Source organism: Patiria miniata, unplaced genomic scaffold, assembly GCF_015706575.1.
Source record: "Patiria miniata isolate m_02_andy unplaced genomic scaffold, ASM1570657v1 HiC_scaffold_18, whole genome shotgun sequence".
NCBI lineage: Eukaryota > Metazoa > Echinodermata > Asteroidea > Valvatida > Asterinidae > Patiria > Patiria miniata.
The window spans coordinates 7,424,722-7,490,467 of NW_024037056.1; the positions used below are offsets into that span (position 1 = coordinate 7,424,722).

Sequence of the window (65,746 nt, forward strand, 5' to 3'; positions counted from 1 at the left end):
TGCGTGAAGAGGCTTGTATTTTTCTTCTGTTGTTCCTGAGGAAAAAAAATAGATTGCCCAAAAAGTGATAATTGCAAAAAGCATGTACAAATTTCCTTTCCTGTTAATTGGTCACACACACAATTGGTGCATTCAGAACTTCAATGGCTTAGGCACATACCTGCTCTTCAAGAAGAAAGTAATCCAATATGGAGGTGTTGGCGCCGGATTTCTTATGAGACTGCTTCATTGAAGGCCTATCTTCATCAGTTGTGTTGGTCCCTAGAGTGGTTTCCAGTGGCAAGTAGTGCTCACCGTGGCCATCCAGGACTGGATCTGGAAGCCACTGTCGGTAGTTGCTGTCCAGGGCGGGCTTTGTGCAGCAGGTAACGTCATCACACTTAGCCACCTGAGAAATGTAAATGCAAAATACCTTCAATTTATAGTCAACACTGGATTTACCAATTTTCTTTTTAAATTCCTTTTTAGTTTTATTTAGCAATTATAATTTTTTTTGCAGGGGGCTGTGGTACCACATATTCGATCTGAATGTACACATTGTTTTTGATCTGTAAAAGCAACATTCATACCTGAAAACAGTAATGCCTCTCCCTACAGTGCTTCTCCATCCACTTCATGAGCGGTTTATTTTTCTTAGCCTGTTCCTTGGTTGTTTCTGTTTGAAGGCCTGGAAACTTCTCTGTTATGGTAGTTTTTACTTCGTCTATCAGCAAGTCACTTACAGGGGGGTTGACCTTGAACTGTAAAATAAAAATAGTACTTTAATTTCTGTGTGCATTTACTCCACATTATAAATTCCAACACTAGTACCTGCTGGTCTCATGGCAAAGCTGCATGTTGGTGAAAAAGTAATCCAAATCAACCTTCAGTTTGGAAACATGAAGGCATGAATATTGGATGGAAATTAAATACCACAAATATTTCAGATGTTAGTGAAGTATTTTTTTTACATTGTATTCTGCATTAAGTATGATTTTTCCCAGTCAAATCAAAACATTGTATTTAGAAGGGTAAACATTTTTCATCAACATGAGATAAATAAGTTCTTACAGGTTGCTCCTTCAGCTTGAGCCTACTATAGCGCTCTGAAATAGTTTCCAGTATATCACCAACAGACTCCTTCCATGCATCTTTGAAGTCGTCATCATCTTCTCCTTGTTGGCGGATGGCTGCCATGGGATTGCATTTCTTGAGTCGTTCTACAGAAATGAAAAAAGAAAAAAAAAGGAGAAAGAAACATGTAGATCAGATATATTGAAATGTTCATCTGCATTTATCAGAACTATATTTCTAGACATTTTTAAATGACATGAACCATGTATGTGAAAATACTACTTACTCTCTACTTCCTCTGAGGCTTCTTTCCTCTCAGTAGCACAGTTTTGGAGTGCTAAATTTAAAATCCCCATGACTCTTTCTGCGGGGTTCATCCAACTCTGACCTGGTGCACATCGGGCTAAGACAAGGAAGTCAAGGTTCAGGAGAAGAAAGGCAGCAATCATTCCAAGTTGCACTTTTATCAGATTGTTGCGGTTTTCTGTCCCACCGTCTGTGTATCGGAACACGATTGGCTTTCCCCCGATTTTGACTGTTTTGACAAGCATTGCTGCACATCTGTATGGGTTCGCTGTATCGAAAACGGCTTCACTGACAAATACGGTGACATTACCCGTATACCAAGAGTCTTCCAATTTTTCAGGGATGGCTGTATGTAGAAGAACAGATGATGTCAGTGAAGACTTACTAGATACATCATGATCAAGAGCACCTAGCGTACTACTGGTTGTTGCGATTGACTTTCTTCCCCACACTCCAGTTGAGACAGGCTGTCCAGGTTCTCCTATGGGAATTTTAGCCTTGTCATCCATGAAGAGGACATCGGTGTAATCGCGCAGTTGCAGTGCTCTGGCTCTTAAGTACTTGAAGAGGGCTGCACAAAAATGAGCATCAGGATGTGAAGTCCTCAACTGCCTAACCTGAAAAGGATGATGAATTTAAATGCAACATTGTTACACAATAAATTACATACAATGTCAGGAATGAATGCAATACAAAACTATCCTTTTTTTAATTTTGTATCATGTAACGCACACTGCATCATGCAAATTGTGCTGTCAGGGGTAGATAACAACACACAAAATCCCTGAACGAACATTCCAGATACCTGCCAAAATGAAAAATAAAATACATTGTAAAATGAAAAAAAAAAAAATAAAATACCGCATACTACATTTGATTTTGAAACTGCCAGAGGATATGAGACAACCTTTTTTTTTTGGCCTAAAATGTGCTGTATTTAGTAGTACCTGAATTTTGTATTGCACTGCGAACCGTGACGTGAAACACAATGCATGGTGGGCATACGGAGTTCTGGGGGTGAATTGAAGCCGAACCAAAGTCTTTGACGGCGCAGCATAGCCCTCTGGTAGTTTGGTTAGGACTTCATTCATCAGATCCTCCATTGACAACCACCGTGCAAAGTGTGTCACTCCATGTGGGCCATGTCGCCGCTCATCCACAGCTGTGTTCTACAGAAGAAAGCGAATACAAATCTGTTAACAAACAGCAACAGACGACAAAGAGGAGATGGAAAGACCTTGTTGTTTTACTTCTATTTCACATACTAGGTCTTATATCTCATTCATGAATAATGAAAGTTAAACTAAAGAATATCCCAAGGTCCCACCCTCCATTGAAGGGACTAACTTCATTACTGGACCAAGCCCAGTCTAATGTGGCTTTCTTAGCTGTTGGTAGCTTTCCAGCACTTAACTGGCGCATCACTCATCACTCAAATTCTGATGGGAGGCAGGCTGGCTCTAAACAACAGACGCATATACATTGGGGATAGCCTGAGTGCTTATCCAGAACATATTTTATGGTCATCAAGTGATTAAATAGCCATTATCTTAGTAGGGGACTCATGAATACGAACCCGGGATTCACGGGTTCGCGAATGCCACATTAGACTGGGCTTGGTCCAGTAATGAAACCAGCACACACACGGAATCTGCAATGTCTTCAGAAATAATGATAGCATCATTTTAATAAAGTTCTATTGTTGCCAAATGTGCGTGGGTGTGGGTGTATGGGTTGTTGGCTGAGCGCATGGGAGCATTTTTATTTTGTTTGCTTGTTTTCTTTGATTTTTTTTTATTATTTAAATATTAAATTCCTTTGTGTGGAGTGGGCGTGGTTATCTTGAAAAGGGTGGGGAGGAAATGTTTCTTGGTCATTGAAGGTTTTACTTAGAAGGCTCATGTCTTTAAAGGATACCCCCATCCACCCCCACCCCATCCCCACCCCTAACCAACCACCCACACCGAGTACCCCCTTCAACAACAACAACAACACCCCCCCCCCACCACCACCACCACCACCACCATTCCAGTTAGGGTTACGTTTCACAAAGGTTGCCCTCCGTTAGGGTTACGATCCGTTAGGGTTGCCTCCCGTTAGGGTTACGATCCGGTAGGGTTGCCTCCCGTTAGGGTTACGATCCGTTAGGGGTGCCTCCCGTTAGGGTTACGATCCGGTAGGGTTGCCTCCCGTTAGGGTTGCGATCCGTTAGGGGTGCTCTCCATTAGGTTTATACCCTCCGTTAGGGTTGAAGTCGGCCTGAGCTAGGGTTATATAACTGTAGCCAGTTAAGTCTGAATATCATGTACATGTACATCAATAATGCACTTTGGATGAGGCTATGCCCTATCCAGGCCTTATTCTGTTCACAATCCAGAAAACTGTCTCCCAAAGCTAGTTTTTGTCTCTCTATCGACTTCTACGACGAACGTAAAAAAAAAAAAAAAAAACAACTGTATTCAAGTCCCCCGCCCACATGAGTAATGGAGGCCGCCATTTTGAAATATATATATAGGGTCCACTGTACTAATTCAAGCCCCATTGAAAACAGTGTAAAATCAACAAAGTTCAGGGCCAAGTAACGTGCAAGCCAACATCACTGGGGTTTCTGAAACAAAATTTTAATCATTGTCTTGTCTTTCATCTTTTCATTTCTTTTCAATTTTACGTACCGTAGCCAATTACATTTTTAAATATTCACACCCAAATAAAATCACCTGCCGAAAAGTGATAGTTCCCGAGCCTGCATGTAGCCATTTTAAGAGTGGCACCCTTCCACTTTCACAGGCAAATAGGACCCATTTTTTCGTCCGTGATTTTATCAAGCCTGCCCTCAGATGGAAGCCCCAAAACCAGGGAGTTGATCCTTGGGTATATTTAAACAATTCCACCGTTTTTAAAGCCAAACGGTCTCCGTTTTCAAAAGATATTGTGGGGGGCACTTTTTATGCTAATCAGCTGGCGTAGAAATTCTCGCTTGAATTAGGTCTGTGCACCCTATAAACAGATGGATTTTTATTACCTGACACAAAATGAATACATTACTGGACCAATCCCAGTCTAATGAGGCTTTCTTAGCTGTTGGTAGCTTTCCAGCACTTAACTGGCGCATCACTCATCACTCAAATTCTGATGGGAGGCAGGCTGGCTCTAAACAACAGACGCATATACATTGGGGATAGCCTGAGTGCTTATCCAGAACATATTTTATGGTCATCAAGTGATTAAATAGCCATTATCTTAGTAGGGGGCTCATGAATACGAACCCGGGATTCACGGGTTCGCGAATGCCACATTAGACTGGGCTTGGTCCAGTAATGTGATATTTTATTTGCAAGTACATGTAGTTCATACCTCATTCAAAACCTCCTGCATTTTCTCCCAAAATGCATCATACTTGTTGTTTGGGTGACCTGGGTTGGCATGTCTTAGGTCTGTTTAAATGTCCGTTTCTCCTGCAAGTGCAATTTGAATCCTCTGTTGTGTAATGACGTTTTGAGCTGCTGATGAATCTCCTGTTAGCTCTCTATATATGCTGTCCATAACGCTTGCCCCAAGATGAGCCAAGTGTGCGTATCTGTTCAATACGAGAAAGCAAATAGTAAAAAGGGGGAAAGTGTGAATTGGACATTTCCAACATATTAGAGAAGAATCAAACATTAAAAGTTCAATGTAACAGTACTGACGCATCGCCAGTAATACCCGATATACGGACTCCATGTCGCTAGCCCCAAGGCCTCAAGCCTGTGAGATGAGAGAGAACTCAGCACTTGTACTACTGTAAAATGTTTAATTGGTAAATTAAATTGCTTTAATTTTATATTTGACATACCTCTGTTTGAATTCACTCCGCATCTGCCTGGTGTGAAACACGGGTAGAGTTGGTTTTAGTTCAGCAATAATCCGGGCGGTACGGGTCGTTTGATTGTCTTTATGTGTTTCTGGTTTTGTCTTCCAAATATAGAGTATGGTGGTCTGCGACCCCCCAGGAACGTACTTCAGTATGGCGATTGGCGATTGGAGCTGTACTTTGTCAATAAATCTTGAGCGCTCTACAGCATTGCTGAATGGTTTCTTCAAATGCTTACTTTCCTGGAACATCAGCGGCTCCCAAGCATCCTTCTCACTGATAGCTGCATTAAGGATCTCATATTCTTGACGAATATTACGCTCCCCTCTCCGTTCAAACACAAATATGTCTTTTTCCACTTGTCTTAGTGGACACGAGGAACTGTGTCCCTGTTCAGCTTGTGACAGTTTTTTCTTGAGGTAAACACTGTACGCTAGTAGTGAGTAGGGTCTTCATCGGACAGACAAAAGAATTTTATGCATAATGCACAAAGACAATGGACTCATTAGCATGTCAATGAAACCAATTAGCATATCGATGGATGATGTTAGCATAATAAAAGAGCGCATGGGCGTATGTAAGGTTTACCGGACAAAGGATGGGTCTAAAAAAAAAATGTATTGGACAAAGGGGCAGCCCACCCGGCTAGATGGAATAGCGGACAGAGGAAAGACCTGAACCGGAATAGTGGACAAAGGGAGACTTGAGCCGGATTATGAATGTCAAACGTTTGAAATGACCAAGACTATCATTTGTATTCATTCAAAGCAGTGTGCAAACAGTAAATAATAAAAACAAAATGCAGGCCACACCAACAGAGCGCCAATTAAGCCGACTAGCTGGAAATCTTGTGAAAAAAATGTTTTTACTCTGGTAAGAATGGAGATCGCGAGCGACCTTGGGAGAAGTTAATGATGAATCTCGGTCTATCAAGAGCCGCTATGTATAGAAATTTAGAGGAAAACAAATTTTGTGAATGGGGCAATGTTTTAACGCGCTTATAGAGTGGAAACGACGCGAATATAAAAATGCCACGATTGAACGATTATTGAATGCCTGTCGATTTTGCGGTATTGATCATTAAACGCTTACATTTTTTTTTGCTGCAGTAAACCATTACCCTTCCCCCTTCCAAAAAAGAAAGAAAGAAAGAAAGAAAAAATTATGATTGTCTAATTGAAGAATTTATCTTTTAGTAAATTATTATCGAGTACGGCGAACATCGTCTAGAATGGAACACCCCTTAAGATTTGTTTCGAATGACTCATCTCAGTAGTCCATTGTGCAATCCACACGGACAAGTTCGTGTATGTGTACAGACATGCAAGAGTTTCTTCTGGTCGAGTTTTAAAAAAGTTTGAAAAATTAAACAGCATGATGAGTAATGATGAGTTACTCAGCATTTAATCAAATGAGTAAATGAGTAACCAAATGAGTAAATGGGTACTCATTTCGTTACTCATTTACTCATTCGATTACTCATTTACTCATTTGGTTACTCATTTACTCATTTGATTAAATGATGAGTAACGAAATGAGTAAATGGGTACTCATTTGGTTACTCATTTACTCATTCGATTACTCATTTACTCATTTGGTTACTCATTTACTCATTTGATTAAATGATGAGTAACTCATCATTACTCATCATATAATCAAATGAGTAAATGAGTAACCAAATGAGTAAATGAGTAACCAAATGAGTAAATGAGTAATCGAATGAGTAAATGAGTAATCGAATGAGTAAATGAATAACGAAATGAGTAAATGAGTAACGAAATGAGTAACGAAAAGAGTAACGAAATGAGTAGCAAATGAGTAAATGACTAACAAATGAGTAACGCAATGAGTAAATAAGTAGATATATATTAAATGATTTCATCCGTTCCTTACCATTCGGAGATTAATCTTCAAAGCTTCATCATGAATATTATTTCTGCAGTCAAACCCTATGCTTGTCACCATTGTGACAAACGCTTTGGACGGAGATATAACCTCTTGAGACATACCGAAAATGCACATGCTGAAGATGAATCCGACATAGACGAAGTTGAGGTGGATAATTCTGAACCTGAATTTAAAAGCAGTAGATTTGAAGATCCGGAAATGGAAAACTATGAAACTGAATCTTCGTATGATGAAGACGAAGATCTTGAGGAAAATGATTCCGAATCCGTCACGGAGGTGGAAGATGACGAATCATCTGATGAAGATGAATCTAGTTCTGATTTGGAAGACAATGCAGCCTATTTAGACTGGTTTAAAGAGGCCATAGAAGCCACCAATGAGATGTGGAGTGAAAAACATGAAAAGTACATCAACGAGGGCATGAGTGAAGATCAGGCCACGGAAAAGGCCAACAGGAAGACCTTGTGGGCAGTCAAGCGAATCTTTTTCAACAAATACAAAGATTTTTTGTCAAGTTACATACATCTGAAAGATAATGATACTCATCAAGAAATTGTGGACGAGATCGAAGATAGAGTCAATCATCTAGTATTCTCCTGCCCACGGCTGTCAGCAGGGTCATATCTAAACACCAGGCCAAATTTGACGGCCTGTTCCATCAAGATGAAGATGACGTTAACGAGGAAGACAGTGACGATTAAAGACTAGTCATCGTTACACTAAGATCACTGATGATTTAATTGCAAAGAATACATTTAAAAACAAATAAAAAAAAACACGAGTGTTTCAATGAGAAATGACGTGAGTCAATAAAGCAATAATGTTATCATGTAAACACCTTCTGCAGTTGTATTTTTCTTTGTTGGTGTCGTCTTACAGTTAAACAATCGGGAAAGCCCTACTGTCAAGCAGTCATAATTAGTGTTTTGACACGCCCTGTCAAAAATCCCCGAAAAGTCACGGTCTTTAATTCTTCATTTATTGCTTTATCACGCACCGTGTCCAACTTTGGGACTTTGTTGGGGGTAAAACAGTTAGTTGCCTTATGACACTCTAAATCTTAATTATAAAATAGAGGTACATACCATTGCTTTAACACAAAAAGACCTAGTTATATTTATCCTTGATTTTGTAAACAAGTCCGGCACGGCGGTACAACTAGGGTTCGGCGCATTCCTGTACAGACAACGGTAAAGGGGTATTAAGGCTTGAAATCATGTTTAGTCAGTCAACTTCATTGACTTCTTTCACGTACAGATTTTTGAAGCTCCCGCACATGCCGTGCGCTGCCAATTAAGTCCCGTTGTCCGAGGGAGTCAGCGGTCACTACTGTTGCGTAACTCCTGGCACGCGATATTTAGAACGCTCAATAATATCCATCCCCCGCTGTACATGCAGGTTAAGTCGGTGAAAGATAATCGATATAATGAACACGTCTTGAAAGCACACATTCCAAAATTTGTATCCTTGTGGAGACATTTCTTTGTTCTCGTGTAGTAAAGTGTTCAATTTTGAAAGTGAAGTTTCAAAATGCTTTTATTTTAATCAGAATTAGTTTCCTTGGCTGAAATTTGGAATTAATATCCCTTTTCTAAAACTCTTCCATTTGCGACAAATCAACCCACCTTGGAAATTCCTAGTTTTTGAGTGAAACCCATATATCTATTTCGTGAAAACCTTGTGGAGACCTATTCATCTATAGAAATTGCCCTGTGGAGCTAGACCTTTACAATGTTTTGTTCCGTATTGTGTGTGAGTCTCTCCAAGGCTACAAATTAGTGGTCATTACGTCTTTATGGATTAGAGAAACAGCGTTATCTGATCGGACGGTGTAAAAATACAATGCGTAGGATGCAGTCATGCAGTCCCTTAATACAGATGTACGTTGTACACACCGTACCGAGTGAGCCGACGCTGAAAGTTTGTAATTTTTACGACCACCGCACACACTACGTACATGTACATAGATGGTTGTGGTGGTTATGTGGAAGAATATTGTGCAATTGGTATTGCTCTCTGATCTATTATTAACACAATTCCTCCCTGGTTAAAACAATCATCGGACTATACCGTGCAAGTACGCTGTTCACCGGTGAGTGTTTGTTTACTATAAATACATAAATTAATTTTTCAAACTTTTTTAAAACTCGACCAGAAGAAACTCTTGCATGTCTGTACACATACACGAACTTGTCAGTGTGGATTGCACAATGGACTACCGAGATGAGTCATTCGAAACAAATCTTAAGGGGTGTTCCATTCTAGACGATGTTCGCCGTACTCGATAATAATTTACTAAAAGATAAATTCTTCAATTAGACAATCATAATTTTTTCTTTCTTTCTTTCTTTCTTTTTTGGAAGGGGGAAGGGTAATGGTTTACTGCAGCAAAAAAAAATGTAAGCGTTTAATGATCAATACCGCAAAATCGACAGGCATTCAATAATCGTTCAATCGTGGCATTTTTATATTCGCGTCGTTTCCACTCTATAAGCGCGTTAAAACATTGCCCCATTCACAAAATTTGTTTTCCTCTAAATTTCTATACATAGCGGCTCTTGATAGACCGAGATTCATCATTAACTTCTCCCAAGGTCGCTCGCACTCTCCATTCTTACCAGAGTAAAAACATTTTTTCACAAGATTTCCAGCTAGTCGGCTTAATTGGCGCTCTGTTGGTGTGGCCTGCATTTTGTTTTTATTATTTACTGTTTGCACACTGCTTTGAATGAATACAAATGATAGTCTTGGTCATTTCAAACGTTTGACATTCATAATCCGGCTCAAGTCTCCCTTTGTCCACTATTCCGGTTCAGGTCTTTCCTCTGTCCGCTATTCCATCTAGCCGGGTGGGCTGCCCCTTTGTCCAATACATTTTTTTTTTAGACCCATCCTTTGTCCGGTAAACCTTACATACGCCCATGCGCTCTTTTATTATGCTAACATCATCCATCGATATGCTAATTGGTTTCATTGACATGCTAATGAGTCCATTGTCTTTGTGCATTATGCATAAAATTATTTTGTCTGTCCGATGAAGACCCTACTCACTACTTACGTTTCAAGACATTCCGCCAACTCCTTGATGTGCTCCCTGAACTTTTTGTGTGCATTTGTCATGTCCATGCTGGGACGGGTGGTAAGTGAACACAGTGCCATGTAATGTGAAGTGAGTTCACTTTGGGTCATTTGCTGTTGTTTAGTCTTTTTGCGTTTGACTTCATTGTAGCCTTGAAAATCATCCCACATGTCTGGAACTGGCAATACACTGCTATGTAGGGACGCAGTGTGAAAAGTAGCATGCTGATTAGTTAGAAACCACAGTGAGTTGCACATCACCTGGAGCAAATACAAGCAAAAGCAAAGGGTAGCCCACTCCTATTAATTTGAGAATAATTTCATCTCATTTTATAATTTCATCTCATTTTAAATTATTTCATTACAAATAAGTTTTAAACAATCACACAAATAAAATGCCTATTAAATGTATATACCTGTGCAACGTAGGCGCCTTCATCCACGGATGCGAAGTCCACACCATTCTTGCTCATCACCTGAATCAGATCATTGTACATTTCATCCTTTCTGGTTATTCTTTGTCGGATGTTAGCATCTGAACTCTGCATATCCTCAACTCCAGCAAGTCTGAAAATAATGTTTATAAATAGTTAAGTTGTGAAGTTTAAGCATATAATATCAATATTACATCAGAAAGTGTATTAACCCCTACATCATACATACTGCTGCCAAAGTTTTGTAAGAAACAATCTCTATCCTATTAAAATTGAGTCATAAAATTTGTATTTATGTCCTGGGAGGAAAAAAAAAAATGAACAGCAAAATCTAGGTCTAAGGCATAAACTTGGGCAAAAATCTCCAGATTCAGAACAAGTATTAGAATATTTACATATTTTGTATCTTTTTTTGGACTGAATCATCCAAATCACCATTATGTTTTTTAAATTCTATTTTGAATTCAGATTTTTTTCAATACCCTTATTTTTAAATTGACTTTTAATTTAATAGGCCTATATCATGATTTTTTTTTATGATTTCATAAAAATCAATGCTTTAGGTTTAAATTATAAAAGTATTAATTTCCTGGTTCTCAGTGAAGGGGACATAATGTTAGCATCGTATTTATCAGATTAAACAAATACAGAGTATACTACTTTTTTTTTTTTTTTTTTTTTAAACGCCAAGTCATGATCTGACATTTCAAAGTGTTGATGAAATCTCCCCACTTAGCCCACTTTACATCGAAACCCTGAATTTGGCCTGTGATTGGCTCATGCGCGACACACCCCCGACACTCCCTCCGATGCTCAATCGACTCACGTACATGTACGTGTGCGCGCATGCATGATGCGTAGGGCCTACGTACGTGTGCATGTACAATACAACATGATTGTCATCACGATCATGTACGACGTAAACAAAATACCCGCGATAAATGAAATTTGTCTTGCTTTATCCACACAAATCATTCAAATATCCCCATTCAGTGGTGAAATTAATATGTTCTTACAGTTGATGTGGGTAAATCCATGGAGGAGTAAATCTGAGATGGATGGCAAGGACTGACTATCAAAATAGGAGGACGCAACTTGTATGTAAATGAGACGTCGGCGTGCGCCGGCACCAGACTAGCGAGGTGAAAACAAAGTCTTGCCGACACAAAAATGCGTGTAGGAATTTCACAGAGTGAGCGCATTTTCATGAGACTTAAAAACACACAAATCGTGAAGCAAAATTGTGAACCTTTTAACAGTTATCTTGTCATACTTCTATCTCAGTTATATTTCAGTCAAATGACATTTTGATGTGTACAATGAAAGAAAAACCACCCCAAACATCAGCTTGCGTGATTTGTTTTGTGCACATCGCATTTTCTTTTCACCTCGGCAACTGGTACCCGCATGCTTACGAAAGTCAATGAACGTTCAAGTTGCGTCCGCCTATAGGCCGGCGAATGTATCAATGCAAATAGTAAAACAAATACGCAGATCATGTGAGCAAAGCCGATCGCGTATCGATGCTATTTAAAAAAAAAACAAGACGTGTTGAACTAACAAAATCACTTCATGTATTACAGCATTTGAACTTACATTCTTGTCGGCGGTAATTTCCGCTTCTTTTCCCAGGCAGCGCCCTGCATTAGCACATTAAATGCATCCTTTGATGCTACCGCTGGCTCTTCTATTGGCGGCTTCTCATCACACGCAGAACATGACAGACGAAACGAAGACAGACCCACATTTACAAGATTTATAATTGGTGTGTGAAATAGATTTTTGTCGATTGTTGCTCCCTTCGATTCAGCGGTAGTTAAATTATGACCCCCCCCCCTTTAATTTGGTCACGGTGTAAATCAGCAAAAAATAATTCCAAAGTAGACTCAGATGAAAACAACTTAAAGTGATTAGATAAAACAGAACAGCAATCAATAGAACACGAAATAAGGTGAGAAGACGCCATTTTCTCAACAGAACAGCATCGCGGCGGCATATCGATCCTGAAAACTTTTTTTAATTGGACGCTTTCACTTTCGGACGGGGGTGTCATGTTTTAATTTAAACAATTTCAAAGTTGCGCAAGTAGCAAGTTTGCGCTCGACAGTACTAGTAGTAACGATTGCACGAGGAACAGCGTGCGCGCGAAGGTTTATTAGTCAGACCCTATTTATATCTAACAGTACGTCTAGATTCCAGACTAGCTGCTACAACTCCCCAGTTCATTAGGAATTTTACTGAAAGGTATGCGACAAGGTATGCAATAAAATTCACGACATTGCAAACAAATTCGCATACGTGTGCGCACATATTCGCGAATTGTTTCACGACATCGCATACGTGTGCGCACATATTCGCGATTAATTTCACGACATCGCATACGTGTGCGCATATATTCGCGATAAATTTCGCGACATCGCATACGTGTGCGCACATATCGTCACCGTTTTCACGAAGAGCCACATATGTCGATTTTGAAGAAAAAGCGTTTTCGAGATAATCGCAAAAGAAGTTTCTCATATTTTAAAACTGCAAAAAATACCACTTTGCAACAACTTTGTGAAGCAAGAAAACCATCACACAATTCTATGTGAGCTGAATTTTTACATGAATCCAGTAATAAGACTTAATTCAGCAGTTAATTAGTGAAAATTAATTAGTAAAGATATGTGGCTCTTCGTGAAAACGCAAATTCAGGTTTCCGACATATTGGCCCTTTCTATTCAATGTGTATTTCCATAGGCGCGCGTGAGCACGCGCGCGCAGCTGAAAATGTAACAAAGATATGTGGCTCTTCGTGAAAACGCAAATCTCATTTGACCTACTTTTACGTATTTCCGTGCAATGGGTTTTGTACGCGTTCAAAGGGCCAAAATGTATGTGGCTCTTCGTGAAAACGCAAAATTCATTTATCGAGATTTTGGCCCCTTGCAACATTAATGTATCTTGGAAATTAATGATCTTTTGCTTACAGAAACATGTCAAAATGGTTAAGTACATTGTTTTAAATCAAAATATTGAAAAAAATCAAAATCGAAAAAAAATGGTAATTTTTGACATATGTGGCTCTTCGTGAAAACGGTGACGATATTCGCGATAAATTTTGCGACATCGCATACGTGTGAGCACACATTCGCGATAAATTTCGCGACATCGCATACGTATACGCACACGTTTGCGATATGCGATGTCCCTTCAGGGCCACCATAGCTCTAGGATCTTTGGTTGACATTGCAGTACACCCTCACAGAATCGCACGTGCTACTGCTCGAGGAAAGCTCACGACACGTTGAAACGGACGGGGTAACACGGTAAATGTAATTGCCTCATTTACATCGGGCGCGCATTTATTTACCTTTGACGTTCGATAAATGAACCAATAGAAAATACAGATACATGTGTTGAATATATTATAAGTGTAAGCTTGCATTTCATTAGTTTAAGGAACCGTTTGTAGCGATCTAGCCAGCTGCAGCTTCTTGTCACTCCGATGTATCGATCACCACGTGCATAAAATGCGCAGCCTATACGTACAAAGCCAAGCTGGCCGGGCCGGCTGCACTGCATATCAGCTGCATACATGTACACGTCCGTCCGGCCGTACGTGTAATAGAGTCCGGGGTACGTTGAATTGGTCTCAATTGGGAGACCCCTAAAATGGGAATAGCGCATGCGCGCAGGGCAATGGGGAAACCCCTTTTACAACGCGTTGTGTGTGATGATGTGGGACTCGACCGTACTGTCCAAGTACGTATGGATATGTACAGATGTACATGTACACTGCGAGCACCTCATGCTCAATGGAAGTGGTTTGATTGTACGTGACACCCATACAGCGATGTATGTTGTGTTGTCGCCGTCAAGTATGGAGAAAAGTAATATTCATATCAACTTTGTTTTCATTTTTATTAGAAGACCTTGAGTATTATACTAAAAGTCTGTACTGTGGCAAAATATTTGAGGTATTTTCTTGTTTCCGTCAACTATTTGAAAAACAGTGGGGGTCGGCGTTTAAGAAATAATTTTATTTTGTTGAATTTCGGATAAAATGTTTTGGGTCGGCGGGGTTTTGAGCGGGTCGGTCGGGTAACCGGAAACAAACATTTAATTTTGCATCGCCTAATGAGAACAGATGGCCTATGGGGTCCGAAAGTGACTCAAAATCTTAAGAACAACTCACAGAGCTGCATAAACATGTACATGTACATGTACTACGGTGCAAGTCTCAAGTTTTAGTAATACATGTACACGTACATGTATTTGTTTTCTGTTGTTTCAATTAAAAATATGACTGTCAAAGAAAAAAGGGTGGAGAAGCCACATTGATTATACAAAAAAACATGTATAAACAGTGTACAGGCCCCCTAATATTTTAGTGAGTGGTTACATTTGCACATGTATACTGGTTTGTTAAAAAAATATATATATAAATCAATAAAATCCTATTGTTTTAATCCTAATGACCTAATTGGCCTTTGTCTTATGGGGTCCAAACTTATAAGTTATACTAGCAAGCTACATATACTGGTTTATTTAAAAAAAAAAAAAAAAAAATCAAACGTTGTTCTTTTCTCATGAATAAACATAATTTTCCCTTAAACTACTGAATAATTGTGATCCATTGACGATCACTGCTGAAGAAAAAAATGTGGAAACCGCGACGTTTACAAATAAAAGACTCTTTCAACAATATTATAGCCAGCAAGTGTACTAAGCATTCGTAATGCTGTGTGGTGTACAACAAAATGTACATGTACATGAACTATACATGTACACGTATACATGTACATTATACTGTGCAAGAACAGCCACACCGAAAACATAAAGTGTATGTACCGGACATCTATCTTTTTGCCCCAACATATGGAATGGGGGAGGGGGGGGGGCACTGCGTATGCCATACGTACGGGAAGGGGGTGTTTAAAAAGTCGGCATTTCGTGCATATCATAGGAGGCTTTATGGGCTATATAGCTGCTCGCATAGTTTCTCGAGAAAACAAACAAACACAAAATTCCACCTACGAAAAATAGGTGCGTCAACACCTCCTCCCTGGAGCAGCTGGCGATGCAGAAGCCGAGGATTGGAACTGAATCTTACCTGTTACACTCTTGACTTTCCCTGCCATTGACTTGGTTTCTTCCCCAGTACCGCACCCCACGTCCAGTACCGTGTCTTCTGGTCTCAACTCCAGTTTGTCAATGTGTTGCATGATGACGGAATGTTGAAAGAATCTGCCATCCCCGCAGTAGTCGTTACTTGCTGAGAAATTCATGAGAGATGCTAATTTTCACTGGTCAAAACAGACTATATGAAAGTAATGATAATCTTTAGGAACTATGACAGTGTCTGAACAATCCCGAATGACTTCATTCACACACTGAACTGACGGGTATCAGACGCGTTTTGCATCTTCAAATCCTTTGTGATCAAAATTTACCCAACGTAAACCAGACAAAGCGCGCAGTCGGCCAGATGACCTTGGCCAAGAGATAACAGAGCCCCGTGACGACGTCATGTCACGCACACAGCCCTGTTTGACCTCAGTTTGCGAGCAGCCCATAAAGCATGCTATAATACGCACGAAATGCCGACTTTTTAGACACCCCGTACATATGGCATACACAGTGTTCTCTCCCCCCCCCCCCCATTCCATAAATTGGGGAAGAAAGTCAGATAGATAGACTCTTTTGGACCAATTAGGCTGGCGTGATCTCCAAACTAGAAGACAATTAATTCGTTTGGTAATGTGTTTTAAAATTCTTAAGATTTGCTGATTAAACTAGACCCCGCCTCTTGACCTCCTAGATTTTGACTAATCAGCGGGCTCTTTCTATTTCGGGTCTTCGGTCATTCACCCGTTGCGCGTCATGGACATGGATAAAAAAACACACTATGTCATGGCGGTGACGGCGCTCTGTATCATGTTACGCGAATGCGCGCCCGGCTGTTGTTGTACTACAAAACACTGCATTCAAATTGATCAATCACTGTTTTAGTCCTGATTTAATTGGGAATGAAAGGACGGTCACGATTTAGTAAAGTCGACTCCAATTGGCTGGAGCGCGGCTTGCATTAATCTGCATGTCTAGACATATCAGACGTTATACAGGAGTTGGCTCCGTGGATAACGGATGATACTCAGACTATAGTCGATGTGTTGCATGATGGGGAAATCTGCCATCCCCGCAGTATAGTCGTTACTCGCCGAAATTCATGTCGGATGCTTTTCACTGGTCTAGAAAGACTATGAAACTAAAGAAAAACTAGTCTTTATGAACTATGTTCCACCTGAGCTGAGTGTCTGTCAGAATATCCCTGTGTACATGCATGTATAATGGCGGACTCATTAATCGACCATCACGGCACTAACGTTATTCTTCTGAGCCTCACGGTGATCAATGGCAGGTGTAAAGGGTATACCCCCGTCACACCGGAGGCGCGGTGCCATTACGGTTTTTGGTCAAAACCGCCATCACCGTAGTGACACCGGCAGTAGTTTTTCATAGTTTTCCCCTACCCGTCATACCCCCGTCACACTGGAGGTGCGGTGCCACTGCGGTGCTTGTACGGCATAAACCGCAGTGGCACCGCCATGATCGCCGTGGTTACGCAGTGGTTCCGTCATAGATCGCCGTAGCACCGCGGGAAACTGTCAAAACCGCGGACCCTCGCGATAGCACGGCGGTTGTACTGCGGAGGCACAGCGGTGATAGAGGTCCTACTGCGGTCCTTGTACGGTGCCACGGCGGTCATGGCGGTGCCGCGGGGATCCCACTGCGGATTGGCCCAACCCGCGGTGGCACTGCGGAAGTTTTGAACATGTTCAAAGTTTACGCCGTGCCACCGCGAAGGTCCGCGGTTTTGACAGTTTTCCGCGGTGCTAAGGCGATCAATGACGGAACCACTGCGGAACCACGGCGATCATGGCGGTGCAGTGGCACCGCACCTCCGGTGTGACAGGGGTATTAGGTTAACTTCATTCACACAGTTGGCTTAAAAACCTTCCGGATTTCAGACACGATTGTTGAATAGTTCGTTATCAGCAGTGACAACAGACGAAGTTAAACTAGTGACGTAAGCATATTTATTTATTTATTTATTTATTTCTGATTTTTTACTAGGGTAGCCCGTTCACAAAATAATGTGGTCTTCCACGGGGCCCTGAGCATATAATTTAAAATTAATAAAACAAAACTAACAATTTAAAGGATTAAAAGTGTATCAAATTATCAAAACAAATAGGAAATAAGATCATATAAAACTAGAAATGTGTTTGTGGACAAACACAAGCTGTTTCGTATATATTTGAAATACTCTGTGCACATGACGAACAATCAGTTACGTCACTGTAAATGTCATCTATAACAGCACATTATAATACGTACAAGTTGCAACCAAATCGAAAACATTATAGTTCTGTAGATATAGGCCTACAAAAGAATAAATGCCCCTTTAAGGGACGTCACATGACATTTGATGATGACGTCACTTCAGTTTTCATCTATTACACGTCCCTGTGAATGTGCATACCAAGTTTTAATCCAATCAGACTTGTACCTGTACTTCCGAAGTTATAGCGATTCAAAGAAATGCTCATTTAATGTCACGTCACGTGACACGTGATGACGTCATCATTACGAACTCACTGAGGACCATCTTAGGCTGCTGCTTTTACTAGTGTCTGACAAGTGTAAAGTCAATCAGGCATATAGAAGTGGAAAAGTGTATGGTTTGAAGAAAAACGTGTACAAAACCAATAGGGAAAATGTGTATCTTTAATGTAAAGTAATATGACACCTGATGACGTCACAATCACGAATTTCTTCATGGACCATCTGTGATGGGTGATCTAAGTGTGTACCAAGTGTAACGTCGTTCGGATTTACGAAAGTGCCGAAAGGGAGCGTTTTAAAACGTGTACAAACCCTATGGGGAAAAACGTATCTTTAATGTGACGTAACCTGACACCTGATAATGTCACGATCACGAATTTCGTCTAGGACCATCGGTGGGTAGTGGTCTAAGTATGAATTAAGTCTAAAGTCGATCGGATTCACGAAGATGCCAAACTGGAGTGTTTTAAAACGTGTACAAAACATATGGGGAAAAATGCATCTTTAATGTAACGTAACCCGACACCTGATGACGTCAAGGTAACGAATTTCTTCTAGGACCATCTGTGGTTATAACCAAATCGAACATAAAGGTCTGTAAATATAGGCCAATGAAGAACAAAATGCCCCTTTAAGGGACGTCACATGACATTTGATGATGACATCAAATGAATGTTCATCTATAACCCTTCTTGGTATTGGTACGATCACGAATTTCTTCTAGGACCATCTGTGGGTGGTAGTCTAAGTGTGTACCAGGTCTAACGTCGATCGCATAATTTACAAAAGTGCCAAAGTAGAGTGTTTTAAAACGTGTACAAACCCTATGGGGAAAAATGCATCTTTAATGTGATGTAACCCAACACATGATGACGTCACGATCACGAATTTCTTCTAGGACCATCTGTGGGTGGTTGTCTAAGTATGTATTAGGTCTGAGGTCGATCGCATTTATGAAGGTGCCAAGGTGGAGTGTTTTAAAACGTGTACAAAGCATATAGGGAAAATGTGCATCTTTAATGTGAGATAGCGTGACAACTGATGACGTCACGATCACGAATTTCTTCTTGGACCATCTGTGGATGGTTGTCTAAGTATGTATTAAGTCTGAGGTCGATCGCATTTATGAAGGTGCCAAGGTGGAGTGTTTTAAAACGTGTACAAAGCATATAGGGAAAATGTGCATCTTTAATGTGAAGTAGCGTGACAACTGATGACGTCACGATCACGAATTTCTTCAAGGACCACCTGTGGGTGATGGTCTCAGTGTGTACCAAGTGTAACGTCGATCGTATTTACGAAAGTGCCGAAATGGAGCGTTTTAATACATGTACAAACCTATGGGGAAAAATGCATCTTTAATGTGACGTAACCTGACACTTGATGACGTCACAATCACGAATTTCGTCTAGAACCATCTGTGGGTGGTGGTCTAAGTATGAATTAAGTTTAAAGTCGATCGGATTTACGAAGATGCCAAACTGGAGTGTTTTAAAACGTGTACAAAACATATGGGGGAAAATGCATCTTTAATGTGACGTAACCACACACTTGATGACGTCACGATCACGAATTTCGTCTAGAAGCATCTGTGGGTGGTGGTCTAAGTATGAATTAAGTTTAAGTCGATCGGATTTACGAAGATGCCAAACTGGAGTGTTTTAAAACGTGTACAAAACATATGGGGGAAAATGCATCTTTAATGTGACGTAACCAGACACCTGATGACGTCACGATCACGAATTTCGTCTAGAACCATCTGTGGCTGGTGGTCTAAGTATGAATTAAGTTTAAAGTCGATCGGATTTACGAAGATGCCAAACTGGAGTGTTTTAAAACGTGTACAAAACATGTGGGGGAAAATGCATCTTTAATGTGACGTAACCAGACACTTGATGACGTCACGATTACGAATTTCGTCTAGAACCATCTGTGGGTGGTGGTCTAAGTATGAATTAAGTTTAAAGTCGATCGGATTTACGAAAATGCCAAATTGGAGTGTTTTAAAACGTGTACAAAACATATGGGGAAAAATGAATCTTTAATTTGATGTAACCTGACACCTGATGACGTCATGATCACAAATTTCTTCTAGGACCGTCTGTGGGTGGTGGTCTAAGTAGGTACCAAGTCTGAAATCAATCGGATTAAAAAAAGTGGCAAAGTGGACTGGTAGAAGAAACGTGTGTTAAACCTATGGAGAAAAAGTCTGAAAAAGGAGAAAAAAAAAAAAAAAAAAGAAACTAGAGATGTGTTTGTGGACAAACACAAGCTGTTTCGGATATTCGATATACTCTATGCACGTGATGAACAATCATTGACGTCACTAAAAATGTCATCTATAACAGCACATTATACGTACATGTCAAGTTATAACCAAATCGAACATATAGGTCTGTAAATATAGGCCAATGAAGAACAAAATGCCCCTTTTAGGGACGTCACATGACATTTGATGATGACATCACATGAATTTTCATCTATAACCCATCTCGGAATTGGTACGATCACGAATTTCTTCTAGGACCATCTGTGGGTGGTAGTCTAAGTGTGTACCAAGTCTAACGTCGATCGGATTTACGAAAGTGCCAAAGTAGAATGTTTTAAAACGTGTACAAACCCTATGGGGAAAAATGCATCTTTAATGTGACGTAACCCAACACCTGATGACGTCACGATCACACATTTCTTCTTGGACCATCTGTGGGTGGTGGTCTAAGTATGTATTAAGTCTGAGGTCGATCGCATTTATGAAGGTGCCAAGGTGGAGTGTTTTAAAACGTGAACAAAACATATGGGGAAAATGTGCATCTTTAATGTGAAGTAACGTGACACCTGATGACGTCACGATCACGAATTTCTTCAAGGACCATTTGTGGGTAATGGTCTAAGTCTGTACCAAGTGTAACGTCGATCGGATTTACAATAGTGCCGAAATGAAGCGTTTTAACACATGTACAAACCCTATGGGGAAAAATGCATCTTTAATGTGACGTAACCTGACACTTGATGACGTCACGATCACGAATTTCGTTTAGAAGCATCTGTGGGTGGTGTTCTAAGTATGAATTAAGTTTAAAGTCGATCGGATTTACGAAGATGCCAAACTGGAGTGTTTTAAAACGTGTACAAAACATATGGGGAAAATGCATCTTTAATGTGACGTAACCTGACACCTGATGACGTCACGATCACAAATTTCTTCTAGGACCATCTGTGGGTGGTGTTCTAAGTATGTACCAAGTCTCGAATCAATCGGATTTAAAAAAGTGGCAAAGTGGACTGGTGGAAGAAACGTGTGTTAAACCTATGGAGAAAAAGTCTGAAAAAGGAGAAAAAAAAAAACTAGAAATGTGTTTGTGGACAAACACAAGCTGTTTCGGATATTTGAAATACTCTGTGCACGTGATGAACACTTGATGAAGTCACTTCGAATGTCATCTGCCAAGTGAAAAGTCAATCAGACATATAGTGCCAAAGTATGATTTGAAGAAAAACGTGTACAAACCCTATGGGGAAAAATGCATCTTTAATGTGAAGTAACCTTACACCTGATGATGTCACGATCATGAATTTCTTCTAGGACCATCTGTAGGTGGTAGTCTAAGTGTGTACCAAGTCTAACGTCGATCGGATTTACGAAAGTGCCAAAGTAGAATGTTTTATAACGTGTACAAACCCTATGGGGAAAAATGCATCTTTAATGTGACGTAACCCAACACCAGATGACGTCACGATCACACATTTCTTCTAGGACCATCTGTGGGTGGTGGTCTAAGTATGTATCAAGTCTGAGGTCGATCGGATTTACGAAGAGGCCAAAGTGGAGTGTTTTAAAACGTGTACAAAACATATGGGGAAAAATGCATCTTTAATGTGACGTAACCCGACACCTGATGACGTCACGGTCACGAATTTCTTCTAGGACCATCTGTGGGTGGTGGTCTAAGTATGTATCAAGTCTGAAATCAATCGGATTTGAAAAAGTGGCAAAGTGGACTGGTGGAAGAAACGTGTGTTAAACCTATGGAGAAAAAGTCTGAAAAAGGAGAAAAAAAAAAGAAAAAAAGAAAAAAAAAAATCTTAACGAAAACAATAGCTGTTTCGGTGAGTCACCGAAACAGCTAAAAACAAAATCTTAACGAAAACAAGAGCTATTTCGGTGTGTTACCGAAACAGCTAAAAAGAAAAAAAAAAAATCTTAACGAAAACAAGAGCTGTTTCGGTGTGTACACCGAAACAGCTAACTATAACCGTTAAATAATAATCATTAAATAAAAGAAACATGAACGGGTTTAACATAAACAATATAAATGTGTATATGAAAACGACGATAGACAAAAGTGCAGATTAAGAAGTTTAATTTAAGAATAAGATCACAAAATAAGTCCTACTTGCAAATACAAACGAAAAACAAGTTAAAAAAAACTATTGTAAATAATAAAAACAGTAAAAATGAGTACATGCATCCCTAACATGCTAAAAACAAAAAACAAAACACGCAAGCAAGCCAACAAACAAATAAACAAGCACCCAACCAACCAAACAAAAAAACAAACAAACAAACAGCCCTTACAACCCAACAAACAAACAAACAATCCAACAAACGCCCCCCCCCCAAAAAAAAAAAAAAAAAGAAGAAGAAGAAGAAGAACATTGTAAGTGATAAAGACAATAAAATTGAGTACACTTAATCATGCTAAAAAAAAGTACAATTAAAACAATAATTTGAAGCAACCTAAACGGTTAAAAAGTTAAGTTTCATTATTGACTTAAAAGAACCAATTGAGGCTGCTGAACGTGTTTCTTTATTTAAACTATTCCAGACAGTAGCCCCAGCAACAAAAGGACTATGCTTCAAGCATTCTGATTTATATTTAGGAATGAACAGGGTGTCCTCAGTTGCTTGTCTGGTGGAGTGATGGTGCATGTCAGATATTTTAATGAAATCTTCTGTCAGGTAGGTAGGGGCAAGATTTTTGGTACATTTGTACATGAGTACATGAGCATACATTATCATAAGTGCCAGTTTCTCTGGTTGTGATACTGCGTCTACGTCTTTCACTCCTGGAACAGAGAGCTCTTAGCCTATAGGAAATACGAGAAAATCAGATATTATAGCGCCGCTGCGCGGGGGTCACTTAAGAACAAGACGGTCATTAATTTTATTATTCACTTGGGCTGAAAAATCATAGATTTCGACAGCCTCGATTGTTTTTCTCACAACTTTATGCCAGAGGTATAGCCTAAACCATTGTTTGCTTATATCCTCAAATAAAACCCTATTATACTCACAATCTCCGTAACAAACGTCTGATGTATTATGTGAGCAAGCAAATTCTATGCGACCCCGCGAGCAATCGAAGTCGACTTGAAACTGTGACGTCATTTCGATCAGAAACTCAGGTGGACTAAAGTGTTGATTGATTCATTCAAAAACAACGGTTAGACCCGATGCAAGGCGCCCGCTCAATGGTCAGAATCTCGAGGTCAAGAGGTAATCTCGTTTTGCATAATTAATCGCCGAATCTGATTCCCAGCTGCGCGAATATAATAGACGTCGACGCTCGAAGGAAGAAAAAAAAAAAAAAGAAAGAGGCGCAAAGTCATAGTGGTGTAAATTTAATGAGTTGGGGGGGGGGGGCAAATGTCCCTGTCCCCCGCTAAAACTGAGAAATCGAGAATATGTTGAAAAATACAGGATTTTTTGGGGGAAAAACATGTTTTGCCCCCTCTAGAAAAAAATCCTGGCGACTCCCATACCCGCATCTGTACAAACGTTGCTGTGATGTAAAAATCATGACGTTGTTGTAACAATGTATGTGGGTGCTTTCACAACGTTATTGGTATGTTGTTAATCTCACGTTGTCATGACATTGCAGTTTGGTATTATCACAGCGTTGCTGTTATGCTGTGAACCTCTCGTTGCTATAACGTTTTATAAAGGTCTTTTGGCAATTTAAGTTGCAGTTATATATGATGTGCAAATCACGTAGTTACGATCCATGCTGTATATGGTATTGACAAAAACATTGTGATTACGATGCACATAATGTGTAGTGAACATAATGTTTGAATTAATGACGTTTTAATTGATAATAATTAAAACATTTGGGTGAAGCTTTGCATTATAAATGTAACTCGTGAAATTTCGAACATCATCATGTTTTGTTTTGTCGTAGTAGGAATATAATGTTTGCAGATAGTTTTCTAATGGTCTAAGATGGATGAGATCATGGTCAAAGCGCGACTGTTTCCCGCTCATATTCATTGTTGTATATTCAGTGTACAATGTATACTTCATTGCAACACCAACGTAACTAGAAATATGATTCCCGTTCTCAAAGAAAAATATTACCATGGCGCATGCGCATCAGCAGAAATTCCACGTCCAGACCACGTGATAGCTCGTTTGAATTGCTCTGCTCTGTCGAGTCAGCGATCTAGCAGCAGCAGCTCACTATAACGTTCGCCTACTCGACGTCCAGTTGATGTGAATTAGCCATGGTCGCCAAGCAAGTTATTTTCACTGCAGCATTTCTTACAAGGTAGGAATGAATTTTTCTGTAACTTGTCCTTATTCTTATGTCAAACACATTTCTAAAAATGTGATGAGAGGATCAATATGTTGAAAATGTTCTTCAAACTCGATCAGAATTAATGTAGATTAAGAGTGAAAATCTGTGTCTCAGTTGAGATTGGAGGCTCGTCAACTCCAACAGTTTTGGAGGATATACACTGAAACAAACATTCAAGTCATCTGGTTTTTGTTTTAATAATAACATATTGGTATTCTTTTCCGAGGAAATTATTTACATGTGGAACAGATTTACTCGCATTCATGAGAGACATTTAGACCTTTTAACAACGTGATAGGTTGAAATTAATGGAAAGTTAATTGTTCGATAGTTATAATTTTAGCAAATGGCAAACTATGTTTGGAAGTGTATACATATGTCGAGAAAACTTTTGATTGTGTACTATTGGCCAGTAAGTAGGTCTATGTTTTTATTATTTTTTTCTTCAATTTCATGCATTAATCAAAATGTAACAATATTGTATTAAGATACCCGAGCCAACAACCGTGAAATTGTGACCTGAGGTATCTTTTAATGTATAGATCTGAGTTGATTTTCTCTCAACTAAAACTGGTGCAAATTTTGAGTTAGACGTTAAATAAAGGCATAAGTAGTGTTCATGCGTTTTGCAGTTATACGAAACACAGTCGTTTGGTCCAATCCAATGAAAAGCTCTGACTCGCTTGCTCCGCCCCTAAGCTTCACCCACCACGAACGTAAGTACGTCCACGTTTGTATCTCACAATAGACCTTTTCATCCGAGAATGATAATTTATGCAAATAAGGGCCGTGAGGCGGAAGCGTAAGCGGCACCATTGAAAATAATGGGCAGATTCGCAGGCTGAATCACGCGGGCCGGGCAAGCTGAGCCAATAGGTGGACAAAGTTGTTTTCACATTTCTTAATCAATATGTATCATTAAAATGCATATGTCCCTTCCCCATGATCTGAGAAAGAAGACCCTGAAATTGAATTTGAACTTTATGTGGCCATTTTTTTAATGAAAAAATAGAATTGATGTGTTGTACCCTTCGTGTTCAGTTTCAGGTTCAGTTGTTTTTATGTCCTCAGCATGCAAACAATAATTAAAAGATCAGTCAAACAAAATCAAATACAAATAGGTAAATTTAAATTATTGTGATACAGCAGAGGGAAAGCAAGGTTTATAGTCATTGGTTAGAAAATGTTTACAGGTACATGCATTGAGAAGGGAATAAAAGAATGTAATCGAACCGTAGAGGTCTGTGGCTGACTCGGAGTCACAATACCAACGAACAAAATATGAAAGTAGGTCTCAATGCACATGCATGTCTGCAAAGAAAAAAATGAAGTAAAAAACAAGCAATTAATATTTAATTTAGCCCTTGTGAAACGTATTTTCAGATTAGTAGCATTGTACATGTATTTGAAATATATTCGGTTAAATAAAAATGTGTGGAAATTATAATCGAAGGACAATGTGTGAGGCGTCCCGCAGCAATTTTTCGCCAAGCAGGATCAAGTGCCAAGCACGATCATGTGATTGCAGAAGATATAAACAAATTCTCAACCAAGTTCACCAAGAAAAACGGCAATCATTCCCAGGGGCGGATCCAGGATTTTCAGAAAGGGGGAGGGCGCAAAGTTCAAGGGCCAAATGCATGCGCGCAGTCCGAAGCTCTTTTTTAGTCACGACATACATATACTGCATGGAGTCAATTCAAGAAGAAGATATCTATGGCAAGGCATTTCGGCTTTTCGTATACGTTCTTTGTTCATCTGTCGAAAGGCAACGAAAACTGAAAAGGCAACCATTCCTATACCAGACATTATTTCTAAAGACGAAGAAGACTAAGGCCAGGCATTTCGTCTTTTCGCAAACGTTGTTTGTTAACCTGTAGAAAGGCAACGAAAAACTGAAAAGACAACCATTCCTATACCAGACATTATTTCTAAAGACGAAGAAATCACGATGGACAGACATTTTGGCCTTTTCGTATGCATACTTTGTAAACCTGCTAACCTATATCCACCACCACGTCAACCTGCTCATCCCCAGGCACCACTACGTCAACCTGCTCGAGGAGCAACATTCTCCAGAGCATGACGAACCTGCTATCGCGCCTAGGGAAGAAACATCCCACTTCCCATAGCACATCATTGGAGTCAAGCACTTGTTCAAACTGTTCGGAACAGTCATGAATCTTTCCTAAATTATGCTGAAAAAAATTGCCATATCTATCTAACGAGATTATTTACACCATGAGGCTTTTCCAGAACTATATGCATAAGTTGCACGGTCCTGATCCAGAAATTCTCGCAGGGGGGGGGGGGGGTAGGGGTTATCTGCAAAACAAATTGAAATGTAGACAGGTTTTTTCTTTGGACACTTGGCATCTGAAAATAAATAGGGGGTCTCGTACCATACTTTCAAACGGGGCGCTGTTCAAATCCGACGAGTATTAACACTATATCACAGAATAGTGTAAATTAATCCCCTAACCAAGCTTGCTCTGTCCGTATTTTGTCAAAAGGCGGGCATTATTACCAGTAAACAAAATGTGGGTGTCAGAGCAGGGGGGGTTAGCATTTTTTTTATGAATTTATATGGAAAAAAAAAACCTTTTGACTGATGTGGGCACATTAAATAAAACCTCTGACAAGTTTTGCTACATTCTGTTTGTTTATGGTGGTCTTTAAAGATGTACCTTAAAAACGTAAACAAAAAAACCCGTGATATTTTTCCTAATTATCATCGTTAGAGAAATTCTATATTTATTTTCGTTGAAACATTTATTTTATATGATCGGAAATAAATGTGTCCTGACCAGGAGGATCCTGGCCGGGCCTCTCCTTTTGGCTAATTAGTCAACAACTATAACCCTCCAGCGCGGTCTTATACACATGCTTTCATGAAGCCCCAAATCAAACGCACATCGCCAGCTTGAACTGACAAGACCAGCTTAAGCAGTCGAACAAAAAAATCACTAATAAAACCACCAAAAGACATAACTCGTGAATTTATCTTTTTGGGGCATTCGTTTTGTATGTGCATATGCCGCGTGGCATTAAATTAAACAAAAAATCATGCAGCGAGTATCCGCTGTTACAAGAAAAAAAATGTCACGATCCTGTCCATTGTTAATTTCTAAAGACGTTGACGGGTCGTGGTTGATTGAGCTTAGGGGCGGAGCTAGCAAGTCAGAGCTTTTTCATTGGCTGGGACCAAAACGGCCGTTTCGTATGTGTGCAAAACGCATGAACACTACTAATACTGCTTCACCCGTTATAGAATTCCCGCTCAAAGTCACTGTGCACGGTGTACTAATAGCAACGTGCATTAGCATTTCAGTTTCAAGGGTCAGGCCTAAAGTTCACGTACCATGACCGTACACGTAAAACGGTAATCTGGCTTTCATTTGGCATTTACATAACAAGCATATACAATTTCAATCCGGGCTTTCGGGCTAGCTCCCAGGGTTTGATTTATGGGAGCTTGACCATAGTGTATATGGAGTAGGGTTCAGGGTCAGGTCAGCACTGTCACAAGATGAATGAAAAATACGCTAACTTTAGGAAATCCTTTTCTAAAAAGGGTCATTTGTATAGCCTATAGTTTGGACATATTTGGGTTGAAGCGCACGGAGACATCAGTTTTATATTGTGTTCAAACTCGATTAGTTTTACATATTTCTCTACCTTAAAAAAAAAAAATCGTTATTTTTCCCAGGTAGGCCTACACAGGTATCTATACCCGAGTGCACTGGCTGCAGGATGTACATCCTGCAGCCAGTGCACTGGCATGTTGAAACTTTTAACCTCATCAGTCTTCGAGGGAAGAAGTTTCTAATTATTTTTGAAGACCATCCCATACCTCTCTTCAATGTTGTTGCCGTAAGTAATTCAACATACATTGACCTTTTGTACATGTATTTCTGTAAGATGGTAAAATTAACTTTTAAAATGTGTTAAAAATACACCTTGGTCGAAATGTGTTAAGTGATTACCCCATGTTCACCAGACACTTATATTCATTCCATTTATGTATTCATGAAATGAATCTATACTGTAAAATTCAAGACCGTGAACCCAATGCATGCATAGCCAAATCCATCCAACTCCGCATTTTATATCACACTACCACGTCCGCCTTAACAAAGCCATTCTTTTCGAGTCATGCGCCAAAAAGATGCGTGCCCCGTGCTCTCTCTCTAAAAAAAAAATATAAAAAAATAATAAAAGTTTGCGAGAACCTCCCGGGCGAGAGCCGACTACAATAATTGAATGACGTTTATGGTTTTTATCGTTAGATGTCTCATTCAAAAATGAATGTTTTTCGCAGGAAAAAAGCAATTGAAAAAAGTAAATAAACTTTCGGGCTGAAACTTATAAGAAGCGTGGACAACCGATTTTTTATCAAAATAATTATGCGAATATCAAAACTGCTACTGGACGATTCTTCTTCACATTTAATGAAATTGTTTCGTGAGAAATTCAAGTTAACTTAAAAAAAATATCTTGAGCTCTGTGGTAATCAAATATTTTCTGTATTATATTCAGGTGCCAGCATGACATCGCATGACATCTTTTAGAAATGGTAGGCGATATGTGCTTGGTAATCCAGAAGGGTCAAGATTCAAGGTACGGGTATTAAGAAACCAACCATTGCAGTCACTAAATTGATTGGTCCAAAGATATCAGCGACAAACACCTTAAATACACTTCTGAAACGAGCACCATACACCTAATGCAATGCCGACTTCCAAAACCATCAACTTGGGGAAGAACCAACTTTTTGTTCGTTGCGTACATGCATTTGAACATAAAATGCGTTAAACAAGTGGCGCTTTAACTCTCAGGCAGGATTTTTGGTTACCCCTTAAATTTGAGAAATATCCTTGAATCCTTGACTTCAGGGTCAACTTGAAACAGGAGGCTCGTTTATTTATCCCCGTCTCTCATGGGTTAATCCTAAAGGGGCCGGGGGGGCGGAATCCGCCCCCCCCCCTCAACATTTTCCGTGATAGCCTCTAAAACATTTTTTTTCGCGACCCGAGCTGTTATGACTTTTTAGCCTCGAGCTAAAAATCGGACCACGGGTTGCCGCGTAGCGAAAAAAAAATTCGGCGTTACGCGCCGTGAAAACCGAATTTTCGCATATACGTCGTGTACACAGAGCAGAATTGCCATTCGTACATATGAATAATTAATTAGCCATAATTCCAAAACCCTTTGACCTATAGTCATGAAATTTCTTGGGTATGTTCAGGAAGAGTTGCTCTATGCATGTGCCGAGTTTCAGAATTTTTCGTCACTCGATGGCCGAGATCTTGGGGGGGGGGGGGCGGAATCCCCCCCCCCCCGGCTGAGAGATGGTCAAAATAACCCGGCCCCTTTAGGGTTAAAGATTGTAGAAACACAGGCACAGCTCTGCTTGAAGTATACTAAGAAGACAGACACTAGCTGGATAGTTTGAATGTGTTAGCTGGGATATTACATTCACTGTGTGGACTTCCGAACAAAAGAGGTCCACAATAAAGGGAGCAGCGACGTTGTGTGGACTTGCCCACGTCCACACAGTGTTTCCCCCTCTATGGAAAACCGGTTTAAAGGCATTTGGGGGTTAGGTTTGTCTATTGCAAATAGAAAAGAAACACTGTAAGGAATCATAGAAAAAAAATTGGTTGAAAGAATTTTCTTGCACGAAAACAAAAGAATGTCCATACTCGGTATGTAACGTAAACATTATGTGTGTGTGTGTGTGGGGATTCCGCTGCGCTCACCTCACCCGCATTGCTGCATAATGCAGAATAGCACCGCATAGGCTGGTTTCGAGTGTACGGCCGGACAGCGGGTTGCAAACCGGATGCATTATAGGCCTAGCTATAGTGATACTTAACTCTTCGTCGATTCATCGATAAAGAGTCCGAAAAGTATTCCCTGCGGTCATGACATCCATTAATTAGACACGGTATTTAGAGGTTCACCGGGGTTAGCCGAATAAACAAAAAAACATGTTAAACGTCCTGCCTTTTTGATAAAACAAGGAAGTTGGCCCCCCTTTTGTATTTTAATGGCCATCGCTTGGACTCAGGAAATGACATTCCAGCTTAATATGGGCTAGATGCCACAGACAAAGAGGCCAAAATGATGTCACTGTTTAAGATTTATCATTTGTCGTTAAAAAAAAAAAAGAAAAAAAAGGAGGCGGCCTCCAAAAAGGAATCGGGCGGGGACCCTCAACATGTTTTTTTTATTTTTTTTATTTGGCCTTAAAGATTTGAACTATACAATGTAGTGACACTGACTGAGGGCAAAGGTATTTCAGATAAGATGGTGAATGCATCGACACCATGGGATTGAGGTTGATGATTACAAACAGGACGCTGGGATACGCTGATGAGCTTCACAGAATCTTGTGAAGGAAGTGGCCCATGACCTTTGTATAAAGCATCTGGGTCAGCTGTTTAAGACCGCAGTTAGCCCATGCGTGCAAATGCTTTCCGAAAACTTTCCCATAGAAATGCGCACATTCCATACCGGATGTGAGGCAGTTTCATTGCGGACCATGTGGACAAAATTTTAAGCGTCGCACAATGCAATCCTACCGTTCATGATTCAAAACGGAGCCTGAGCAAGTGACGGGAATTGTAAATTTACAACTCCGATAAGTTTTACAGAATTTCCTACATTATTACGCTTTTTTCAACGGGAAACAAATCTCTAAACTGGAATTAAAGAGTAATAAATCAGTCTTAACAGCCGTTTCAAACCTTGCAGAGTCATGACCGTGTTGACGCGCAGGTCACAGGTCACGCAAAATCCAACCAATCAGAGCGCGAATTCATCAGAGTATCCAAGCGTCCTATTTGCAGGGCGGGAGTGCGAGCGAACCTTTGCCTAGTTTGGTTCACAGACCAAAAGGTTCTGACTATTCCTGATGAATCTTAGGTGAGGTAGCCTCCGGGAATATATTGTATTACAATTTACGTCACGTGACAAAAAACGGGAGGAATTTCTCCTTTTCCCAAAAATGTCCCAAGTTTTTTTCCGAATTCATTTCGTAGACAATTGGACAGCGCCCGAGTATTTCCAAGTATAGTGTAGGTTTAATTAACTGCTAATTGCTTATTAAAAACTTTTAAAATGAGTTAATAATTAATATTCATTGCTTTCACTAAGAAAACTTGAAATTCAACGACGGATCATCTGGGCGAACTTTTTGCTGCGTCACGTACTATTTTGAATTTGCGACCTTTACAGAGATTTTGCAAAACTCGGTCTTCATTCGGCTCCGCCTGCTAACAGTGCTATTTGGGTGCCTAAATTTTAAGATTCCAGATCAACATTAGTAAATGTTATCTTACAGAAATATCAAACTGGATAATCATAACTGTTTACGAAGCAAGTGATTTATTTTAAAAAAAATTCCTAGTTTATAACGTTTACATGAAAACAAACAAACAAACAAACAAACAAACAAACAGTCAGCAGCCACCAATGTGGCATGAAGAGACCAGGTACGATTCTTAAATACCTAAGTTTACCCATTCCTATTGGTTGGGAGCCCGTTACGTGGCCGATCGTAAAAAGGTTGATAAAACAACCGGCTGGCGTCTTCTTTGCCAGTGTAATATGAAATTTGACTCCTATGAAATCCAGTCCCTTTTACTCTTGTATTGGTTGACCGGCTCGGGTCCTTATCAGCGTCCAGACTCCTAACATTGTGTTTAAAATCGGCCAAATACATTTTTATTCCCTTATTAATACAATCTTTTTGTACTTACACAAAATGTTGAGAAGATGAAACATCACTTTTGAAACCATTAACCAATTTAATACGCGTAATTATTTCCATGTTTTTTACTACAACCACAATTTTTTTTTTTACTGAACCTAAAAAAAAATTCAAAATAAGGCAAAAACAAAATCCTTGAAAGAGAAAAACGCCACAGGGTTTCAAGTCTTATTTCCAAGCGTGTACGACCATAGATTCATAACCGATGAGGACATGTCTGGGCTGAGACTTATCCCCATAGCGATCCAAAGCCCACTGCCACTGGTCTTGCAAATAATCATCCAGCGCTGCCGCTGGTATCAACGGTGTTTCTCCAAGATTTGTCTTCAATGACACTGTTGAAAAGAAAGAAGAAAAATCCAGGCGATTGACGCGTGCACAAGCGTGTGCACATTCTGATTGAATATCTGATAAGCACGCTAGTCAATAAAGGGATTAAAAAACACCAAACTTAGTCTTCAAGGTGGAGAATTAATGAGTAAAATATTTTACGGTCCCACTATTATTATTTAATTATGGGCAGTGAATTAACCAGTCCTTCTTTATCTGTATCCATACTCAAACTACTTCATTAAACCATTATGCTATATTAAAAGAAAAAAAAAACAGCAACATTTGAATTAAACGCCAATTTTCTGAAACACTTTGCAGAGAAAAGGCATCTTTTTTACGATTGAGGGCGCTGAAACTGCACAACTTATGGGATATGGGCTACAAATTAATAAACAAACGAAGTGTCAATTAAAGAGATGTAAGTTTAAAATGATGGCAATCTTTAACAACATGCGTTTTATACTTCAATTCCGTTTGTTTTAAACTCCATAACTGTGTCGTTACAGTGTCTCAATCTTGAAAAAAAAACCGAGTTGGGTCTCGAACCATGTGTCTTGCCTGCTTTCGCGATTATCTGTAAAGAGTTACCTTTGACCTCGGTGTTTGACCTTAGACATCATTATCATTTGTTGTATCTATGACCCAAGTTTGGTTGTAATTAACTTTTGAAATAAGACCAATTTTACATATTCAGGCAATTATACAACTTGACCTCATATGACCTTTCACCTTGGTATGTGATCTTTGACATCAGTATCATTATGAAGGTTGTGAAGTTTTGAAATGAGACCAATTTTACGAAACTTCAACCAAAATACCAACTACATGTATACTACATACATGCCCACACAGACACGCACACCCAGTCGTTTTTTGCTATGCTTCCGAGGATTGGCTTTGTGTGTTCACCGTCGATCGTGGACGTCCTATTGTCCCTCTTTTGTTTGTACTCTAACTTTTTAGGAAAACTCCCATAGGTTTTGTACACGACCCCAATCGCGGACGTATGATGGGAATCGTGAATGATATTGTTCTCTTTTGTTCCCTGGTATTTTTCGTCCACTGTTTAAAAAGATGAACACGTACCCACCCACCCGCACGTTTGTTTGTGGTGTAAATCGAGGATTTTCTTTTGTTCCGCTTCCCTTTTCCTTTGTTTGTACCTTTTCTCAACAGCTCTCCGATGATTGGTTTTGCACACGTTTTCGAACTGAGGAGTCCTTGATTCGGTTTCTGACCTCGATTCACCGATGATATGTGTGTCCTCGATTTACACCATAAACAAACGCACACCCACATACTCACACACACACACAGACAGACAAAGTGATTGCATAGTCTCTTTCCTGAACAAAGTTTAGGCGAGACAAAAATAAAGCCCTTTTGATTGTTAAAGTCTGGGCTAAAACGTCCTCGGTTGATATCGTTGATACTGCTATAGCCTCTTCGATTTCGTTCACTTCTCTGGTACTGGTATTAAAAGAAAATTGTTGATTGCACTCTTTTAATCATACATGTGGTAAGAAAGCAATCCATTTTGTTTGCAAAAGCTTACATTTTAACTGAATTTCAGACAGGACCAGTTCGTGTCTCCGCACTTCACACTTAGCCTCGGCCCAGCCAAACGCTTTGAAGACTTTCTGCGTTTCTTGAACTGATAGGTTCCACATGAACAGTGATGACTTGTAGTCCTGAAAGACAAAAGACAAGGCAATACACCTCTGTTACCGTTCTGTCTGTGTCAAAAAGGCCGGCATGTGATTTTTACACCTCTTTAGTTAACATCATTGATTGAGGCTTTAAATAAGGTCTTTCCACGCATTTTTTAACACTAGTCCGGTCAATGTAAGTTAAGACCTAGAACAAATTGCAATAGAAACCATTCAAGCCACAAACGACTTTAAATAAATACACAAACACCATGTGAAAATCTCATTCTATGGAATGGAAGGGTTTTTTAAATCATTTTTTAAAGATTAAAATGTGGGACATTTTGTCCTCAAACCATTCGTCTGGTGACTTACTTCGACTTACATGTCTGTATATGATAGGATAGGATGCATGACCTCATGCGAGTGCAGTAGACCACATGTTTCAAGTCTTCATTTTATACAGGGCACTACACTGCAAAAACTGTGGGGTAAATTCAACAATGGTGGTATCTATATAGGACCAGGGGTGTAAACGTTTTATACCCATGGTCTGATATAGACACTATCAGTGTTAAAGGTTTTTGCAGTTTGAAAAGTGTTCCGCCGCCGCTGGTCAAGAGTGAAATGCACTACTCCAGAAAAGCATATTTGACTCCAGTGTTGTAGTCGAGACCGGATAGTCCCAGACCGAGACCAAGACCGAGACCGAGACCAGCCCCTCCAAGGCGGACCGAGACCGAGACCGAAATGGTCCGAGACCGAGACCGAGACCGCTCATAATAAATAACAATAATCTAAATAAAAAACAAGACATATAATTATAGTTGTAAGTTGTAACCTTTCTATTCACGAAGATTACAGACAAAATTTTGACCAGTGGCAGTGTTGACAAATTGATACCTGACACCTTACTTGAGCAAAAAGTAGTTACACTTAAGAAATATGGGCTGTGATATGTTGTCTGCACCCAATCTTGACAAAAGTAACAACCGGTCTCAAGACCTTTAATACTGCTTGAGTCCCGACGAAATGATTCTTTCGGAATGAAACAGACCTCGGTTTGTTATTACTATTCAAAAAGATGATTGGCATGGTCCACCCCTGCCCTCGGCCTAAGACTTTGATCTGGGGCACGTTTATTACTTATAGAAATAATACACTTGTCACGCTGCCTAATTTCTTTTCTCTAAAGCTCAGAATTCAGCTAAAATTTTAATCCCGTTAATTTGTCTTCGTAAAGTTTTTTGAGTATACGTTCATTTTTTTTGACAATTTATATCTTATTTATAAGTTATGCCGATGACCTAAACGCATCACAAAAGGATTACACGAATCTCGGATTTGGATATTTCCACTAATATTTTAGAGTCCGGTCTAGTGCGGTACACACTTGAAATTTAACTTCAAATGGTTTCTCGCCCTTGTATCAAGTATACCTGTTTATGTTAAGTTTTTCCATAAAACAAATGGTTTATTGAGCACAAAGTGATATATTTTAACCACTAAATAATTCAGGCAGTAAAACAATCTCAAATTTCCTGATTTTTTTTCAAGAAAATATCCTATAGTATTGTGCGGAAGAGCAAATTACCATATATTTCAATAATTGGTTGACATAGAAAAGTCGTATGCTGTGATCAGTCGTTTCTCGCAAAGTCTCATACGTGATGTGAAAGGATATTCTGACCAGTAACGGACGCAAAAGAAAACATGACGCTCTCCATACGACTGTTTAGGTATGATGAAAAAGTAGTAGAGAAAAAGTGAACAAAAACACTTCTCCTCTCCATGATAAAATTCCTTAGCGTGATACAGCATTAAATACATTTTATTGCAATTTCTTCTAAGTCAGCTCCTGTGTTATTCTAAACTAACCGAACTATATACCTGTCAGCTTGTTAATTGACTGTTAACTTACATATTGGGTAATTGCGCCCCCATGAGTCACGTTGGGCCACCACTTACATTTCGTAAGTACCCCCCGCCCTGCAAACATGACGCTGTGTTACGCTGATCGATGAGCTTAACAGAATCTTGTGAATGAAGTGACCTGTGACCTATGTATAAAGCATCTGGCTGCAGATGTTCAAGTCCGCAGTTAGACAATGTGCGCAAATGCTATCGGAAAACTTATCATAGAAATCCGCGCATTCCATACCGGATATGATTTACTGTTTCATAGCGGACCATGTTAACAAAATTATGAGCGTCGTATAATGCAACCCGACCGTTTGTGATTCGAAACGGAGCCTGACGGGAATTGTAAATTTACTACACAGATAAGTTTTACAGAATTTCTTACGCTAATACGTTTAAAAAAAAAAAATCTCTAAACTGGAATAAAAGAGTAGTGACTCGGTCTTAACGACCGTTTAAAACCTTGCAGAGTCATGACCGTGATGACGCGCAGCACACAGGTCACGCAAATTCAGAGCGTGAATTCATCAGAGTATCCCAACGTCTGATGTTTGCAGGGCGGGGGTACAAGCGAACACTAACATCCGATTTTCAATTTTTTGCCGTGGGCTTGAGCTGCTTATTGGTGGGTGGGTGGGTGGGTGGTGGGTTGGTTTGTTGCAAGGGCGGATACGGGGGGGGGAGGGTCATGCCCCTCGCCCCCAAACAAACCCCTGTTCTTGTTTTTTTTTTTTAAGTGACGTCACAATAAAGGTAGGCAATGAGTACACCACCATCTTTTCCTTAAAAAATGGTTAAAGTGGTCAGATATTGCCTCATATTGCACCACAGACTATCTAGAATCCCCCAAAAAATTCGGGGCCCTTAAGCTGACCCCGAACCCCACGCCGTCATTTCTGGACCCACTTTTTGGGGGACCAACATTTTGTTTGGCCCCCTCCAAAATTGTGTTCTGGATCCGCCCTTGGTTGGTTGGTTAATGGACGCTTTACTCGGCTATGTGCAATTTGAGTATTACAGCTTTGCATTCGAAGACCGGTTGTGAAAACACTGATGCGACTGCATTTCATTTGCATATTTTTGCATATTAGATCACATTCGACTTGTTTTCGTTTTCTGTACTCTCCAGGTACCGGTACGGCCAGCCCGAGTGCGCGGACGGTGCCGTAAGCCGTCTTCATGATCCGACCGCCGTGGCGTTCTACCACTTGGTACTTGTTTCTATGCGGTTGGTCCCCCACGTTAAGACGAAATCAGCAACGCTGTATAGTTAACATTTTTTTATCGGTCTAAGATTTGACCCGGATTATGAATGCATCTCGATCTATACGCAAACCAAACAACAAAACTGATCCCCAAAAAGCTTGATCCAAATGAATTCGGAAGGATAACTGTTTAATTATACGTGTACCTGCACAAAAGCACCCCACTTCTCGTGACTTTTCAAGAACGAAGTCATTTGGGTGAAAATGAGGAGGTCATCGTGGTTGTCGATGATAAAAAGTGCTTGCCCGCCCGGCTTCAGACACGCCGAGATGCTACGGAGCGCTTGGGTCTGCTCGGGAAACCAGTGAAGAACGAAGAAACAGACAGCTTTGTCGAATCCCTCTCGCCAGTCTGGGTTGTCTCCCACGGCTCGGGCGTCCCATTGACTGTATGCTACGTTTGGTGCCGAGTTTGTCTTAACGGCCACCGCTACCATTTCCTCTGAAGCGTCAACGCCTAAAGGGAAGGGGAACAGAGATAAGGCACTCTGATGGATATGATGGTATATTAGCGGGTTTTTTTGCGTAATTTCAAACAGCTGTGGGATGATCGTTTTTTTGAGCGTGGTTAAGCTGGAGGATAGAATAGTGACACAGGACCAGTGGCGTAGCCACCGGGGGGGGGGGCATGAAACCTTGTCACCCCCCCAGTCGCCCCCCCCCCCCATTGAGATTTAGAGTTTCTAAAAAAAATATCATTGATCTACATGACGCCATGGGCGTCAATCCTGGGGGGGGGGGTAACAGGGGACATGTCCCCCCCCCCCCCACTTTTTGAAGGGTGGGGGACACAATATCAAAGTCCCCCCCCCCCAGATTGTTGAACTCGTGTCTCATTTACAGGGCCCTATTATTCACTACAATGTATTTTTTGCTTAGAAAATATTGGTTAAAGTGGTCAGAAATTGTCTCAGATAGCACCACAGAGCATTTAGAATCCAAATTTTTTCGGGGCCCTTAAGCCGGCCCCGAACCCCACGCCTAAAGCTCAGAATTCTGGTAGCTGATTCAATGACTCCAACCTCGAAAACAATGTTCCATTTTTTTTCTTATGCCTTTAGCTGAGAAAACCTCGAAAATTATGTTTAAATTATTATCTTTTGTGCTAAGATAATTATTAGTTAAAGTGGTAAGAAATTGCCTCAGATCACACCACAGAGCATCGAGAATCCAATTTTTTTCGGGGCCCTTAAGCGGGCCCCGAACCCCACGCCTATAGCTCAGAATACCGATAGGTGATTCAATGACTCCAACCTCGAAAACGATGTTCAAATAATTATCTTTTGCTAAGAAAATATTAGTTGAAGCATGGAGGAAAGTGGTACGAAATTGCTTCAGATCACACCACAGAACATCGAGAATCATTTTTTTTTTTTTTTTGCGGGGCCCTTTTTTTTGCGGGGCCCTTCTTTGCAGGTCCCTTAACCCCACGCAGTTAGGGCTTCGCGCTTCGCGCTCGCATCAGTTCTGATAAAGGTATGTCCGCCCCCCCCCACTTTTGAGAAGCGATTAACGCCCCTGCATGACGCCCCCCATGAAATGTTCAAGCCCCCCCCCCCCTGCGCCCCCCACTGAAAAATGTAAAAATAAAATAAAATAAAAGTCTATTGTTTTAATCCTAATGACCTTGGCCTTTGTCTTATGGGGTCCAAACTTATATGTTATACTAGCAAGCTACATATACTGGTTAAGTAAAAAAAAACATTAAAAACATAAAAAAAACAAATCAAATTAGAGGTTGTAGGAACAACCACACGGTGTTGGGCCATGGATTACCGCAAACTTTGCCACACACATCAACTCAAAATATGCATGTTTAAATCCATGTTTGACTTTTCAACATGCCGCCAGAGGGCGCTCTAACATTTGATGACGTCACCTGTAATTTTTTTTTAACAGTACTGCCTAGGCAGACACTCAAATCGTTGAAAGCAAGTTCGCATCTTCTGCAAATTTCAATTAATAAGGCACTTCCGGTTTTGACCGGAAGTAAGGGTCACGTGATTTGGCACTTAAAACCAAAAATGAAGACCCTGCAATATATTATCGATTGCCATAAAAAACAAAAACAAACCTGTAGCAGTTGATTTTATATTGATTTTCAAAGATTAAATATGGAAATATTTATTTTATTGCAATATGACACTTAATGACGTCATTGTGACGTCATCGCCAGAAACCTCCAGAGCTATATTTACTCTGCTATACGTAGCCACATCTTGATTATATCTCTCACGGTTGATTTTTTAGCAATTGTTTAAGGTTTAAAGGTCTTTTCATTATAACTTCCGGTCTGATGACGTCATCCAATTTTTTCGCGCACAGGAATTTTCTGCATTAAGTTCATCATGTATGTTAGGTTTGAGGCGATTACCGCAAATTTCGCCACATACATCAAGTGATAATGCGTTTTCGACGTTTTTTAAACATGCCGCTAGGGGGCGCTCTAACATTTTATGGCGTCACCCATTACTTTTTTTGAAAAGTCAATCCAGGCAGACACTTAAATCGTTAAAAGCAAGTTCATATCTTTTTCCACCTTTAAATGATTAGGCACAAGTCACGTGATTTTACGCGCACAACATAAAACGAAGATCATGTATTACCATGTCGATTCCCGCAAATTTCAGGTTCCGGTCTCTCACGTTTGATTTTATATGGAATTTCAAAGATTAAATGTATTAAACTTTCGAGTGACGTCACGTGACCCATGATGGCGTCATGATTACGTAATTGCAAAAAAACCACATCTGCTGTGAATTGGGCATTCATGTATTGACAAATGAAGTTCATATATGTTTCCATTTTTCCAAACAGTTCTGGAGAAGGATTTGCTATGAATATGCTGAGAAGAACAAAAACAGTAAATTCTTACAAAACCAATAGGTGTTGGGCTCAAGGCCCAACCACTAATAAAACCCTTTGGGGTCCAAACTCTAGCAAGCTACCTTCATTGTATCAAGGTTCAAGACATACATGAACATACAATCCAGACATCGCAGTGGAACCAAATGCACACGCACACACGCACAGGAACGTACCGCACACTAGTTCCACCGGAATGTTACCGCAGGAATATGTTACCACAGGAATATGTTACCACAGGAATATGTTACCACAGGAATGGTACCACAGGAATGGTACCACAGGAATGGTTACCCCATGAATGGTACCACAGGAATGTTGCCACAAGAATGTTACCACAGGAATTGTACCACAGGACTGTTACCACAGGCATTGAACCACAGAAATGTTACCACATGAACAGTGCTGTGGTAATGTCCCCCCAAAAAACACAAGAACTTTCCTGTGGTAATGTCCTGTGGTATTTTTTCGTGGTAATACCACAGGACATTTTCGTAAGGGCGCCAGCTGCTCCAGGGAGGAGGTGTTGACGCACCTATTTTTCCGGCTATCGTAGGTGGAATTTTGTGTGTTTGTTTTCTCGAGAAACTATATGTGAGCAGTATAGCCCATAAAGCCTCCTATGATAGGCAAGAAATGCCGACTTTTTAGACAACCCTTCCCGTATGTATGGCATACGCAGTGTCCCCCCTCCCCCATCCCATAGGTTGGGGCAAAAAGGAAGATAGATGTCCTGTACATACACTGTATGTTTTCGGTGTGGCTGTTCTTGCACAGTATAATGTACATGAATACGGGCACATGTATAGTTCATGTACATGTGCATTTTGTTGTTGTACACCACACAGTATTACAAATGCTTAGTACACTTGCTGGCTATAATATTGTTGAAAGGGTCTTTTATTTGTTAACGTCGCGGTTTCCACATTTTTTTCTTCAGCAGTGATCGTCAATTGATCACGAATATTCAGTAGTTTTAGGGGAAAGTTACGTTTATTCATGAGAAAAGAACAACGTAACACCAATGTTATTACTTAATGGATATTTTATGCCCCGATGGCAAAGACGAAGGAGCATACTGTTTCCGCCTTGGCCGTCCTTGTGGGTGTGCTCAAATGTGTATCCTTGTGGAGACACGAACACAATAGGGAACAAAACATTGTAAAGGTCTCCACAAGGCAATTGCTATAGATGAATAGGTCTCCACAAGGTTTTCACGAAAACGATATATGGATTTTACTCAAAAACAAGGAATTTCCAAGGTGGGTTGATTTGTCGCAAATGGAAGAGTTTAAGAAAAGGGATATTAAGTCCGAATTTCAGCAAAGGAAATTAATTCTGGTTAAAATAACAGCATTTTGAAACTTCAATTTCAAAATTGAAAACTGTACTACACGAGAAAATACAAAAGTCTCCACAAGGATACACATTTGAGAGTGTGTGGTAATGTTCCTGTGGTACATTTGTTATTATTCCTGTGGTAAATGTTCCTGTGGTAACTAAATGTTCCTGCGGTTCATTTGGTATTGTTCCTGTGGTAAATGTTCATGTGGTACGTTGTTTTTATTCCTGTGGTAAATGTTCCTGTGGTACGTTGTTTTTATTCCTGTGGTAAATGTTCCTGTGGTACGTTGTTATTATTCCTATGGTAAATGTTATTGTGGTACGTTGTGTACGTTGTTATTGTTCCTGTGGTAAATTGACCATGGTATAATGTTTTGTGGAAATGTCGCCGGGGGGGGGGGGCAAAGTTCCTTTGTTAGTTCCTGCGGTACCTGTTCCTGCAGCTGTGGTATTAATGTATATTTGATAATGTTCCTGCGGTATTAATGTTCCCTTGGTAATTGCTGGATGGGATTCCATTGTTTCCAATTGGACGGGATCCTTGAGGTAGAATATCCATGGTTTCTTCTTCACATGTACCAACATCATTGGTGGAAAATAAGTTAGGAAAGCTGGAAAAGAAACAAACTTGTTAGTTTGTATGAATCCATATGGTGTTCAACAAAGAAAAAAAAATGAGCAGATGCAGTTCCCCTTTTAAATTGTATTTTAGTTGCAGTCAAACTCGAAAACATTTTTGTTCATTTCTGTAAGGCCAAAAAAAAAAAAATACTTGGTCTCTGGTCAGACCAAAGTTCCGGAATTGATGCGGCGACGCGACTTTTTTTTTTTTTCAAGCTTGGACTGTTCAGACAAGGTGGGGTACTATTTTTGCATTTTTTGGTGTCCTCATGTACATTGGTGTCCTCCATAATTTGCCTTAGTGCCCTCGATCATTTGCCTTGGTGCAATTTCCCGTTCCTTGGTGCTCCTTGGTACACAAATTTGAGGAGGTGCGGCAATAGAGGCTCCTGTTGGAGCTACCGCCGAAAATTTTGGGAAAAAAAAAGATTGACGCGCATGATTAAATTCGACGCGCGTGCTGACCAGAGACCGACTATTTTTGTTTGGCCTAATATACGTTTTTTTTATTAAAAACAAATTTAACAATCAACGTTTGTAATAATACCAAAGAGTGCATGCAACAACCGATCACTTAACCCTAAAGGGGCGGGGGGGGGCGCCCCTCAACTTTTCCGCGATAGCTTCTAAAAAAAAATTTTTCGCGACCCGAGCTGTTATGACTTTTTAGCCTCGAGCTTTGCGCATCTTTTGATACCAAAAACATAAAAATCGGACCACGGGTTGGCACGTAGTGAAAAATTTTCCGGCGCTACGCGCCGTGAAAACTGAATTTTCGCATATACGTCGTGTACACCGAGCAGAATTGCCATTCATACATATGAATAATTAATTAGCCATAATTCCAAAACCCTTTGACCTATAGTCATGAAATTTCTTGGGCATGTTTAGGAAGAGTTGCTCTATGCATGTGCTGAGTTTCAATTTTTTTTGTTACTCGATGGCCGAGATCTTAGGGGGGGGCGGAATCCCCCCCCCCCCGGCTGAGAGATGGTCAAAATAACCCGGCCCCTTTAGGGTTAAGTATGGAATATTTGCGGTAACATCCTGTGAATTGATTATTAACTTGTGTGTAATTTACGAATGCAGAAGTTAAACCAGGAGAGTAATTTACCATAGTCATGAGCAGATGGTGTTACCGAAGTTCGTCCAAGTTCCATACTTGATATATAAAGTAATGAGTTTGCATTTAACTTTTACTATGTTTAAATCTAAATGTTTGGTGTCATTTCAGGAACAATATATCTTCTTACCCCTTTTAAATTCCCAGTCAAATCACTTGAAGACAAAGTTTTCCAATTTGACACAAAGAACACTAACAGTTTATACTTTTGATGAGGCAGATCTGATAATAAAGATGGCACCGAACAAATGCAGCATTGTCATCAAGTCATATGTGACACGGTTTAGAAAGAGCATGGGATTTTTCAAAAAAGCTTCCATGTTGAATATGCGAGGATGCAAACTGGACTGAATATTATATAATGCCAATGACAAATTGTAGAGTTTTGCAACCCCACTAATTGATTCTATGAAGTTGTAATGGGAATTCCTCACTGATCCACTTACCCGTACATTAGACAGACCATGGAGCTATACAAATAGCTCAATGAACAGACTACTGCAAGATCCATTCAGCATGACTCGATCCACTCGGTCCAGTTTTCATCATCCAGAAAACTTAACATGCCACCTACTAATACTATAGTATGTTCAAGCTCACATTAACACACTATATAATACTGGCAATTGATCTTTGCTTATAGGCAGAAGTGAGGCACTTATTTCATACAAATATTCACTGTTTTGAATTCTGCCATGTCCTGCCCCACGCACAACTGTACTGCTGCTTGTAGTGCTGTGATTCAAACTGTACTGGTTTTGCTCTTATTTTAACCAGAATTAGTTTCCTTGGCTAAAATTTGGAAATAATATCCCTTTTCTAAAACTCTTCCATTAGCGACGGATCAACCCACCTTGGAAATTCCTAGTTTTTGAGTAAAACCCATATTTCTATTTCGTGAAAACCTTGTGGAAACCTATTCATCTATAGAAATTGCCCTGTGGAGACCTTTACAATGTTTTGTTCCATATTGTGTGTGAGTCTCCACAAGGATATGAATTTGTGGTCAGTAGAGTAACTGTGTGGGTGACCGTTCGTGTGCAGAACATGACCCCTGCATGGTTAATACACTGTGTATATGGAATCACGCATGGGTCACGCATGGGTCACACACTGAACAGGGCACTCAAGCTCACGATGTGGTTGTGGAGAACAGGATACAGTGTACCTTGCAATACACATGTACATTGTACATGTAAGTATGCATGGGCTTTATGTACATGTACTGTACAGTAAACTTTTAGTACATATTGGGGCAATATTTGTACATGTATTTTTTTATTTCGGTGTGTTCTTATTCGGGTTTATTAGTTATAATTTATGTACATTGTATATTGGATGGTAATCTTTTTTTCCTTTGGTAAATTATGTGGTAGCAGAACTATCATATTTTTTAAAGTTGCACATATAAGGCGAAGTAAAAAAACAAAAACAAAAAATGTTTCTCGTCCCTGCCAGCTTCCTTTTTGGAGGCCCCCTGGATTTTTTATCATGTTTTTAATTTTGAAAAATGCAGTAAAACAAACACCGAAAGGTACACGGTTAAACTGCATATGCAAACTGTTCATTGTAGACTAATACAACTCTAAATGACTGTAAATGTGTTCAGTTCTCTTGTCTAACTTGTCTTTCATTTTAAAAGTGTCTTTGAACAGTGGAAACACCAACGGTTGCAGGAAATTTTAAAATGGCGGCCATCTTGAAAAAAAAAGAAGCCCCTCTCAGCTTCCTCCTTTTTTTCAAAAACACGGACGAGAAACATTTTTTTTTAATACGGCCTAAATATACATTCGGCCTAAATATATCATTTGTGTGTGTGTGGTATTTAGCATATATGGTACAACAGAAGTACCACATGATATCGAAGGAACCACACACATTTATGTGGTACTCTCCTCCAATTCCACTGACCTGTGGTAGTTTGTGTGGTATTTAGTACAGTACAACAGAAGTACCACAGGATATCGATGATTGGTGGCAAATACCACACACATGTGTGCGGTACTCTCCTCAAATCCTACTGTTCTGTGGTACTTCGTGTGGTACCTACATGTACCACATGAATACCACAGGACCGCGTTGGCATTACCACATACATTTGTGTGGTACTCTCTTCATATATACTTTTCCTGTGGTAATTTCTGTGGTAAACATATGTACCGCAGAAGTACCACAGAAATACCACAGGACATTTCCGTAAGGACGATGCAGAAGCCGAGGAATGGAACTGAATCTTACCTGTTACACTCTTGACTTTCCCTGCCATTGACTTGGTTTCTTCCCCAGTACCGCATCCAACGTCCAGTACCGTGTCTGTTGGTCTCAACTCCAGTTTGTCAATGTGTTGCATGATGACGGAATGTTGTAAGAATCTGCCATCCCCGCAGTAGTCGTTACTCGCTGAGAAATTCATGAGAGATGCTAATTTGTCACTGGTCGAAACAGACTATGAAAGTAATGATAATCTTTAGGAACTATGACTGTGTCTGAACAACCCCGAATGACTTCATTCACACACTGAACTGTCGGGTATCAAACGCGTTTTGCATGATTCATGTTCAGCATTGACGGCATACGACCTTGAACTGTGACATGAACATTACGCTATCATCATACATTGGCTCTCTCACCCTGGTATTGACGTTTGCATGTGCAAGATTTTTGAACACGTGGGCAAATGAGGAATAGTCTGGTGCGTGCTGGTGCGTTACATTGCGTTTGATTTTTTATGCAGTGTCGGGGTAAAAACAGAATCAATTCGTCGCAGCGCGAGCATATGGCGTGAGTTACGAAAACACGCTTTTATTTTAATTAAACTGTTACGATCTTAACAAAACAACTTGCAGTATCATATGTCATATTAATATTAACAAATTAGGAAGGAAATGAATGGTTTTGAGAAGGCGTGGACGAATGATCGCGAAAACACGTACTGCACGTTGTGAATAACAAACCACGTACACGATATAAATCCATTTCTGGCCAATTGCGGTATAGAATCAGAATACAGAAAGAAAGTGTCGTATCCAGGGCTATTGGAAACGAGGTTGGAAATAAAGTGAGCACTCGGGACGAGGTTGGGGGAGGGGAACACTCTACGCAGTGGCGGATTTGCCCCCCCCCCCCCCTCCAGCCTGAGACAAATGTTGTGTAGAATGGGGAAAACATTTATGTTCAAATTGCCTTAGTTAGAATGCAGGAGAAATCACGCTGGTACCATCTGTCGATGGGGGCGCTTTTCAAAAACGACGATTATGCACACTAACGCACAATATAACGGTGCTTTTCAGGGCGATACGTACGCGACGTTAAATGGCGACGTTAAATGGCACAAACAAGGTACGACTTTTTTTTTATAAAAAGAGCACTTGTTCAGAAAAAAATGTTCTTGTTAAAAGAAGGTCACTCTTTACAAATATTGGGGGGGGGGGGGGGCAGTCTTTACATAATATGGGGGGGGGGGGAGTATAGATACCCCAAGGCTACGTCTATGCTACTAAACTCTACACAGTGGCAGTGGCAAAAAAATAACTTCAACTTTAACTAGTAAACATTTTAACTAATGTTGTGCTCCTTAACAATTAGATAATGAAATCGAATTTGAAAAACCTGTTACACTCTTGACATCCCACGTCCAGTACCGTGTCTTCTGGTCTGAAGTTGAACTGCAGTTTGTCGATGTATAGTCTTTGAATTAGACCATGGCGAAAGCCATGCTCTATGATGCATGAGCAGAGTTTCTGATTAATTAGACAAGACCCCGCCTCTCGACCTCCTAGATTTTGACTAATCAGCGGGCTCTTTCTATTTCGGGTCTTCGGTCATTCACCCGTTGCGCGTCACGGACATGGATATAAAAAAAAAACTGAGTCACGGCGGTGGCGGCGCTCTGTATCATGCTACGCGAATGCGCGCCCGGCTGTTGTTGTCTCACAAAACACTGCATTCGAATTCAGTCAGTTGCCGTGTCACGCATAGCTGCTCTATTTTCTCGACCAGACAACTGACAGCAACGCGAGGCCAGCGAACGATGGCCGTAAAAAGGGCTTTAGAAAATTCGCAATTTTCATGCCAAACCACAACTGATCCAAACAAACAAAGCTGTCTCAGGTAGTTAAAGACCTACTAAATGCATCTATCGAGGTATTTTTTTGTAAAAAAAAATGATTTTGATGAATGTTGACGATATTATTTCACGGACAAATCGACTAATATTATGTCAGGAAATATACGTTTTTTTTTTCGACAACAACGAAAGTCTCCCAAATGTTAATGTACTCAAGGGAACGAATGAACCTTTATCTACAAAAAATCTCGGGAACGTGATGTCGTTAATATCTTAAGAATTCGATGTACACCTAATGTTTCTAACAACTTTTCGTTGGAAAACAACAATATTTTTCACAAACGCGAAAAGATCGTCGCTATTGCATGCATCGAGCTTGAGATGGCCTGCTTGATATTCATAAGTCATTCATTACACGTTCGCACGTGCTGTTCAGGCCGTTGGCCTCATGGTTGGCCTACTTACGTTCGTTTACACGCGTACATGAGATTGCAAACCATGGAATCTCGCAAAAGTCTTCTGATCATTTTACAACCGGCGATTTGAACTAAACATTAGAAGTCTCCTGCACGTGTTTCACATGAAAAAGAAGCGTATACTTTCCTCTATCTACTAAGCCTTGCCATTTCTTCAAAAGCAGTTATTTTTAGTATCAAAATAAAGCACACGACTTCAACTTTTAACTTATTTAGCCATCTTGGCCAAACAGTGCACGTATCCAGGTACTTTTGTGTTACATCTCGTAAAAACTCGCGTACGCTTTTGGGCTATGCGTGCGTGACATCAGAAACTGAGAAGAAACTGAGGTCAAACAGGGCTGTGTGCGCGACATGACGTCGACACGGGGCTTTATCTCTATGGCCAAGGTCATCAGGCCGACTGCGCGCTTTGTCTGGTTAACATGGGGTCATTTTGACCAAAAAGGATTTGATGATGCAAAACGCGTCTGATACCCGACAGTTCAGTGTTTGAAGGAAGTCATTCAGGGTTGTTCAGACACAGTCATAGTTCCTAAAGATTTTCATTACTTTCATATAGTCTGTTTCGACCAGTGAAAATTAGCATCTCTGATGAATTTCTCAGCGAGTAACGACTACTGCGGGGATGGCAGATTCGTCCATTATTCCGTCATCATACAACACATTGACAAACTGGAGTTGAGGCCAGAAGACACGGTACTGGACGTGGGATGCGGTACTGGGGAAGAAACCAAGTCAATGGCGGAGAAAGTCAAGAGTGTAACGGGTAAGATTCAGTTCCATTCCTCGGCTTCTGCATCGCCAGCTGCTCCAGGGAGGAGGTGTTGACGCACATATTTTTCCGGCTATCGTAGGTGGAATTTTGTGAGTTTGTAAGTTTTCTCGAGAAACTATGCGAGCAGCCAAAAAAGCATCCTATAATACGCACGAAATGCCGATTTTTTAAACACCCCCGTACATATGGCATACACAGTTTTCTCCCCCCCCCCATTCAATAAATTGGGGAAGAAATTCAGATAGATAGACTCTGTTGGACCAAACTAGATAAAAATTCATTCGTTTGGTAATGCGTTTTAAAATTCTTAAGGGCTTCATCAATATTAATGCCCTTCATAAGTTTCATCCAGCCTCGAGAATTGGGCGAAATAATTATAGCCTGAAACTCGGTATTCCTTTTGCCCGAACTGATTGTTTCAAACATTCGTTCTTTATACGTACTGCAAATGAGTGGAAAAGTCTGCCCGAACACGTCATCCAAAGTCCATCTGTGAATGTGTTCAAAAGTTCCCTGTTTGATTTCTTGACCTTTTAGCTTAATATAGAATCTTTTTATTTTTGTGTTTTTATTAGGCAAGTTTTTCGTTTTATATCTTTACATATTTCATTAGATAATATATCTATTTTCAACTTTCATTTTTGTTTTATTATTATAAATTGTAACTCGTTTAATGCTTCTCTGTTGTGTGTAATTTGGTTTTGTGCAATTCCATTATTGTTTAATGTTATTTTGTTCTTATCTTTCAGAATTATATTTTCTAGTGTAAAAGATTGTTTGTTGCGCGTAATTGTTTGATAATATTTCTATTTTATCTCCTTTGTTTTTGTTGGCCAGTTGGTTTTAGGGTTTTTTTTTTTCCCACTTTTAAATTTATATGTACTTATTTTTAACGTTTTATTATTGTCTGTAATGTTTGTCCGCGCATCAATTTTATAAGCTGTTTCGGTTACAACCGAAACAGCTCTTGTTTTCGTGAAAGTTTTTTTAGCTGTTTCGGTGACACACCGAAACAGCTCTTGTTTTCGTTAAGATTTTTTTAGCTGTTTCGGTGACACACCGAAACAGCTCTTGTTTTCGTTCAGATTTTTTTTAGCTGTTTCGGTGACTCACCGAAACAGCTATTGTTTTCGTTAAGATTTTTTTTTTCTTTGTTTTTCTTTTTTTTTTTTTTTTCTCCTTTTTCAGACTTTTTCTCCATAGGTTTAACACACGTTTCTTCCACCAGTCCACTTTGCCACTTTTTTGATTCGAGACTTGGTACATACTTAGAACACCACCCACAGATGGTCCTAGAAGAAATTTGTGATTGTGACGTCATCAGGTGTCAGGTTACGTCACATTAAAGATGCATTTTCCCCATATGTTTTGTACACGTTTTAAAACACTCCAGTTTGGCATCTTCCTAAATCCGATCGACCTCAGACTTGATACATACTTAGACCACCACCCACAGATGGTCCTAGAAGAAATGTGTGATCGTGACGTCATCTGGTGTTGGGTTACGTCACATTAAAGATGCATTTTTCCCCATAGGGTTTGTACACGTTATAAAACACTCCACTTTGGCACTTTTGTAAATCCGATCGACGTCAGACTTGGTACACACTTAAACTACCACCCACAGATGGTCCTAGAAGAAATTTGTGATCGTGACGTCATCAGGTGTTGGGTTACGTCACATTAAAGATGCATTTTTCCCCACAGGGTTTGTACACGTTTTTCTTCAAATCATACTTTGGCACTATATGTCTGATTGACTTTTCACTTGGCAGATGACATTCGAAGTGACTTCATCAAGTGTTCATCACGTGCACAGAGTATTTCAAATATCCGAAACAGCTTGTGTTTGTCCACAAACACATTTCTAGTTTTTTTTTTTTTTTCTCCTTTTTCAGACTTTTTCTCCATAGGTTTAACACACGTTTCTTCCACCAGTCCACTTTGCCACTTTTTTAAATCCGATTGTTTCGAGACTTGGTACATACTTAGAATACCACCCACAGATGGTCCTAGAAGAAATTTGTGATCGTGACGTCATCAGGTGTCAGGTTACGTCACATTAAAGATGCATTTTCCCCATATGTTTTGTACACGTTTTAAAACACTCCAGTTTGGCATCTTCGTAAATCCGATCGACTTTAAACTTAATTCATACTTAGAACACCACCCACAGATGCTTCTAGACGAAATTCGTGATCGTGACGTCATCAAGTGTCAGGTTACGTCACATAAAGATGCATTTTTCCCCATAGGGTTTGTACATGTGTTAAAACGCTTCATTTCGGCACTATTGTAGATCCGATCGACGTTACACTTGGTACAGACTTAGACCATTACCCACAAATGGTCCTTGAAGAAATTCGTGATCGTGACGTCATCAGGTGTCACGTTACTTCACATTAAAGATGCACATTTTCCCCATATGTTTTGTTCACGTTTTAAAACACTCCACCTTGGCACCTTCATAAATGCGATCGACCTCAGACTTAATACATACTTAGACCACCACCCACAGATGGTCCAAGAAGAAATGTGTGATCGTGGCGTCATCAGGTGTTGGGTTACGTCACATTAAAAATGCATTTTTCCCCATATGCTTTGTACACGTTTTAAAACACTTTACATTGGCACTTTTGTAATTATGCGATCGACGTTAGACCTGGTACACACTTAGACTACCACCCACAGATGGTCCTAGAAGAAATTCGTGATCGTACCAATTCCGAGATGGGTTATAGATGAAAATTCATGTGATGTCATCATCAAATGTCATGTGACGTCCCTTAAAGGGGCATTTTGTTCTTCATTGGCCTATATTTACAGACCTATATGTTCGATTTGGTTATAACTTGACATGTACGTATAATGTGCTGTTATAGATGACATTTTTAGTGACGTCAATGATTGTTCATCACGTGCATAGCGTATATCGAATATCCGAAACAGCTTGTGTTTGTCCACAAACACATCTCTAGTTTTTTTTTTTTCTCCTTTTTCAGACTTTTTCTCCATAGGTTTAACACACGTTTCTTCCACCAGTCCACTTTGCCACTTTTCTTAATCCGATTGATTTCAGACTTGGTACATACTTAGACCACCACCCACAGATGGTCCTAGAAGAAATTTGTGATTGTGACGTCATCAGGTGTCAGGTTACGTCACATTAAAGATGCATTTTTTCCCATATGTTTTGTACACGTTTTAAAACACTCCAGTTTGGCATCTTCGTAAATCTGATTGACTTTAAACTTAATTCATACTTAGACCACCACCCACAGATGGTCCTAGACGAAATACGTGATCGTGACGTCATCAAGTGTCAGGTTACGTCACATTAAAGATGAATTTTTCCCAATATGTTTTGTACACGTTTTAAAACACTCCACTTAGGCACCTTCTTAAATCCGACCAACTTCACACTTAACACAAACTTAGATCACTACCCACAGATGGTCCTTGAAGAAATTCGTGATCGTGACATCATCAGTTGTCACGTTATTTCACATTAAAGATGCACATTTTGCCCATAGGTTTTGTACACATTTTAAAACGCTCCACTTTGGCACTTTCGTAAATTTGATCGGCTTTATACTTGGTACACACTTAGACCACTACCCATAGATGGTCCTAGAAGAAATTCGTCTTCGTGGCGTCATGAGGTGTCAGGTTACATCACATTAAGAATGCATTGTTTCCCTATTGGTTTTGTACACGTTTTTCTTCAAACTGAACTTCGAAAGTACAAGTCTGATTGGGTTAAAACTTGGTATACATATTCACATGGATGTGTTATAGATGGAAATTGAAGTGACATCATCATCAAATGTCATGTGAAGTCCCTTAAAGGGGCATTTTATTCTTTTATAGGTCTATATAAAATGTTCGATTTGGTTGTTACTTGACATGTACATATTATAATGTGCTGTTATAGATGACATTTATAGTGACGTCACTTATTGTTCATCCCGTGCTCAGAGTATTTCAAATATCCAAAACAGCTTGTGTTTGTCCACAAACACATTTCTAGTTTTTAGCTGTTTCGGTGACTCACCGAAACAGCTATTGTTTTCGTTAAGATTTTTTTTTTCTTTTTTTTTTTAGCTGTTTCGGTGACTCACCGAAACAGCTATTGTTTTCGTTAAGATTTTTTTTTTTTCTTTTTTTTTCTTTTTTAGCTGTTTCACCGAAACAGCTCTTGTTTTCGTTAAAGTTTTTTTTTTTCTTTTTTTTTTTCTTTTTTTTTTTCTTTTTCTCTTTCAGACTCTTCTCCATTGGGTTTGTACACGTTTTTTCTTCAGCAAGGGCATTTTGGCACTTTCTTAAATTGCATCAACCTCAGACTTGGCACACACTTAGACCACCATCCACAGATGGTCCTAGAAGAAATTCGTAATCATGACGTCATCAAGTGTCAAGTTACGTAACATTAAAAAGCATTTTTTGTCCATAGGGTTTGTACACGTTCTTTTCTCCATACGGTTTGTACACGTTCTTTTCTCTATAGGTTTTGTACACGTTCTTTTCTCCATAGGGTTTGTACACGTTCTTTTCTCCATAGGGTTTGTACACGTTCTTTTCTCCATAGGGTTTGTACACGTTCTTTTCTCCATAGGCATTGTGCACGTTGTTTTCTCCATAGCCTTTGTACCCATGGGGTCGGACAACTCGACCGTTATCCAACATGACATTTTGACAGTGTGCGCGTGCATGACTTGCCGCCCTACAGCTGGCCAGGTCCCCGCGCACTCTACGCGGTACAGTCATGGTGCCACAGATTTATGCGGCTTACGTAAATGTGACAAACTTGTATTGTAGTTGGGTATGTGAGTTGGGATAATCATGATTTATCAGAAGTTAACAACTTTAAAGAAGTTCTTAAATGTTAATGTGGGATTTGGGGGATTTGTTCAAGTGCGCCACGTTAGGAACACTGGAAAGAATTCCATATAAGCCTCCACCTCTATGGGCCATATGACAGGAAACGTCAAAGTATTTTTTTAAGAAAAATCTTGATTTTTTCCCCTCCTAAATTTCTGTTTCTTCGTCAGATTTACAACTTTTGGTACTTTTTAAGTCATATCTAGGAAAATAACTGGAGTCCGTATGTGGAATTCTTTCCTACTGTTAAAGTTGTTTGCTGCCCTCTAGTGTTTCCTGTGATGAAATGCCCAAAAATGTACGTGACGTGCAACTGTATTGGTCCGGCACTCATGGCCATAGCCAGGACAATACATGTAAGGCCAAAATCACAGATCGACACAAGCAAAATGACACGCAGGCCAAATTTCATGACAGGCCACTCCGTGTTGGAGGTTAGCCATGGCTTTTAGGGGGCTAGATACAAACAGGATTACATGTTTTCTTCAGCTAATAATTATATTTTGGCAGTTTGCTAAAGCTGATCGACATTATATTTAACAATACCACACACTGATGGCTCAAAAACAATTTTCGTCACAATGACGTACGTACCATTGTACAGTATCACCTGACGGCTATAGTTCTCAAGATTCTCTATCTCTAGGACGTACCAGTCCGATTGGGTTCAAAGCTGGTACGCAAGTATTCCAGGGTGTGTTATGAGTACAAAACCACATTATACGTCATGATCACACCATGATGACGCCTTCATGACGTCATCGCATACCATGTGACCAAACATTCAAGTTATAGTATTTATTATATTTGACACCATTTATCTCTGAAAGTGCTAGTTCCATTGGCTTCGAACTTGGATTTGCTTCAAACATTATCACGTCATGTGCCGTCATTAAAGGGATAATCGTCAGGGCCTATATTGTACGGTATTTGTATAACTAGAGATTCCATTTGCATGTAACTAATGTACGTATCAAATATCTATGAAATTTTAGGTGATGTCGTCATGTCATCAACACACATCACAGCCGAAACAGCTTGCGTTTGTCCACAAACGCATACCTCTAGTTTTTTTTTTCTCCTTTTTCAGACTTTTTCTCCATAGGTTTAACACACGTTTCTTCCACCAGTCCACTTTGCCATTTTTTAAATCCGATTGATTCGAGACTTGGTACATACTTAGAACACCACCCACAGATGGTCCTAGAAGAAATTTGTGATCGTGACGTCATCAGGTGTCAGGTTACGTTACATTAAAGATGCATTTTCCCCATATTTTTTGTACACGTTTTAAAACACTCCAGTTTGGCATCTTCGTAAATCCGATCGACTTTAAACTTAATTCATACTTAGAACACCACCCACAGATGCTTCTAGACGAAATTCGTGATCGTGACGTCATCAAGTGTCAGGTTACGTCACATTAAAGATGCATTTTTCCCCATAGGGTTTGTACATGTGTTAAAACGCTTCATTTCGGCACTATTGTAAATCCGATCGACGTTACACTTGGTACAGACTTAGACCATTACCCACAAATGGTCCTTGAAGAAATTCGTGATCGTGACGTCATCAGGTGTCACGTTACTTCACATTAAAGATGCACATTTTCCCCATATGTTTTGTTCACGTTTTAAAACACTCCACCTTGGCACCTTCATAAATGCGATCGACCTCAGACTTAATACATACTTAGACCACCACCCACAGATGGTCCAAGAAGAAATGTGTGATCGTGGCGTCATCAGGTGTTGGGTTACGTCACATTAAAAATGCATTTTTCCCCATATGCTTTGTACACGTTTTAAAACACTTTACATTGGCACTTTTGTAATTATGCGATCGACGTTAGACCTGGTACACACTTAGACTACCACCCACAGATGGTCCTAGAAGAAATTCGTGATCGTACCAATTCCGAGATGGATTATAGATGAAAATTCATGTGATGTCATCATCAAATGTCATGTGACGTCCCTTAAAGGGGCATTTTGTTCTTCATTGGCCTATATTTACAGACCTATATGTTCGATTTGGTTATAACTTGACATGTACGTATAATGTGCTGTTATAGATGACATTTTTAGTGACGTCAATGATTGTTCATCACGTGCATAGAGTATATCGAATATCCGAAACAGCTTGTGTTTGTCCACAAACACATCTCTAGTTTTTTTTTTTTCTCCTTTTTCAGACTTTTTCTCCATAGGTTTAACACACGTTTCTTCCACCAGTCCACTTTGCCACTTTTTCAAATCCGATTGATTTCAGACTTGATACATACTCAGACCACCACCCAAAGATGGTCCTAGAAGAAATTCGTGACCGTGACGTCATCAGGTGTCGGGTTACGTCACATTAAAGATGCATTTTCCCCATATGTTTTGTACACGTTTTAAAACACTCCACTTTGGCCTCTTCGTAAATCCGATCGACCTCAGACTTGATACATACTTAGACCACTACCCACAGATGGTCCTAGAAGAAATTTGTGATCGTGACGTCATCAGGTTTTGGATTACGTCACATTAAAGATGTATTTTTCCCCATAGGGTTTGTACACGTTTTAAAACATTCTACTTTGGCACTTTCGTAAATCTGATCGATGTTAGACTTGGTACACACTTAGACTACCACCTACAGATGGTCCTAGAAGAAATTCGTGATCGTGACATCATCAGGTGTAAGGTTACTTCACATTTAAGATGCATTTTTCCCTATAGGGTTTGTACACGTTTTTCTTCAAATCATACTTTGGCACTATATGTCTGATTGACTTTTCACTTGGCAGATGACATTCGAAGTGACTTCATCAAGTGTTCATCACGTGCACAGAGTATTTCAAATATCCGAAACAGCTTGTGTTTGTCCACAAACACATTTCTAGTTTTTTTTTTTTCTCCTTTTTCAGCCTTTTTCTCCATAGGTTTAACACACGTTTCTTCCACCAGTCCACTTTGCCACTTTTTCAAATCCGATTGATTTCAGACTTAGTACATACTTAGACCACCACCCACAGATGGTCCTTGAAGAAATTCGTGACCGTGACGTCATCAGGTGTCGGGTTACGTCACATTAAAGATGCATTTTTCCCCATATGTTTTGTACACGTTTTAAAACACTCCCCTTTAGCCTCTTCGTAGATCCGATCGACCTCAGACTTGATACATACTTAGACCACCACCCACAGATGGTTCTAGAAGAAATTTGTGATCGTGACGTCATCTGGTGTTGGGTTACGTCACATTAAAGATGCATTTTTCCCCATAGGGTTTGTACACGTTATAAAACGCTCCACTTTGGCACTTTCGTAAATCCGATCGACGTTAGACTTGGTACACACTTAGACTACCATCCACAGATGGTCCTAGAAGAAATTCGTGATCGTGACATCATCAGTTGTAAGGTTACTTCACATTAAAGATGCATTTTTCTCCATAGGGTTTGTACACGTTTTTCTTCAAATCATACTTTGGCACTGTATGTCTGATTGACTTTTCACTTGGCAGATGACATTCGAAGTGACTTCATCAAGTTTTCATCACGTGCAGAGAGTATTTCAAATATCCGAAACAGCTTGTGTTTGTCCACAAACACATTTCTAGTTTTTTCTTTTTTTTCCTTCTTTTTTTGGCTTTTCTTTTTCTCTTTCAGACTCTTCTCCATAGGGTTTGTACACGTTTTTTCTTCAGCAAGGGCACTTTGGCACTTTCTTAAATTGCATCAACCTCAGACTTGGCACACACTTAGACCACCATCCACAGAAGAAATTCGTAATCATGACGTCATCAAGTGTCAGGGTACGTAACATTAAAGGTCCATTTTTTTGTCAATAGGGTTTGTACACGTTCTTTTCTCCATAGGGTTTGTACACGTTCTTTTCTCCATAGGTTTTGTACACGTTCTTTTCTCCATAGAGTTTGTACACGTTCTTTTCTCCATAGAGTTTGTACACGTTCTTTTCTCCTTAGGGTTTGTACCCGTGGGGTCGGACAACTCGACCGTTATCCAACTTGACATTTTGACAGCGTGCGCGTGCATGCCTTGCCGCCCTACAGCTGGCCAGGTCCCCGCGCACTCTACGCGGTACAGTCATGATGCCACATATTTATGCGGCTTACGTAAATGTGACAAACTTGTAGTTGGGTATGTGAGTTGGGATAATCATGATTTATCAGAGATTAACAACTTTAAAGAATTTCTTAAATGTTAATGTGGGATTTTTGGGGATTTGTTCAAGTGCGCCACGTTAGGAACACTGGAAAGAATTCCATATAAGCCTCCACCTCTATGGGCCATGACAGGAAAAGTATTTTTAAAGAAAATCTTGATTTTTTCCCCTCCTAAATTTCCGTTTCTTCGTCAGATTTACAACTGTTGGTACTTTTCAAGTCATGTCTAGGAAAATAACTGGAGTCCGTATATGGAATTCTTTCCAAGACGTCATTAAATTTAATTCCCTTCTCGTCTGCTCAGTACTATTGGTATTTTCACTCCCAACATGAATCATGTTACTGTTAAAGTTGTTTGCTGCCCTCTAGTGTTTCCTGTGACGAAATGCCCAAAAATGTTCGTGACGTGCAACTGCATTGGTCCGGCACTCATGGCCATAGCCAGGACAATACATGTAAGGCCAAAATCACAGATCGACACAAGCAAAATGACACGCAGGCCAAATTTCATGACAGGCCACTCCGTGTTGGAGGTTAGCCATGGCTTTTAGGGGGCTGGATACAAACAGGATTACATGTTTTCTTCAGCTAATAATTATATTTTGGCAGTTTGCTAAAGCTGATCGCATTAGATTTAACAACACCACACACTGATGGCTCAAAAACAATTTTCGTAACAATGACGTACGTACCATTGTACAGTATCACCTGACGGCTATAGTTCTCAAGATTCTCTATCTCTTGGACGTACCAGTCCGATTGGGTTCAAAGCTGGTACGCAAGTATTCCAGGGTGTGTTATGAGTACAAAACCACATTATACGTCATGATCACACCATGATGACGCCTTCATGACGTCATCGCATACCATGTGACCAAACATTCAAGTTATAGTATTTATTATATTTCACACCATTTATCTCTGAAAGTGCTAGTTCCATTGGCTTCGAACTTGGATTTGCTTCAAACATTATCACGTCATGTGCCGTCATTAAAGGGATAATTGTCAGGGCCTATATTGTATGATATTTGTATAACTAGAGATTCCATTTGCATGTGACTAATGTACGTATCAAATATCTATGAAATTTGAGGTGATGTCGTCATGTCATCAACACACGTCACAGCCGAAACAGCTTGCGTTTGTCGACAAACGCATACCTCTAGTTGTTCTTGTTTTTGTTTTTTTGTTTTTTGGTCACAGATTTTATCATGTTTTTTTTCTTGTTCCTTTTTTTCTTAAACGTTAAATTTCAAATATTATCCTTTTGTTTTACAGTTTAACTGATTACTTTAAGTTTTTATCTTTAAATCATGACTTTTAAGCTCTAATATATTATTTTATACGGGAAGTGATTGAAGATGGGCTGTACAGCCTTTCCACAACCTATGACTTTGTCAAAAAAATATAATAATAATAATAATAATAATTATAAAATTGCATTTATTATGCGCATCTACCATAACATGTTCAAATACGCATTACAACATTTGAACAGTATAGTTAAAATATTAAAAGTACGAATTCGAATTAAACATTAGTCTTAAATGTAAAAAAAAAACACTAAATATTTTAGATAACACTGTCAAAACAATGTAACTTAAAATTACAAAAACAAGCCTACATTTAAATTAGATAATAGTAAAACCTTATACGAATGCCTTTGTAAAAAGAAGTCTTAAGCTTAGTCTAAAAAACTGTTAGAGACTGAACAGACTCAATTTCAGGCGGTAGCTGGTTCCATAAGCTGGGAGCGGCTTGTGCAAATGCACGATTTTCCATAGTCTTTTGCATTCTCCAAGATGGATAATCTAAAAGCAACCGCCCATTGGATCGCAGGGAATACTTGGAATGGACCTTAACTTTCAACATGTCTATAATGTATATGGGAGCAAGATCACAAAGAGCCTTGAAGGTCAAAAGAAGGATTTTAAAGTGTATGCGAGATACGACTGAGATTACTTTATCCCAAATGAATCACCTCTTGGTAATAGGGAATGTTAAGCAGGAGCTGGTTTGGTAACAGGTTGGCTTGGTAACGCTCTCAGAAAATCGAAGAGTGTTGCATTGAGATGAGCCTGTGATTACCGGAAGAGTGATTGTCAAGGAGAATTGATATCGTACACGCAATCATGTGTCAAATAAAAACTGGTTCTCAATACGTACGCTCGGCCTTATTTTTCCTTTGCGCCATAAAAATGGTGGGGGCAATAAGGGACAAGGATTTGTTTTTGTTTTTATTGGGGGGAGTCAAAATAAAATTTCATGATATTCAAAATCTATAGGGGAAAGTAAGGAAGAGCCCAACAACTAAATGGTAACTAAAAGCCTGTGTACGCGCGCGTGCCCATTCTCAATGGTCCGGAAATAAGCCACTGGAGCAACTTAGAAGTTTAGTTGGTTGTTTTATGAATGGGAAATGTGTCCACCCGCAGAATGGTCTATAACAAAAGTACAACAAAACAAAAAAAGACGTTGACTGCACACTATCCACGGCTGTATAAATGCATTTGTGTTTTGTCTGCCAAGGTACCAATGTATATAATGCTTTCATTGGCCCAATATGTTTCCACATAACCGATGATTCATCCTGTATGTTCAACTTGTCATGAATCTAAACAGCGAAAGAAATAAACATAATCAATATATTTGTTGATAAAGTGTTGATGGAAAATGGCGAGGGGGGGGGGTCGTTGAACTGGGGGAAAAGGAAACAACAAATCCCCCACCTTCCAGCAGCGCCGCCACTGGCATTGCCACGTATTGTTTGTTATATACAATTATGTTCTCATTAAGGTGAACGCAGGATCTGTGGGTTACCGGCAACTGTTGTAAATGACCCACTGGGTTTGCTTTTGTACCTGTGCGCTAAATAAAAACTGAAGCTCGAATTACTAACATGTTTTTTTTGTTGCAATAGAAACCACTTTTTGCAAATACGTCAATACTATGACATCCAGACCTCGCGCGCCCACGCAGTTAACGTGAGACAGCAAAATTAAGGAGGTATGGGATTTCAGTCTCCCTGTGAGACAACTAGTAAGTTAAGTTGTAACTGTGGTTAGAATTTTCCAATCTGTCCGTGTGTCAAGATTTGCATTGTGGTCGTATAATTTCACAGCATTCCAGTGCTTGGATTTGTATGATGAACTTGAAGTTACAGCCTAAACCAAGTATGCAGTTTTTCAAGTCTCTTGGAAGAAATACCGTCTGAGCTTTTTTTTTTTTTTTTTTTGGTACACAAATTGCGGAGTGCTAACTGCCAGAATTGACTTTGTGTACAGGGAAAATGACAATTCAAATGATATTTGGGTCTGTTTAATTAATCACATGGAAAATAACATATAAACAGCAAGTATTTCCGAGCATCAAACGTATCCCGCACCTGCACCATTTTGAATATGATCTTTATTGTACGGTATACTTGTACTTACGTGAACTTAAGAGTTTAATCACATCATCAAGAATAAGTCGCAAGTTTATCACCCAGCCATCCAAGTCCAAGTCGAGTGAAAACTATTCGAAGAAACCATGACGAAACCGTTCCTTTGTCAATGTTCACCGCTTTCATTTATGATCTGACTTGCTATTTTATTTGATAACATATATTTTGAGAAAACTGCCATTCCCGCACGTTGACTCTGTAAGAGTAAACCTTTGGTCGTTTTTGAATCGTGCGCTGAATATTCGATGGCAAAATATGTGGACTTACAGCAAATTATTGTTTATATGCAGAAAAAAAACAGCCCGATAGACCAAATTGTTGTGCAATGGTTGACCCAAATTCATTGTTCCAAATTATCCAGGTAAAGCTTCTATGCATGAACGTTTCCTAATTCCTATCTTCCAAATCTTCACGACAACGGCAGTGATAATTAATCCATGAGCTGCGGTAAAGAATTCTAAAGAACGATAGCTCGACAATTAACAAAAATTGGGTCATTCAACAATGGGTTATTTCTGTAGGTTAAATTCTGTCACAGATTGAGAGCGACGTATATTGATCCGATTACACATATTTATCGTGTGCTTCTTTTTATTTGTCAAAGACACTGACCGCAAAATTTGTTTTTCTCACGCAGACGCATTTTTTTTCTCTAGAAAGAGATTTGCTTAAGCATTGTCCTGTCAAGTAATAGTCCTACAGCTATTATTTGGTGCGAAAGATACCGCTAGCGATTTTTTGTTTAATTATCGATCACTAAGCTGCTGTGTAGTAACTATTAGAACGGGCTTGGTTTCGAGACTGGTCTTTCCAGAACTAACTCTGCCGCCATGGATGGAGCACGTTATCAGAAGGGCTCCTCTAAAGGAGGACTTGCCTTGAGTATGGCGATCGTGTTTCTTCGTTTTTACCAGTTTTAGGCCTATACTGAAGGTATCTGGAGAAACCATTTGCACTCGGCAGCCATTGTCACAAACGTTCGTTGCTGCTGAAATCGAGCACTGAGAAATGCCACAATATGGTCAGGTTCGGTTGGTAGTCGTGTCACTTGTGTCAGCAAGTGTCACTCGTTGCCTGCGTGCAAATCGGCCAACTTCTATCAACCAGGGAGTATTTGATCTGAATAATGCCACACGAACCGTGTTCCCAATAACTTCGTTGCAGACTACGCGAGGGTGTACTTTGATGGTAAGGGGACACATCTAAGTTGTCTGTTGCAGCTAATATTGCGTTTGTATTTAGCAGGTAGGTTTGCGGTGTGCTACTATACATGAGAGCGGTATCTATAGCGGATTATGCCGATGGATTTGCAGATGGTGTTTTGGGGTGTACGCGACGGGAGACCGACGGTGGCTGGCTTGTCATTCAGAGGCGTCAGGATGCAGTGTCGTGTCTTCTTCGCGGATGGGTTGACTACCGCGTGGGACTTTGGAGGCTTGGCTGGGCGAGTTTTGGCTCGGCAACGACAACTTGCGCACCTTGAGTGATTCTTCTGGATCTTGGGATCTTCGAATCGATTCGGAGGACTGGGATGGCAACACAACCTGGGCCGAGTACGGAAATTTCCGGATCATCTCTGGACAAGATTACCGTCTGAGTTTTGATTCGTACAATGCTAACAGCACGGCCAGAGACTCATTGGCTAACCACAATCACCAGCCGTTTTCAACAAAGGACAAGGACAATGACTCTCATAATAATCTTAACTGCGCAGAGGATGAGAAAGGAGCTTGGTGGTACATGTGGTGTTCTGATTCAAACCTGAACGGTATTTATTTTTATGCGCCTTCACATATACATTTTCAAGGCATCATTTGGAGTTCTTGGAAAGGATATTCCTACTCGCTGAAAAAATGTGGCATGAAAATTCAACGTAGTATGGACTATTTACAGGCTGCTTAAATAGTAAACTATTTGCATCGCTACCATCGCATAGCGCTCAAGATTCTACATTGATGTCTTAGGTATGGGTGTCGATTTGAAAGTAGAATCCCGAGCCCTATCACAACGAACTCCAAAGGGTGGGATGGGTGGGTGGGGAAAATTTACCTCCTAGGCCTGTCTAGAATAGTCATACTCACAATTTGTCCACGAAACTAACGTCTCCCGACTCCACGTCCTGCTCATCCTTGGACCGGCCAGAATCGCGACTGATATAAAATAATTTGCCCTCTACGCTAGCAGCGATGCAAATAGTAAACTATTTGCATCGCTACCATCGCATAGCGCTCAAGATTCTACATTGATGTCTTACGTATGGGTGTAAGCGATTTTCTCTTCGAGCTCCCGGTACTTACCACCAGAAACCCCTCTTGAAAATCACCCCATAACTACCCCATATCTCACCCATCCCTTACCAAAATAAAGTACAGGTTTGATACATCCAAATGCGTGGAGCACAACGTTTTATTAATATCCCCCGTCCTTCCCCAAAACGCCAGTAATATTATTATTCGTTTGCCATTGAATCTTTTCACTGCTAACTTTGTACACCTGTATTTACAAGCCGATTGAAACAGACGTCAGATCAAGACAACTGCTTTGCTAGAAAATCCTTTTTGCAGCTAACGTATCACTGTATTATGGCTTCAAACCCGGGAACGCCCTCTCAGCCCTGAAATTTGAATTTAAGACCCGGTAAAAACTACCCGCCAGATCAGCGGCAGGAATCTGTGTCTGTGTCCCCTGCCACCGCCTCCCGGAGCATTTGCACTGTTCCTTGCATCCTTGAGACCTTCTCAACCTCGGTGTAGTGTTTGAAGGTCTTCTGCGTCGCCCATTTACAATGGTCCATGACCTGTTGTTCTGTCGCTCCAAGGATCCGCAGAGTGGCTGCGACCCCAGCCCTATTCCCGTGTGCTCGAAGATTAATGTCGCTTGCGTCATTGGAAGCTGTGAAGTAGAGTTTTAGACGATTGTTTGGGTTGCTTCCGGCGAAAGGCTTGTTTGCCAACGACGTCCGGTCCGGGGAGATGGGCCGAAAAAGATACCCGTCTGACAAATCGACACCCGATCCCATCGCCAAATCGACCATTTCTTCGACTGCCCTTGCAGGGTCCATCTCCACCTCATCTAATTTTGGAATTATTATGAGCGATGAACTGTTCTGCCGGATCGTCTTGCCCATCGTGTGGTTGAAAAGAAGGTCCTTCCCATCAACTTTGGTAACTTCGCAAGTTTTACAACGGCCGAGGTCGGCCGCTCGGTCGCCAGCCCACCACAAACAAAGAAAAAAGGCCAGATCCCGGTAGAAAATGTAACGCTGGATAAAGCGGTTTCTGCTGCCGTCCAAATTTGTTATGCGCCTCCTGATCTCGCCGGCTAACCACCTTATTTTGTCGGAGAATATGGGAATAGCTTGATGTGGTGTGACATGCGCCTGTGCCTGCTCTAGTCGGATAGCCTTGACATACTTACGGACTCGAAAAGAGAAGCAAGGATTACCCCAGGATCCGTCTTGTCGCCAAGGTTGAGTTCTACCTACTGAATTGAAATATGCTCTGAGCTGCCCCACGTATGAGTCTACCGTTCCCGCCGCAAGACACCGCTGGCATCCACAATCGAAAATCCCGTGCTTCCCAAAATTCGTACAGCCGAGCCTATGGACTTGGGTTCTGCCCCTGGCCACTCTATCAATCAAAAACGCCACCACGTCATTCGGTGTTGTTGTATCCAAATCCGCCCCTTCAGTGCAGTAACCGGAGCCATGACTTTCACTTAGAAAAACTTCAAGACCCCTCACCAAACTCCTTTTCTGCTTGCTATAAGGTAATCCATCCAGACGTTCATCCAATCCCCGCAGCCTCGCTGTCATATGGATAAGCTTTAACAGAAAGCAAAGGGAAACCGGTTACCAAACTCAACCTGCAGTGCGATCTAAACTCCTCCTCTAGCTGCTAACCCTTGATCGGTATCTCAACGCCCAAACGACGGCTTAAAACTGCCCTCAGCAGCATTTGTAGCTTTCGGTGCAGCTTTAGCTTGCCCCAGACCGTCAGGTGAACATCATCCGCCAAGTCTTGTTGTGGGACATAGTCGTTGGACAGAAAATGCCAACCCGCCGCTTCGCATTGTCTCCTCAACGCGACATTAACAACCGCTACCGATCGGTTGACGGAATCCAAACGTGTTGGGCATACCTGATGACAAGCACAAATTTCGCACTCTGGGTATTGGGTCCTTAACCTCCTGGAAGCTATCTCAAATACCC

At 40.2% G+C, this 65,746-nt stretch overlaps 1 protein-coding gene across 1 annotated transcript; it reads right to left on the reverse strand.

Annotated features, from left to right (window-relative positions):
- Window positions 1-32,237: 32,237 nt before the first annotated feature.
- Window positions 32,238-46,281, reverse strand: LOC119724459 (juvenile hormone acid O-methyltransferase-like). Its single transcript, XM_038195519.1, has 4 exons — window positions 45,957-46,281; window positions 37,912-38,222; window positions 34,487-34,622; window positions 32,238-32,933 (listed from the first exon to the last, which is right to left on the reverse strand). Exons 1-4 carry the CDS (start codon window positions 46,129-46,131, stop codon window positions 32,767-32,769), a joined length of 789 nt encoding a protein of 262 aa, XP_038051447.1. The 5' UTR covers window positions 46,132-46,281; the 3' UTR covers window positions 32,238-32,766.
- Between the last annotated feature and the right edge of the window lie 19,465 nt (window positions 46,282-65,746).

What these genes read in the sequence shown, in the direction of transcription:
- LOC119724459 (XM_038195519.1), bottom strand. Translation starts at nt 46,131, where the DNA reads ATGAATTTCTCAGCGAGTAACGACTACTGCGGGGATGGCAGATTCTTA. An exon ending in GAAAGTCAAGAGTGTAACAG is followed by an intron (nt 38,223 to 45,956) that starts GTAAGATTCAGT and finishes CCTTCCCTTTAG; the next exon opens with GCGTTGACGCTTCAGAGGAA. An exon ending in AGTGGGGTGCTTTTGTGCAG is followed by an intron (nt 34,623 to 37,911) that starts GTACACGTATAA and finishes TTTGTCTTTCAG; the next exon opens with GACTACAAGTCATCACTGTT.